The sequence below is a fragment of the Mesoplodon mirus genome (assembly GCF_964341445.2).
Source record: "Mesoplodon mirus genome assembly, chromosome: 2".
Taxonomy (NCBI): Eukaryota; Metazoa; Chordata; class Mammalia; order Artiodactyla; family Ziphiidae; genus Mesoplodon; species Mesoplodon mirus.
Window position 1 is genome coordinate 104,533,488 of NC_138977.1, and position 57,046 is coordinate 104,590,533.

Below are 57,046 nucleotides of genomic sequence, written 5' to 3' on the forward strand. Positions count from 1 at the left end.
CATTTGCTGTGTCTTCTTCACTTAGGGTAGAGAAATACTTCTGTCACATGTACACAAAGTTCACTTCATGATATTAGATTGGTCTGACTCTGAAGAACTTCTTGACATCCAGTACAAGCACTGATTCAAACCACAAGAATATAAATAATACACAATATGCAGGAGTTTTAGCTCTGTGTGCCATGGACAAAATTCATGGTCAATTCACACTAGATACCAGTCTTTGAGGCAATCCAGCCTCGATACTGACTCATTCTTGTGTAGACCCCCGGTTTTTTGGGAAGAGCACATGATTGTCCCCAACCTACTATACCGACAAGGTACCAGATGTCATGATTATCATAAACCAGAGGTCCACCAGAATCTCCCTAGAGAAGAAAATATATTTAAAATTGTTAACATTTAATTCAGTAGGAAGGTCACTGCAATCATCTCTCTTCCACAGGAAAAATGGAAACTGGTACACAGAACATGCAGCCAAACTAGAGATAGATTATATGATGTTTCTCTCAACTGAGTTAAAATTTTGTGCTAATCTTTAAAGTGAATTGTTTTCTAGAAAGACTAACACTCATTCATATGGAATGGTTACATTATTTCTGGTTCAGCATCCCTAGATTTTTTGCTAGTTTTATTAGACCCTTTAAGCATGGGGTTTAGTAAGCATTTATCTAAAATATTTAACATGAGGTTGGTATTTGTGCATAGGCAGAAATTTTCTGTGATCTCTTCTAAATGTCTTAGCTTGACTGTATTTTATGGACCTAATCTTGGTCTCCTTTTCTGTTACTCACCTAGTTCTAATTTATGTTTGCTTTCTGAATTTTATATAGATTAAATCTCTTAAATCTCTTTTGGATCAAGGAAGATTAAGTAAATAAACAGTTGTAAGTGTAGAGGTTAAAATTGTGGTCTCAGTAGTTGAACTGCCCAAGTTTCAGGTCTAGTTCTATTAATTACTGGTTGTGTGACCTGAGGTAAGATACACAGGGTAACCTCTTTGTGCCTCTTCCACCTCCTTCATTTATTTTTTCTTTTATCAGCTATTTATTGAATTTCTATTATGTGTCCCAGACATTATGGTGGACATTGAGGATAAAACGATGACCAAAAATGAACGGTCCCTATGCTCATAGAGCTTGACATTTAGGTTAAAAAACCCACAATATTAAATAAGCCTACAAATATGCAAAATGACAACTGTGATAAGTGCTATGGAAACATACAATGGGGGATTCGACTAGTCAGGGAGGAAAGGGATATTTGCCTTGATGAGATGTAATTGAGCTGATATCTAAAGGAAGAGGAGTAAATCATGAAAAGAAAGGATGAAATGTGTTCTAGACAGAGGGAACAGCATGACAAATGCTCTAGGCATGAAGGAGCCTGGCATATGCAAAGGCCTGTAGAAAGGGGGACTGGAGAGAAGACAGCAAGGGGGCAATTGGTACAAAATGAGGCCATAGAGGTAAGGAGAGACTAGTCTATATGGAGCCCTGTGGCTCTTTTACAGACGGTTTTGGTTTTTATCATAAGATAAAAGAAAAGGTAAACCACTGAAGTTTTAAGTGTTTTAAGGAGGGCGTTGACATGATCAGATTACATCTTGTTAGAAACTGTCCGGGCATTCATTTTACTAATGCACTAAAAGAGTATAAGAATGAATATAAGGGAGATAAACTAGATGGTTAAATGTGGTTGGAGGGTGGAGGGAAGGGAAGGGGAGGAGAGAGAGGTTGAGAGAAGAGAGAAAGGCAAGAAATGGTGAAGAGAGATTTAAGGAGGTAGAAACCATGGGATTAGGTAATCAATTGGATATGGGATAAAGAGAGAAATTAGAATGATTTCTAGACTCTGGCTTATTTAGCATAATGAAAGGGGATGCCATTCATAGAGATACAAAACATAGGAAGAAGATCAGGTGGGGAGGGGAATAAGAACAGAATCAGGTACAACATTTGAATCTGAGATGCCTTTGAAACATCCAACTGGAGCTGCCAAGTAGGAATAGAATATAAAAGTCTGGAGATCAAAAGGGAGGTTAAGACTAAAAGTATAAATGTATGAAACATCAACAAAAAGATCATAATTGAAGCTATGAAAGAGAATTAGATTCTCTGGAGAGAAAGTATAGAGTGAAAAAGAAACAGGCATAGGATAGATTAACATGTATTAGATGGAATTAAGAGAATGAGCCTGAAAAGGAGACAGAGAAGGAGCAGACAGATGTAGGATGAAAATCATTACAAGCTAAGGGAAGACGATATTTCAAGAAAGGGGGAGCGGTAAGCATTATTAAATGCTGTTAAGAGGTTAAAAAAAAAAAGAAGACCAAAAAATTTGTATAACTTCATTAGTGGTTCATTGAAAACATTAGGAAGAGAGATTTTGATGAAGTAATAGGGCAGAAACCATATTGAAATGGTTTGAGGAGTTAGTGGGAGGTGAGGAAATTGAGACCATGGGTAGAGACATTTTCGCAAATATTTGGTGGTAAAGAGAAGAGATAAGATGAGACACTAGTTGGAGGCATTATGGGTCTAAAAAGAATTGGCTATTTCTTTTTTTCCCTAACTTAAGAGATCTGAATAGAGAAGGATCTAGTTACAAGAGAAATGTTGAGTCTGAAAAGAGAGAGAGAGGACATAATTGCCAGTGTAAACTTCCCCAGAGGCCAGCAAGAAGAAGAAATGGAGCAAAGGAGAAGGGACCAGCCTTAGTGAAGAGGCAGCTTCTCTGTTGTGATCTAAGCTGAAAGTGGATGACAAGGGTCCGGATGAAGGCATGTCTGTATGCTTGGTGCTGGGAAGATGGGGAAACTCCCCTCTTTTGACTTGTATTTTTCTTTGAAAATTGGGAAACAAAATCATCAGTTGAGAATAAACAGGCAGGCGAAACTGAAAGTTAAGGAAAGTAGAAAATGGTGGAAGAATTCAGAGAAAGGTAGATTTAGAAAAAAACAAACTAACAAAAAGAGTAAGGTTGTCAGTTTTGTTATCTGGAACCTATAGTGGAACCATGGGTTCTCTTGTATTTTTTCCAGGAGCATTTGACTTTCCAGATACAGGCAGAGAGAGAGAGAGACTAAATAATTGAGTCCTTCCAGGTTTGGGACTTTGTCAGACAGAAATACTGGGAAGAGAGAGCATCAGGTGGACTTGGGGTATTAGCAAAAGTGTTTAAAAAATGATCACAGGGGCTTCCCTGGTGGTCCAGTTGTTAAGACTCTATGCTTCCACTGCAGGGGGCAGGGGTTTGATCCCTGGTGGGGGAACTAAGATCCCACATGCTGCAAGGCGTGGCCAAAAAAAAAAAATGATCACAGTGCAATCTAAATTGGACAAGTGGATGGTGGAAGAAAAGAAAGGATTAATGGAATGTGAAATAGCAGAGAAGCTGTTCTCTACAGGTCTCTATGAAATTGAAGAAGGATGATATTCAGCCAACAGATATTTGTGCCAGGCACTGTTTTAGGTGTTGGTAATACAGCAGTAAAATAAAATGGATGCTCTAAAATGTGTGCCTTCATGGAGCTCATATTCTAGGTTAGTGAAAGAGACAGATAATAAGCCAGTTAAATAAAATATATTGTGTGCTGAATGGTGCAAGAGCTAAAGATAAAAATAAAACAGAGAAGGGACACAAAGAATATATGTGTAAGTTGTGTATGTTGGGGGGTGAGGGTTGGAAGGTTGGGGTGTAACAGAGTGTGGCCAAAGAAACAGAAGTAGTTGAAAAGCAGGCAGAAGGATTGAGGATTGTTGTTAAATAGGATGACTTGGGGATTTAGTGTTGCTGGAAATGGAATAGTTTTTGGTGACAAAGCTCAAGGTGTGACCCTAAGAATAGGTGACTGAGGAGGAGTGAAGATCACTGGAGGTTAGGAGATCTAGGAGCTAAGAATCCAGCATTTAAATGAGTTGACGTTAATATTGCAGGCCTTGGGATGGAGATGAAATCTGTTTCAGGTGTCAGTCATGAAAGAATGAAAGGGACAAAGTAGAGAGATTTGGAGGTGGGGGAATAAAAACAAGATGATGAGAGATGATGATAGAGCTGAATAAAGTGGTCTTCAGAGGAGAGGTTTCTCTGTCTTTTGATTCCAAATTTGTTTAAGAAAATAACAATAGAGCATGAGTTATTGTGTGAAACAGAAATTTGGAGCAGTTGACTTTAATTTCCTAATTTGTAAAATAGGGATAATTATAGTAATGCTTCAGTCTCATTATATTAAATGAAATAATGTATAGAACGTGCTTAGCATTGTTTTGGCATAGTAGACACTCAGTACAATCATTTTTGTTACCATGTTTATTTAAGCAAACTGAGTCTTTGGTAAAATTCATGTCATTTTTTTTCTCCCAGGTAAACTATATGCCCAAATTAAAAATAGTTAATGGAAACTTTCCTCTTAAAGTTTTGACCTTGACTTTGGACTTACCTTACATGCATCTACTTTTCCATCCATGAATCCAGCACATAACATTCCTGAAGTTATCAGGCCATCATACACATCCTTTCTGTTACACACATCGGTGCTTATGGTTTCCACCCTGGCTTGCCGAAGTCTCTTTTGTGTTGGTCCTATTACACAAACAAATGTAAAAATGAAAAACATGTTCTTTGAATAGAGCTACATCTAAGACTCAGAAGACACATAAATTGTATATTCCTAGGAGCAAAAGCATTAAGATTATTTTATTATTTAATTATTGCCTAATTTTATTTTCTGAGTCATAAATATCTACATGCAAGGAACAATACACATACATGACCCAATATTATATCATATTTGTGACTCTTCAAGAGTTATTGGAACCCTCAAAACTACATGCAATACTTTGTGTGTATGCCCTTTTTTTTTTTTTTAAATTTTTATTATTTTATTTTATTTTTTTTTTTTTATTTTTGCGGTATGCGGGCCTCTCACTGTTGTGGCCTCTCCCGTTGCGGAGCACAGGCTCCGGATGCGCAGGCCCAGCGGCCGTGGCTCACGGGCCCAGCCGCTCTGCGGCATATGGGATCCTCCCAGACCGGGGCACGAACCCGTATCCCCTGCATCGGCAGGCGGACTCTCAACCACTGCACCACCAGGGAGGCCCTATGCCCTTTTTTTTCATGAGAAGAGGGTTCATCACACTGATCTTGTCCAACTTCACATTTTTCCATGTAAGGGAATTGAGACTCAGAGAAGTTCATTGATTTTCCAAAAGCTACTCAAGAAGAAACCAGGATACAAGCTGCACAGGTCTATTTGTCCTACTCTATGCCGTATAGCAGCTGTCCCCAACATTTTTGGCACCAGGGACCGTTTTCATGGAAGACAATTTTTCCATGGACCAGTGGGTGTGAGCATTGGTTCAGTTGGTAATGCGAGTGATGGGGGGCAGCAGATGAAGCTTCTCTCACTTGCCCACCGCTCACCTCCTGCTGTGTGGCCCAATTCCTAACAGGCTGCAGACCACTACTGGGCCACGGCCTGGGGGTTGGGGACCCCTGCATCTTATTTCAGGTGTTTCAAAACATGAGAAACAAAACAAATGCCCAAGATACACCAACAATATGACACCAGCAGAGAGCAAGGCCAGTGGTTAGGAGGAGAGAATACTGCACAACTGAGTCTCAAAACATTCACAAAACACTTTCATGTTTATGATCATTATATATCCTCATTAAAATTAGGAAGAATTTAAACCAAAAAAAGTATATGAAATATATGCTAGCCGGGAGTTTTTACATCTGGCAAATATACAATTTGTAATCCTTTACTCCCTTGTACTCCCATAGCATTTTGTTCCTTCTTATAGTATCTAAGACAGTCTGTTCTGTTCATCATGTTATTGACCTCTCCCTTTCCTCACCACTGCTCCAGTTAATTGTGAACTCCTCAAGGACAGGTATCTGATTCCTTTTACTTTTTAACACACAGTACCTTGTTCTTCTCAGAGCCATACACATTAGAAACATCTACATTTTAATGAAGAGTCTAAAGAGGTATCCCCTAGATGCCTCATTAGATCCCAAGATAAAATTGTACTAAGTAAATTATGTTGAACAGCTCACCATCATCTACAATGGATCCAAACCCTGTGATGAATACACTTGTTTTAGATGACAACTTTATGGATGAATCTGGGAGGCAAACTCTGAACTACATTTGAAAACTCAACTTGGGTAGCAAGCTGAGCCAAAGCAATGTCATTTTCATTTGTTTCTCTATGGTAATTCTCATGAAAGGTAATTTTCCTCACAGTTCGTTGCACTGCGGGTGGTGTTATAGTTGTGCCAGAAGTAGCAATCCATTGATTTGGGTCTTTATGTCTGCAAAATATAAAGGGTAAGATGTGTGATGCTTAACTGTATCCTTTAAAAAAGATTGAGACCATATTCTCCCCAACTATTGGAATTAAGCTCCTAAAAAATCCCTATGGTGAGAGAATTTGCAGTTGATGACCTTATGGAAAAAAGAGGTTAAAATATTGATACAAATGAGAGTATGAAAGCCCTTAAAATATTTTATATACTCTAAAATTAAAGAGAGTACAGTAACTAAATGGAATTCCATGCTATGTTTGGAATAATAATAGTAATGGGTACTATACAATTAGTTTCTAACATTTTAATTCCTTGTTTATTAGAAACTCTTCAAATTTGCTTTTTTCTTTAATTTCAGTGAAGTATGTACAAATTAATTTTGATTTGTTTTAGATATTATGCACCATAAAAGGTATTTTCCTTCCGTATGAGACACTCTATCCATTCTTATTTTATGACTCACCTGTCAGTTCTTGTTTACTGGGTCTTACCTTGATCTTTGAGATAAAGTGTAATTTGTCTGCTTCACAAACCCTCATATGTACACAGGATTGTTTCTCCACCCAAGGCCCATACCCTGCCCCAATACTCAAGAGCTAAGCAACCCTATTCAGTGTCATGTTGTTAGTGCTTCCACCACCTTTGACCTGGCCTAGTCAGTCCCTCTTACTATTTTTGAGGCTCTTCCTTAACACAGATGCTTTTCTCTACCACAAGATACATAATAAGCAAATTCTGTCTACTCCTATCATCTCTTTACCTCCCTATTCTAATATAAAGCCCAGTTCCCTCTTTGTCTAATTATCCCTTTCAAGAATGACTAGAAATATATAGAAACTTGAAATTCTCTATGTAGAAGAAAATTATTTAAAAGGAAATCACACAGAAGTGAATTCAGAAAGAGGATTTCCTTGTTCATGCAGGATTACTGTGTTGGTGAATCATAAACTTTTAAGTGTAATGAAAAACCTGAAAGATCAGTAGTTTTCAGAGTACGCTGCACTGCCCCAGGGATGAGCAGGCAGAGCCTAGGGGCAGAGGGATTGGGATATGGGGAGGGCTCCTCTCTTATCTGTTGTTGTTTCTTTTTTAATTTCCACTTGGTTATGTATATAATCTTTTTTTTTTTTTTTTGTCTGCGTTGGGTCTTCATTGCTGCACGCGGGTTTTCTCTAGTTGTGGTGAGCGGGGGCTACCCTTCGCTGCAGTGTGCAGGCTTCTCATTGGGGCAGCTTCTCTTGCTGCAGAGCACAGGCTCTAAGCGTGCGGGCTTCGGTAGTTGTGGCATGCGAGCCCTAGAGCGTGGGGGCTTCAGTAGTTGTGGTGCACGGGCTCTAGGGCATGCAGGCTTCAGTAGTTGTGGCACGTGGGCTCAGTGGTTGTGGCTCATGGGCTCTAGAGCGCAGGCTCGGTACTTGTGGCACATGGGCTTAGTTGCTCCACGGCATATGGGATCTTCCTAGACCAGGGATTGAACCTGTGTCCTCTGTATTGGCAGGCGGATTCTTAACCACTGCGCCACCAGGGAAGTGCCTCTCATCGGTTTTACTTATTTACACTTTAAAGGAAGGTTTTATTCAAAGCAGAAATCTTAGGGCTGAAGCATTCATTTGAAAACTAGAATTCTGGAAGCTACGAAGACATATGTTACTTCAGTCCTTAAGGAGCTTGTAAGCTAATGGAGTGGACAAAACAGGAATACCCATCTCTTCATGCATCATCAACCAGAAAGGGAGTCTCCAGTCATAGGCACAGTTCAATATGTTTTGTGGATAAGAACAGTAAGACTCACTAAGAAGTTAAATGGCTTGCCCAGGTAAGTCACGTATCCACCCGGTTACTGTCAGAGAGAGATGGCCTAGGTCTCATGATATCCTGTCAAGAACTTTTTCCCTACACACTCTTGTTTCACAAAGACTGGGATCATTTTTCATGGACATAAATGTACTAACATTTGTCTTAAACAAAATTTTAAAAAATACACTAATTCTGGGGCTTCCCTTGTGGCGCGGTGGTTGGGAGTCCGCCTGCTGATGCAGGGGCCACGGGTTCGTGCCCCGGTCCGGGAAGATCCCACATGCCACGGAGCGGCTGGGCCCGTGAGCCATGGCCGCTGAGCCTGTGCATCCATAGCCTGTGCTCTGCAACGGGAGAAGCCACAACAGAGAGAGGCCCGTGTACCGCAAAAAAACAAAAACAAACAAACAAAAATCCTTCCTTTGAGTCCACAACCACTCCCAACTGTCAAATTTCTCTGCTCCCATTCATTTAGAAACTCCTTGAAAGTGGCATCTAAACTCACTGCATCCAATCCTTCTCCTTTTCTCTCTTGAATTCATTCCCACCCCCATCATATGATCACAGTTTCTTTTATCAAGGTCACCAGTTATCTCTATTTTATCAAACTCAATGGCCGATCCCCATGTAGGTCTGCCAACACACAGAGATAGCACTGGACCTGCCAAAAATATATCTCAGTCATTATAGCTTATATTCTTCACTAAATGCATTGACATTCTGGGCTTATTTATTTTTAATTTATATAAGCAAAGATCAGTTATAAAGCAAAATAGGTGACACTCCCAAACACAGGTGTGAAGACTGGAGGATTCTGTAAACATTAAAAAAAAATCAGAAAGCCTTGAAAAATTAGTGAGACTCAAGTTTACCTAAGGCATGATGCTAGTTATTTTGGGGGTTGTTAATTTGTGTGAGTCCCTTTTCTCTTCTTTCCTGAGAGAGTGACAGTCACCTTAAATTCATTAGGTTATTCTCATTGCACATCTGCTCCATAAATAAAGGTGTAGGCATCTTGAAACAATTTGGGTGTTACCACAGAAGGATGATCAAGCACCTCCTAGACACACCAAGGATAGTTTCCTCTGAAAGGGTGTGTGAACAGTGCCACTGACCAGGCCTTTACTCAGAGCTTTTGTGTTTTGAGGGTTTAAAAGGAAAAACTTTCTGTACCCTGATGGTGAAACCTCAGGGAGAAAATGTAGTGTGTCCCTGGTCTTGGGGCAATAGCGTGCCTGTGCGTGTCTGTGTATGTGAAGTGATATAGCTGAGTGTTAAGAGCTACAACTGTGAAATCCCACGCAGAGAGCTCCTTTTGGGTTGTGTATGACCGGTCTTACATACTATGAGGGCAGTGATAAAGGCTGGCTGGTCTCTCTCACCAACCACACACCTCTCTGATCCATAAAAGCTCACACAGTTCTTGGATAATGCAATTGGAAGGGAGAGCTTCAAGAGTGATAACTTTGATTTTTTTTCTTTAGTGATGGTGGATGTTGATAGTTGGAGGATAGATGGAATAATATTTTTTAAAGTGGCTGAATTTTCTCTTTAAATAGGTAGAAGAGTTTAAATTTGTTACATGTATAATAGTCTTTAAACTAAAATAATTTATGGCATAGTAGAAAAGATCACACTGGTGTCATGATGCTACAAGAGAATATGTGGTAAGAGCCATAAGAATGTTGCAAACCAAACACGATAGATACGGAGAGAAGGGTGAGGGGATGAGTATGATTGGGGCATAGAGCAACCATAATGTATTTAGGGGACAGGGTCCATCCAGAATGGAGTAGAGGATAAGCTGGTGAGATTGGACTCTTCCCAGCACTAAATTGATGGTAATTAATAACTGAGTAAGGAAGACTAGCAACAGCTCTAATAAACTTGCTTGCGGAAGCAGTAAGCCGCCGTGAGCAGCCAAGTGTTACTAATGAGGCTAGCTCTGCACTGATGGCCTGCCCCTATGAGCTGGAGGCTGGCCTGCCATGGCCACTCCTCTTCCATAGCTGTTTCACTTCCTTGGACAACCGTTTCAGTAGAAGAGGATGCTGGTAATGGCATGTATGAAGATGTCATCCTTATTCCACAGTCTGTCAAAGAAACATGCGTTAGTCTGTTTTCATGAAAAGGAGTGGAAAAAAAGCACATCCTGATTTGCACTGCGTGCAGATGGTTAGACAGTCCATTGAACCTGCTATTCTTTAACCCATTCCTAGCACTCAGTCTCTGGGGTTATTCTGTAGGGGTCCTACTAATCCTATTGAGGTTCAGAAGAAATATTTACCACCATTTCAAGGCATCCAAACCAGGAATTAACTTTGGTCTCCATATAAAGCATATATGGATGAATAAATAGGTAGATAAAATACTGAGCATAAAAATGTATAGATCCTCTGCTAAGGGTTTCAGATACATTTATAGCAAAATACTTTTCAAATGAGAAAACTCAGCTCTGGAGGAGAACATAAACTACTGGAGGTCACCCAGCTGGTGACAGAGTTGTACATAAAATTAGAAGGATCCACATCAAAGCTTGTATTCTTACTACTGAGAGAGAACCCAACACTGAGTGTCGGTCATGATTCTGCCTTGACATGAATCTCTAGACTGTCTTTGACAAGCCCTGATATTTAAGTCTTAAATACAATGACTTTTTTGCTTTTCTAAAATTTAAAAGACTAGTTTTTTAAAAAAATTCTGATCCCCTGATAGCAAACCCTCAATTGATTAGACTTCAAATCAACCTTAAGTAATACTTGAAAGTATATTAGCATACTTTATTAATGTGCTTTTTAATTATTTATATTTTGTTAAGAATACAAGTTTTTTTTTTTTTACAAAAAGGGGTTTTATTCAAAAACAGGTAAAAATAGTTGCCTGAAATCATATTTACAAATTTATCATAACTCCCTTAGTGTTAAATAGCTTTAGCTTAAGGTGACCATAAAATTGAACAAATAGAGTGTCTAGCTTAATATGGTGCCATATCAGTAGTGCCTAATACTTCCTCTCCCAACTTTCCCTTAAAGTAAGCATGAAGATAATAATAATAAAAATAATATCTACTAGTTATGAGCCAGGCCCTGTACATAGTGTTACATATATTTTCCCTAATTTTTATAACAACCCTCTATGTTAGATGTTATTATCCTCATATTGCAGATGAAAAAAATTGAGTCTATGGTATTGTTCAAAGGCAAAAGGAGCAAAATCACCAGAAATTAAGGAAGGATAAGAAAAATTATAAATTCTGGTAGTAATTTTCAGTAACTGCAGTATTCAGTTGATTGGTTTAAAAAGCAACTTCTTAGATGACCCAAGCTATATCCCTGAACCAGAATTGTGTGAAGACCCCAACAATTCCGACAAAGCCACTGCTATTGTGATTCCCCAGCCCAGGGAATAAAGCTAGCCAAATAGAAACTATAGTTTGAACCAACCAATTGTGACCCATAAAGTCTTTTCTCTCTGTGTGTGTTCAAAAGAAGCCACACTGTCCAGCACACCATCCTATCTAGAGACACAGGAAAGATTAAAAGTTCTATGAAAATGTAGTTATTTTATTAAATGGTCTGAACGTGTATCTCAAAATTTATAGTTGAAATCCTAACCCTTAAAGGTGGTGGTATTAGTAGGTGAAGTCATGAGGGTGGAGCTCTCATGAATAGGATTAGGGCCTTACGGAAGAGTGTGCCCAGGGTTCCCTAGCCTCTTCCACCATTTGACTATACAGCAAGATGTCTGAGTCAGAAGAGGGCCCTCACCGGACCATACTGGCACTCTGATCTCAGACTTCTAGCCTTCAGAACTGTGAGAAATATATTTCTGCCATTTATAAACTACCCAAACTACGGTATTTTGTTATCACACGAGGAATGGACTAATGAAAAGAAATTTAAACAGAGAAAGAAAGAGCACTGGCACCAGTGAATGCTGGAGCTGGTGGTACTCTAAAATGGGTGGTTGATATAGTTTTCATATACTCTATTTGTAAGATCAGAAATTAATCTGCATCTAATTGTACAGCATGGTTAAGATCTGCTAAATCATATGATATATAAACTCAGAAGACAGACATATCTCAGAAAGTTTTCATCAAAAAATTTTAGGACATGTGCTTGGTACCAGCAAAGATATGCAAGAAGACATGATCTTATTGAAAAAAGTAGCCAAACATAAGGGGAAAATATGCTGTGATAAGAGTACACATAATGAAAGAGTTGTCTATCACTAAAGAAAATTCAAAATATCACAGAAATGTCATAACAGATATAAAATCCACATAGAAGTAGTAAAAAAGAAAAAGTGACACCAAATAACAGAGATAAGTGGTTTTGGGGAGTATAGATCTGATGAGATCTTTCAGAATGCAGAGGAAAGTAACCTGAGCTGGAACTAGAAATAATGATTGACATGGAGAGCAGAAAATGGACATTCAGGTAATAAAGCATTTGTGTTCCTGAGGAAGAAAAAAAAAGAACAATTGGAACAGAGTCAATCATCAGATTTATAGAGGAAGAACATTTTTCCAGAATGAGAAAAAAATAGTGTACACATTGAAAATGCTCATAATTTCCCAAAGTTTAGTGCCAAGTACAACCACATCTAGATCTCTTAGCAAAAAAAAAAAAAAAAGTTATAGGATAAAGATTTCCTACCTTCATCCACAAACCAAAAGGTAACCTATATAAGAATAAAAATCACACCAGCCTTAGACTTCTACTCTATAACAAAAACACTAGAATAAAAGGCAATAATGTATATACAATTATTTGGGAAAGTTTATGGTCCAATAATCCTATAAAATGAGAAAAAGGAAGTAGAAAAAGATTCTGACATATGGAGTTCTCAGAAAATATACCATCTGTATAATTTTCTTGTTTAAAAATAACTTGAATATAGCTGATTCACTTTGTTATAAAGCAGAAACTAACACACAATTGTAAAGCAATTATACTCCAATAAAGATGTTAAAAAAAGAAACAGAAAAAAATAACTTGAAGATAGAGTTTAGCAAGCAAAAAGGTGAATTTAAATCAAGACTCAAGAATGAGAAACAGTAAAAATATAACGAGTCTTTAGTGATGGGTAAATAATTGTAATATTGGGATAAAATGGAACATGATATTTTGAAAAAGAATATTAATAGATTAATAGGTTTCCTGGACATTTCACTTCCCTTCATTTAATGAGAGATATGTATGTGGCAGAAGAAAATATATGTGGTAGAATTTTGGTTATTGAGGATGGTCATAGAATATCGTTATTTTGATATTAAAACAACCTTTATAGTAAAAAGTCAGTATACATGACCAAGAAGGCTGAAAAATGATTTTTAAAAATTGTAAAATAAGAAACTCTACAATTTTAACATTTTTATGGTGGATATTTTACTTTAGCTTATATAATCATGTATTAGGGAAATTATATTATTAGGAATTGAGATTTAGTTTGAGATTGCCATTTATAGAGTGCTGGAAAATGTCATATTTTTGTTTGGAATATAATTGATTAAAAATAAATGTGGATACCATACTCTTCATCATTTCTAATTACTTCAGGAAGAAGTTGTCACTATTATGTGTGGAGACTCTATCTCAGAATGTATTTAAAGGATTTTCCTGATGTCTAACAATAGAGAAATTCACTTTAGATGATCTGTTTCTTCAATTCATGGCTGCTGGGAGGGGAAAAGACTGTAGGTCCAAAGGACAAGCCTTATTTTTTGGTATTAAATCAGAAGTAACTACACTTGGAAATACTTAATTGGAAGCAATGAACAGAGCTGGAACACCTAATGCCTGTAAGACGTATACTAGAGTTCAGGGGGGAGGAGTAAGAAAATAAAAAGACACAGTCCCTTACCTTGGCACTTACAATCTTACTTGAAACACATTATTTTACTTTCTCTAATTATATGTTGGCATAGAAAAATAGAAATGTCTCTCAGTTTGGTTTCCAACCAGTTGTGAGGTAGTTTTAGTTTCATAACCTTTTGAACTTCATTTTCTTCCACTTTTGGGGGAAAATAAAACGAGAACTTTTCTGAGTTTGTGTTGTGAGGAATCAATAAGGAGATGAATAAGAAACTGTTTTAAATTGGAAATAAACTAGAGAACCTCTTTATAGTTCATGTCAATGGTTCTTCCAACAGGGTTTAACCTTCATAAAGATGTCTCTTTCTTTGATACTATAGAAACTAACCCCCATAACTGACCAGTAAACACCTCTGGGAGTCAGGATACCTGTACTTTAATTCTTCCCCCAAGGCTTGCTAGTCCCATGTCTGGCATCTTACTTGAGTCTAGTTTCCTTAAAATGGTGGCAATAATACCTACCCTTTCATGTTTTTGAAAAGACCCAACATGATAATACATATATGGGGGGAAATTAAAAACCCATAACAATGCCCATGAGTCTTCAGCTGAAAAGAAACCAGTGAAAATGATAAGCAAAGAAACAAGCAGCAAAGGAATGAAGAACTCAGCTCAGGGCTCATTTAGCTCTCAAAAAAAAAAAGTTCTTTATCAGTATAACAACTGACACTATAGCATTTACTTAATGACTATCTGTGATTCAACAAAGCATAGGAAAGACCATGACTCACAAAGTAGTTGAGAAAACACCTCACAGACACAACGGACAAGAAAAACAGGATATGTTACTCTGATTTAAACTATTTTACTTTACTTCCTTAGTGTGAAGTTTTAGTTCTGTTTCCTTCACTCCCTTAAAAAAATATTATAGACCACAAGAATGGAAATGGTGGGTCATTATGATGAGGAAGAGATGAGGAGATGATGAGGTGGTGGAGAAGGAGGGAAATGTTCCTGAGTTTGTGGTTTTATGTGTGTTTGTGTATATGATAGAACAAGAACTCAGGGATGGAGGGGAAGCAAAAATTATATGTTTGAATCTTGAAGCATTTTGTTTTATTTTTGTTGAGTAATATTGAGCTGCCAACTCTAATCAAAAGATTTGAAAAAAAATCATTCCATTGGTTATATTTAGATCTGGTTAGAAAAATGGAGGAAAATCAGAATTAGTCTATCAATGGGGCCTAAGAAGTTAAGTTGACAGATAAAATGTTGGATACCTGGTTAAATTTGAAATTCGTATAAACAATTTTTTTTTTAGTGTAAGTATATTTTATGCCATATTTGACAGCCTCCCACATTCCACAGCTGCACAGCCCCAGTTTGAAACCCAGCTGAGCCATTTATTTGCAAGGACAAGCAATAGTTAAAACATACTTATCCTAAAAAACTATTTTTTGTTTACTGAAATTCAAATTAAACAGACTGTGATTGATCTGTGAATATATTTCTCTGGATGTGTATTGTCATGAGTGTGTGTGTGTGTGTGTATGTGTGTGTGTGCTTGTGTGGAGAGAGACAGGGATGAAATGTAGATGACTCCAGGTGGAATAAGTGTAAGAAATATTATTTTATGTTTCTAAAATAGAATTTATTTTTCTTTGTATTATAATAATATTGGTATATATGTTACACAAAATTTTGAAAATACATAAGAGTATAAAGAAAAATTTTAAATCCACAATCTCATCACCTGGCGGTAATCACTGTTAAAATTTTGAGTTATGCCCGAATTTTTCTTTCTCTTCACTCCTCATACCTACAAATATAAAATTATTATAAAAATTTAAAGATATACAAATGCTAACATTTATTAAGTACCTAAATATATATGCCAGGAAGCTTACTAAGTGCTTCATGGGAATTAACTCACTAAATTCTCAGTGAAAACCCTGTGAGGTAGGTATTATTGTTCCTACCATTTTACAGGTGAGAGAAAAAGGCAAAGAGAAAGTAAGCAACTTGTCCAAGGTCACCTAGTAAGTTAGTGGTCCCACTGGGATTCAAATCTGATTAGTGCACCCCTGGAGTGTGGTTCATATGGTTCCTCCACCACTGTAATTGAAGGAATAAGCCACATCCACAACCATTCATTCATTTTATAACATTTAATCTACTAAAGGTGTCAGTACCACAGACCTATTTTTTTAATTTTTATTTTTATTTGAAATTAGGAATAAGACATTACCCTATAGAAAGACAGTGCTACTGCTTCAACAGAATAAGCCATCAGCAGTTTCTGTGACCAACCAGAAGTTTAAGATGGAGTGAGTTTTTCTATATGGTTCAGCACATAACTAAGAATTTAATTTTTGGATTAGATATATTTGTGTTTAGTCCCTAGCTCTGCTGTTTACTAGCTATATAACCTTGAACAGGTGACTTTTCAAACCTTAGTTTTCTAATTTTTTTTAACAAGACTACTAAGAGTCTCTATCCTACTGACAGGTTCATGAGAGTACAACTTATATAGTCTTACAGGACACTTCCTACCAGGAGGGCTCCCACTTGGTTTAATGTTCTACTGTGCCATCTTGAAATTCTTAGTTATTTTAACTGTGAACATGTGCATGAGCAGAGGCAATACACTGGGTAACAGTGAGCACATATGATTGTGATCAAGCAGTAGTGTCCATATCTGTAGGCTCAAGTCCCAAGGCACCACGGGCAGTATAGGTGACAAGCTGTGGGCCTCACTGTCTGGAGCACATGTGCATGTCTGAGCGGGCTGCCAGAATGGGACCTTGGTTCAGGTTGGTTGTGACAGTTGTGGCAGCAGCAACAGAGGTAGCAGTAGCAGTAGCAGTGGTAGTGGTCATTGCCCAAGAAAGGTCCTCACATGGACGCAGGGATGAGACAGTGGTAGAAGACCAGCTCATCCTTCTGTTCCAGAGCTCTCCCTGCAAAGTCTGCACAAATATTAACTCTCTAGCCTGAGCTTCATCAGAAGGACTGCAAGCATTCAATCAATAAACTTTCCCAGTAAATTATTACAAAATAAAGTCATACACATGGACCTTGCAATAAAGTATATCAGGGAGTTATTAGAATTCTTAAAAAGGTATAGAGTCTCCAATTTTGAAAACTGCTCCACCATTGCAAAACAAATACCTATAGTCTTAGAAATAGAAATTGTCTTTAAAGATCATTGCATTCAATGGAAAAGAAAACTATTTTCACATGGTACTTTGAATGAAGTGATTATTAATGAAAATAAATTTTTTAAATTAAGTTTTCTTTGTATAGGCACTTTGAATTATATACAAATCATGATGCCACTTTCAATTTTTTGTATGGCCTCCACAAGTTACAAGAAATGTCTGAAGAAACATTAAAATTTCATTGTATAAATTTGAATTTAAAATTAATTTCAGACTTACTCAGAACTGATTTCTATGAAAAGTTAACTCTTTTTAGAAAAATCTTTTTAGATATGTGAGAATCATCAGCTCTAGAGATACTAAAACTTATATTTTTAAATAATTTATTAGAAATTTATCTAAATGATGTCAGATTGTATAAAATACTCTTAAGAGGTCCAGTAGCAGTCGCATCAGTGAAAAGAGCTTTCTCAAAATTAAAAATTCTCAAAAATTTTAAGACTAGAAAGATCCATGTAATGGATTAGATTTAGAGACATAAGTATGAATCCATGTTTAGTTTAATATGGATACAAATTGCTACACAGAGAGATATTTGTAGACACAATACACTGGATATATATATACATATACACCCATATATTTACTATGTATACTCTATGCTTGTAAATATGTATACATAGTGTATAACACATGTATACAAACATATATTTACTATGTATATACTATGTATGTTTATATGTAGGCATATTTCCTCCTTCTTTCAGCTGAGAGGATTTAGAAGCAAGGAAACACAGTAGCCACAAACACACTTAGCTCCCAGATCTTGATTTCTAATGCCATTCTCCAATAAAAGGCACCAGGGCTCCATGGAGAAATGGCTGAGTTTAGGACTGGGACAGGAAATACATGAGATGAGCCCACAGTACCTTGTCGTTCCAGAAGGAAAGTGCTAACAAACAAACAAGCCCCCCCAAAAAAACAAAACAAAAAAACGTGATGGTAGTATGTCACCTAGTTTGGACACAAGAGGCAACTAAAAGAGCTTCTAGGACTTCCCTGGTGGCACAGTGATTAAGAATCCACCTGCCAATGCAGGGGACACGGGTTCAAGCCCTGGTCCAGGAAGATCCCACGTGCCACAGAGCAACTAAGCCTGTGCACCACAACTACTGAGCCTGCGCTCTAGAGCCCGCGAGCCACAACTACTGAGCCCACATGCCACAACTACTAAAGCCCGTGTGCCACAACTACCAAGCTTGTGCTCTAGAGCCCATGAGCCATAACTACTGAGCCCACATGCCACAACTACTGAAGCCCGTGCGCCTAGAGTCCGTGCTCTGCAACAAGAGAAGCCACTGCAATGAAACGCCCGCGCACGGCAACGAAGAGTAGCCCCCGCTCGCCACAACTAAAGAAAGCCCGTGTTCAGCAACGAAGACCCAACACAGCCATAAATAAATAAATAAATAAATAAATAAACTAAAAAAGAAAAAAAAAAGAGCGTCGAAGGTTAAGTTTGGAAGAATTTGAGCAACAAAGTATTGGATTATAACTCAGTGTACAAAATAAATATCCATGAGTGTATACTGATATAAGTAAATACTTGGGGGAAAAAAGTGAGGGAGAAGAGACAAATCTCTCATGTAGAAGAATTCCTAATAATTTATGTAGATACTCCATTCTCAAGGAAGTGGAATATAACTCTCCACTCCTTAAGGGAGGCTGCAAAGAGTGACTTCCTTCCCTTTGGGAAGGAGAGGAGGAAGCGTATCTTTACAGTGGAGAAACCACACAGTCACTACCTCAGCCAGTTGAACAAGGTCAACATCAACGGTAATAAATGATGTTAATGACACATAATGATGTAATGAAAATGACATTGTACCTCTGTGGTATTCTTCCCCCAAACCTGTGACCCCAATCTAATTATGAGAAAAACATTAGACAAACCCTAGTAAAGGGACATTCTACAAAATACCTGACCAGTACTCTTCAAAATTATCAAGGTCATCAAAATAAGGTAAGTTTGAGAAACTGTCACAGACAAAATGATCCTAAGGAGACATGACAATTAAATATACCATGGTAGCTGGGATGGGGTCCAAGAAAAGAAAAGGGACATTAGGAAAAAAAACTGAAGTAATATGAGTAAAGTGTGGACTTTATTTAATAATAATGTATTAATATTGGTTCAATAGTTATAACAAATAAACCATATTAATGTAAGATGGTAACAATAGAGAGAACTGTGTGGGGACATGGACACTGCACTTTTCTGTAAACGTACAACTGTCAAAAATTATGTTTATTTAAAATAAACTTTTAACTAAATTCTTTACGTTTTAAAAAAGAAAAAACAATGTGACCTTGCCAAGAGCTACTGACATAAAATTTAATTATACCAATTGAAAACAAGGTTGATAAAAGTATAAATTTTAATAAGCTAACAAATGAGTTTTTATAAAAGTAAACCCCAAATTTTTATAACAAATATATTACAAAGTATTGATATTTATTGTGATAGCAATAATTATATATTTTTCCATTTATTATTTTATAATGTTATGCAACACCAATATCCCTATTATGTTTTATCAGTAATAAAATGTTTTTAGAGGAAAAAGCTTAAGGGACCTCAAACTTTCACATTTCATTAGGCCCTACAAATTATGTAGCTGACCTGTTTCTACATCATAGGGCTACTAGGAAGTTAAATGAGATTACCTATATTAAGCACTTAGGTTACCACCTGTTACACAAGAAGTGCCCAATAAATAGTTAAGTATTGTTATCGAGGAGTTATTGTCAGTGCCCAGATATTGATGCCCGAGAACAATCATTCTTCAGAGAATGTTTGTAACACCTCAGTTGAATTTTTCACTAATTCATTAATTCAAAGCAAAATAACTAATTCATAGCAAGATCCAACCAATTAATGTCACATAGATGGTGAGAGGTACTAGTATACATATTTGCATGTAAAGTTAAATATTGGAGAAGAAAAAAATTTGTGACAAAATATAGTTCAGGAGCAGTTTCTGATTTAAACAAGATTTGCTGATTTCCTTTTGCTGTAATGAACATTTTCAGTACTTCGTTTCCTTTAATCCTCACATCACTGTGAAGTGTACAGCACAAAGCTGGAAAGCAAACTGAGATCAGGGAAGTTGAGTAAACTTCTCAAGCCACAATATGAGTAACAGAATTGGGACTGGAATCCAGTTTTTCTTACTTCCAAGTAGATTCCTTTTCATCACCTCACAGTGCCTTACGTTTCCCATGGTGCAGGTACTGTTTTCTTTTTTATTGAGGTATAGTTGACTTACAGTATTCTATAAGTTTCAGGTGTACAACATAGTGAGTCACAATTTTTAAAGGTTATACTCCATTTATTGTTATTATAAAATATTAGCTATATTCCCTGTGCTTTACAATATATCTCTGTAGCTCTTTTATTTTATACATAGTAGTATGTACCTCTCAATCCTCTCAAACTCCTGTCTTGCCCCTCCCCTTTTCCCTCTCCTCACTCGTAACCACTAGTTTTTTTCTCTATATCTGAGTCTGTTTTTTGGGGTTTTTTTGCTATATGCCCTAGTTTGTTTTATTTTTTAGATTTCACATATAAGTGATATCCTACAGTACTTGTCTTCCTCTGACTTACTTTATTAAGCATAATACCCTTCAAGTCCATCCATGATGTTGCAAGTGGAAAATTTTCATTCATTTTTATGGCTGAGTAGTATTCCATTGTGTGTGTGTGTGTGTGTGTGCATGCACGCACGTGTGTGAGTATACTATATATATATATATATATATATATATATATATAATATATAATATATAATATATACCACATCTTCTTTACCCATCCATCGGTTGATGGACACCTAGGCTTCTTCCATATCTTGGCTATCATAAATAATATTGTTATAAACATTGGGGTACATATATCCTTCCAAATTAATGTTTTTATTTTTTTTTTCAGATATATATACCCAGGAGTGGAATTGCTGGATCATATGGTGGTTCTATTTTTAGTTTTATGAGGAACCTCCATACTGCTTTCCACAGTAGTTGCATCAATTTGCATTCCCACCAGCAGTGTACAAGGGTTCCCCTTTCTTCACATCCCCACCAGCATTTATTATTTGTGGTCTTTTTGATGATAGCCATTCTGACAGGTGTGAGGTAATATCTCATTGTGGTTTTGATTTGCCTTTCTCTTCTGATTAGTGATGCTGAGCATTTTTTCATGTGCCTGTTGGCCATCTGTATGTATTCTTTGGGGTACTACTTGCTTTGGTTTACATTGCCTCATTTTAGTGAATACTGCAAAATCGTTGGATATCTTTAATGAACTTAGTTTGAACAAGTAAGAATTAAGAGTAGCTTATTCCCCTACTTCTTTTATAAACTTAATTTCCATAAATAGTGGGGTTTTTTTCTTATAATGTCCACAATACTCTTTCATGAGCTCACTCCCCTCCAGCTCTGTTGGGTTATGACTAGACCCAGTTTTTGTTCAACCTTTGGATTCTAGATCATAGTTTTCTCTGGTCGGTCCTAATAATCCTCCAGATTTCCTGGCACCTACACATTAGCATAGACCATAGAAGAGGAATTTCAGACTTTGTTGGAGGAAAGCTTGCTGATGTCTTTATGGGGGGAGCTATGTTTTCATGGTATTCTGCTTGCTTGGCCAGGCAATCACATTGGGGTGACTGCTCCCAGTCCCTCGTTCATGGGGTTCTCAAGCAAGACTGACAACATGTTGTCTCATTCTTTACACTACACCTCATGCTTCCCATTTGGACTCTTCCTTTGCCTGAGACACACAGGAGGTGCACTGGCTTGCCCAGCTGGGTCTGTGAGATTGAAGCCTATACATGGGCAGGCAGGCAGTATCACTGACTTGCTTCTGCTCACTAGTTCACCTCATGCAGTGTGACTGGTGTTATGAATGCTGTCACTGCTGTCTTGGGATTTAGATTTCCCATGGCTACTGGAAGGACCAGGTGGTACAACCTAAAAGTGTGTCACTGTTGATTCACTATATGGTGAACTTTGTTCAAAGGCAGATAGGAGAAGGTGGATAAACTCTTCTTCCTCTCTCTCCCTGGTCAGTCTATGCAGAAACACAGTAGCCCATATAGATATTCTGAAGATATTGTATTAGCTTGATATAAAGCTCTAGCCAGACTAGTAATCTTCCTCATTGCATTTGTTTTCCATACCTCCCTGCTCATTGGCCCCTTTCCCTCACTCTTTCTTCCCTAGAATTGCAACCCCCCCAAAGTAAGGTTTTCTGCTTCAGGCTCTGTTTTCTAAGAAATCCAGACTAAGATAGTTGGTGATCCTAAGTTCCCCTGTGATTAGGGTTTCTGCCTAGAGTCAAGTCCTATTCACCTTATTAAAAAAGATCAGCAATAGTTTTAAATTGCAGAAACAGAATCTTTGTGGACTTACCTAAAGTTAATTTATTGAGAGATAAAAGAGGAACAGAAGAATCATATTTACTGGGCTCCAAGAAAGTAGATGACATTGTCCTACTAGGAGAACCATGACAAATTTCATAGGTTAACAGGTTGTTTAGTAGGTGGAAGGGAGTTATATGTGCAACTATTCAAGTCATTAGCACTGTAAAAACTCTTACTTGATTTGCAAGAGGTAGAGTTTAGGATGTTATAGGGACAGACATATCAGAAACTCTGATGTAGTAATAGGTGAGTATATAGATAAACAGGTTATCCCATGTGTAATTGTTTATTTGATTACTATTTGATTTATATTAATGCATACCATTCATTTGTGGCCAAATAACCAGAGCAAATTTGCTAATGTAATGTGTTTAAATAATAACAGCCAGACTAGAGAGAAGAAGAGAGCACAGCATGACCACTATTTTCACATTCTTCTCATAGGAAGACAGTGAAGTGAAAACAATCCTGTCAAATTCTTGGGAGAGGAAGCTCAGTAACATAAAATAGTTTAACGGAACCATCAACTTTTGCCCTACAATTAACGGTAATCTAATTATGTCAGAATAAAGGTCAGGGAAATGAATAAACATGACCAGGGAACAATAATATGACATTGATATTAAAAATTCAGATGCCTCCTGACATATTACTATATATTGAGTACTTTGGATCACACCAAATTTCTCATCAAATGTTCAGTATATCCTTTGATGACCTGCTTATTTAATATATAATAACAGATCTTTTTTTCTATCACGCCTTTAAACAATATCATGACATACAATCATTTTCTTAAGGTGTCTGGGGTTGCAGGAGTTCGAAATGTATTGGTAAGAGACGACTAGGCATCCAAGTGACAATACATATTACCTAATTTTAAATAATATGGTAGAGGTTTAACCTGTGTGAGATTAGGGGAAACTCTGATTAATGTCTTTATTGTTTGAACACTGAAATGAATAGTTAGGTCATATACTTATATATCAAAAGCAATATTCTTTCACATGATTAAGCTGCAGCCTCTTAGAACAGACTCATTTCCCTCTTATGTGTGTCATAATTGGGCCAATTATTCTGTGGCATCTCTTATATTAATAAGAAATTGTCATTTCATGCAAAGAGCTGATGATGACTATAAAGAGGAAGTGAAGAGTCTTCTTCTGCTATTTTAATTTAAATTATTCATTGAGAAGACAAAGATGATGCATATAACATAATTTATTTGCCTTGTAGTATGCATTTGAATCTAGTATTTTGTAGACTTGTTCATTTATTCAGCAAATATTTACTGGAGGCCCACCATGTAGAGGCATTGTTCTGGGTGTTGGTGTTTTAGTAGTGAATACAACAAAGTCCTTGCCTTCATGGTAGCTTACAAAGAGAGGAGACAGGGAGTAAACAAATAAACACATAATTCCAGGTTGGTTTTGATGCTAAAAAACAAATTAAAGCAAATGAGGGCAGAAAGTGATGAGGACCTGGCACTATTTCAAGTAGTGGAATGAGGAGAAAAATCTCTGAGGATGTGAGATTTAAGTTGAGACCTAAAGAATGGTATTCTTTGATAAATGTTAAAATAGCTTTAATTCAACAGTTCTTTTAAATATGAATTTCAATAGCATCTATACATATTTGGAAGTGGGAAGTAATACATATTATTCACGTTAAGGCATTGTTTGGAGCACTAATACATTTGAGGATTCCTTATAACAGCTACACATCCCACTCCCTCCTTTAGGATCCAAAGCTGAGAAGCCCTTCTCTAGATTAACCCCATATGCCAGATCCCATCCCTATGCTCCCTAATGTGCATTTCTTTCCTAGTGTGCTCAAATGTGCCACCATCGTTGCTTTGTTCAAGTTCATTATTCCCCTCACCCAAAATGCCAGCCTTTTCCCACAGTTTCTACCTGTCCAGATTCTCCCTTTCCATCAAGGCCTAAGCTTCCCTAAAGCTTCTCTAACAATAGATCACCATTTGGGGCGTGTGTGTGTGTGTGTGTGTGTGTGCGTACACATATGGTGGGGCACTAGGCACTGTGTTAAATACTTTACATTCGTTATGTTATTTATGAGCCTTGGTACTATTATCATTCCTACTTTGTAGACAAGGACATGGGGACTTGTGGAGCTTAAGAAAATTGCCACATTCATACAGCTGGGCAGCAGAGACAGAATTCCAGTTCAGGTCTGATGATTCTGACATCCATGCTTTAAATCATTCTGGGACAACTATTCCATCTTGATATGATTTTACCATCTTAGAATGCTGACAGAAAGTACACTTCTCAACTTTGTTCTGCCTTGCTTTGTCCACTAGTATTTCATATAGTATTTAGTTTATACTCCCCAAGTTTGTAGGCAACAAACATATTTTGTACTTCTTCAACAGATTCAATAACAATGTTTATGGTTCTGAACAAATATAAATTCAGAAAATACTTGGTGGTCCACCTGCAATGTGGGCAGCAGGCCCTTCCTGCACACAGGTGGGTTGGATTCTACCAGCACCTGCAGCTGCTCCCTGGCTAGCCAGGCCAGCCAGTGCAGCCTGGCCATCGTCTGGTAGGCCAGGCAGAAGCAGCAGAAGAAGGAGGAGTATTGCACTTACTACCTCCACTTGAGCAGGTGCAACTGAGGAGAGCACTGCCCCTGCCTCAGGGGATTTGCAGTAACAGCTACTGTCCCTATAGGCATGTCTACGTGTCCCTCAGGCAGAGGTCTGCACCGACTTCCTCAAAGATTGCTGTCCCCTGGGCATGAAGTGCAAGAAGAAAAACACACCGCTGTGCCCTGTCTTCTCCTGCAGGGACGTCTGCCTCAGGGATGTCCAGAGATATGAAATGGTATTTAGAGGTCTAAAACTGGCAGTTATTACAGCTATCTTGCATCTGAGTTTGCTGGGTACTTATATTTTATCTTCACTAGATCATGTGTTTTTTAGAACAGAATCCATTACTTAATAGATATATCCTTATAATCATGGAACTTTATATTGTCCTTTGCAAGAGTGGATTTTTAAAAATGAACTTAACCTCTGCTTCTTCCCAGAACCATTTTTAACCTTCCCTACATGTGATGACACCCTCATTAAAAACTGTTTGCCCTCTGGGCTGTTAGCTATCTCCACACACTTGACGTCTGGCACAAATTGATAAGAATATGCACAAATCACCTCAGCTTATATTCCTCGTTTACCCAAAATAAAGATTGAATTTGTGAAGCATGATGCTTGGGTTGTAGTGCCCTCAGCTGGGAGAAATGATAGAACATAGGTGTTCTGTCCTGTTTGCAAAAGAAAAAGAAAAAAAAAAAAAAGCCCAGATTTCAGAGGTAAAAGTTAGATGCTTATTATCCTTTAAGCAAATATGTGTGTGTGTATGTGTATATATATATATATATATATATATATATATATATATATATACACATATATATACATATATATATATATATATCTTTTACAGAAAAATAATTCAAAATGCATTATTTAAATACCAAGCTATTTTGGTAATTTAAAACATAATTCAGTTTACAGAAATTGGATTAACACAAATTTCAGTAACACCTCTGTGGAGAGAAAGGATGTATGTTAAAATATATATATGTACATTATGTACATATATACATATGTATGTGTATATATACATTATATGTATATTATGTATATATACATATATGTAAATATGTCCCATTTGCGCTTAAAGAAGAATAATTATAGCTTTTCAGTTCTTTGTGGCTATGCAGCCATATGATTTTCCAAGACTGTTTAATGCAAAATTTTCAATCTTGTTAAATTTATATCAAGCCACACATCCCAATTTAATGTGGGGGAAAGCATGTTCACTGTATTAATGAATATCTCATCTCAATATCAGACTTATTTGTAGAAAATGTATCATTTAGATTGGCATTTTTTAAATGAAACTTAAGTTTTTCCCTTGGTTACAATGTGAACATGCTCATTATGGAAAATAGAAATATCACCAGAATTAATTGTTAAAATCATCCTGTATTTCCTTTTAGTCTTTTTATGCATATTTTACACAGTAGGGACAAACTACATAGTAGTTTAGTATAACTTTGTTTCTATTAGCATTATGATATAACTTTGTGCAATTCTAGACTTCTCTCTACATAGTACCTGTTTCTCTTTCCCTCTTTTACCCATTTAAAGAAAAAAGTTAGCTCTCCAATATCAGAGGGAGATTTTGATCTTTATACCATAAAGAGTCTCTCGCTTTTTATCTGATCTCCTCTCCTCTACTTATACTCCTTTTTGGTCTGAAACTGCAGTGTGGATCTTCCTACTAGTCATCATTCTGGTTGATTAACAGAGCCCTTAACTCTTTACTCTTAGAAATTATGTGTGCCAGGGATCTGTTTTAAGGAAATAGGTTAAGCCATAGAAATGTAAGGCTCTCCAAATATCCAAGCCCTCTCTCACATTTCTCAACCTCCTTAAAGTTAGAAGGGGCTATTTGAGGGGTTATGGCTAGTGGTCTAGGAGCATTAGTGGATATTTGTTCAGTTCTATTAGTGGAGCTATTATTAGCAGCTTTCTCCTCCTCTGCCATGAATTCTGGAGCCATATGTTCATATGGCATAGCCACAACACAAAGGAAGACTGGGTTGCTGATCCAGTTGCCTTAGAGAGTTGTCCTACTGGTAATAGTCAATGAGGGAGAAATAAATTTTAATGTGCTAAACTATGGAGATTTAGGTTTGTATTAGCACAATATAATCTAACCTATCTTGACTAATACACAATGCTATGTCCAGTCACGGTGTTTGACAATGTGTTTTCTCTGTTTTGGGTGCCATTCCCAAGCACCTCTACCCCTTTACCAGGAAGTCTTTTCCTGGATTTTTCTTGTTCATCTTCTTGTTCATCTCAGGGGCACTTCCTCTGATAAAGCTTTGGTTGCCCTCATCCTCCTTTCTGGGTTAATTGCCTCTTCCACATGCTTCTGTCATACATGAGTATATAGATTAGTGATTTTTGGTTTTGTATGGATTGATAAGATTATTTTGGATGTTGGTTATGTACACTTCCCTTGAGACCAATTAGCATAGATCAGTGGTTTTAAAAGTCTGGTCTGTTAACCCCTGAGGGTCTCTAAGATCCTTTCAAGAGGTCTGTGAAATCAAACCAATGGTGTGAAAGCAGTAACTGCTAAAACTGCTAGTACTTTAGCAAATCAAGTTAGTGGAACCAAACTATAATAGGAGTCATTGTATCATAGTATTTTTCACTGTCACATATTCACAGGGGAAAATATCAAGTTTCATCAAGAATGCCCTGAATGAAACATTAAAAATTATAAATTGTATAAAATCTTGACACTGAGTATCTGTCTTTGTAATATTCTAAATGACAAAATGAGAAGTACACATAAGCACTTTTGCTGCATACTAAATTAAAACGGCTATCTTGAGTGACAGCACTTGAGCAATTGTACAGTTTATAAGCTGAAGTCACCACTTTTGTCATGCAACAACATTTTATTTGAAAAGAATGACTGAAAACTGTGGTTATTTAGAATCAGTATTTGGTAGACATTATCTTGAAAATGTATAAAGTAAACAAAGAAAACAACTAACAGTATTTGTTGTTAGTGATAATATTTGAGATTTATTGTGAAAAATTAGAATTGTGGTAAATGTATATGTGCCCCGGTGAACTTGACAGCCCCCAGATAATGAACGACTTTATGATGAGGTTGGTTCTGATATTGATGAATATGATCTTTTTGGTATTATATAATGAAAGCTGTCAATACTTGGAACAGCACCAAAAGTTCATTGATAAGGTTAAATTCCACATTGGAAGAAACTACCACTTGCTGAGTAGTATTTTCAATGTAGAATATCTAGAAATATTATTGCCATACTCTTCCCTTTTTCAACTGCATACCTGTGTAAATGTCAGATTTTCTTCATATACTTTAACCAAAACAACAATTTAATAGAAAAGCAGATATGAGAATCCAGCTGTCTTCTATTAAGCTATATATTAAAGACATTGGCAAAACTATAAAGCAATGCCATTTTCTCATATTTTTGTCTTGGAAAATTGAGCTATTTTTTAAATTAAAATTCTGTTATATTAACATGTAATGAGTTTATTATTGTTATTATAAGTGGATTAACTATTTTAAATATTTTTCTCTTTTAACTTTTAATATAATAAATATCAGTAGTTATAGCCTATATAAGCAAAAGCTCTTTGGGATTCTTAATAATTTTGAAGAATATAAATCGATCCTAAGAGCTCACAGTTTGAGAACCACTGCTATAGATAATTTAAGATCAAGGATATGCATCTGGCAAAGCTAACATAGTAGGCTGGCTACAAGAGTGCAGACAAAAGAGTTTATAGTAGAGATAAACACCCTCAAGCTCACAGGCCTCATGCAACTCATTTATACATTCCTTTTTTTTTTAAACATCTTTATTGGAGTATAATTGCTTTACAATTGTATGTTACTTTCTGCTTTATAACAAAGTGAATCAGCTATACATAAACATATATCCCCATATCTCTTCCCTCTGTGTCTCCCTCCCACCCTCCCTATCCCACCCCTCTAGGTGGACACAAAGCACCGAGCTGATCTCCCTGTGCTAGGCAGCTGCTTCCCACTAATTATCTGTTTTATATTTGGTAGTGTATATATGTCCATGCCACTCTCTCCCTTTGTCCCAGCTTACTCTTCCCCTTCCCTGTATCCTCGAGTCCATTCTCTAGTAGGTCTGTGTCTTTATTCCCATCTTGCCCTTAGGTTCTTCATGACCATTTTTTGTTTTACTTTTTAGATTCCATATATATGTGTTAGCATACGGTATTTGTTTTTCTCTTTCTGACTTACTTCACTCTGTATAACAGACTCTAGGTCCATCCACCTCACTACAAATAACTCAGTTTCGTTTCCTTTTATGGCTCAGTAATATTCCATTGTTTATATGTGCCACATTTTCTTTATCCATTCATCTGTTAATGGACACTTAGGTTGCTTCCATGTCCTGGCTATTGTAAATAGAGTTGCAATGAACATTGTGGTATATGACTCTTTTTGAACTACGGTTCCCTCGGTATATGCCCAGTAATGGGATTGCTGGGTCTTATGATAGTTCTATTTTTAGTTTTTTAAAGAACCTCCATACTGTTCTCATAGTGGCTATATCAATTTACATTCCCACCAACAGTGCAAGAGTGTTCCCTTTTCTCCACACCCTCTCCAGCATTTACTGTGAGTAGACTTTTTGATGATGGCCATTCTGACCAGTTTGAGAAGATATCTCATTGTAGTTTTGATTTGCATTTCTCTAATGATTAATGATGTTGAGCATTCTTTCATGTGTTTCTTGGCAATCTGTATATCTTCTTTGGAGAAATGTCTATTTAGGTCTTCGGCCCTTTTTTGGATTGCGTTGTTTTCTTGATATTGAGCTGCATGGGCTGCTTGTAAATTTTGGACATTAATCCTTTGTCAGTTGCTTCATTTGCAAATATTTTCTCCCATTCTGAGGGTTCTCTTTTGGTCTTGTTTATGGTTTCCTTTGCTGTGCAAAAGCTTTTAAGTTTCATTAGGTCCCATTTGTTTATTTTTGTTTTTATTTCCATTTCTCTAGAAGGTGGGTCAAAAAGGATCTTGCTGAGATTTATGTCATAGAGGGTTCTTCCTATGCTTTCCTCTAAGAGTTTGATAGTGTTTGGCCTTACATTTAGGTCTTTAATCCATTTTGAGCTTATTTTTGTGTATAGTGTTAGGGAGTGTTCTAATTTCAGTCTTTAACATGTAGCTGTCCAGTTTTCCCAGCACCACTTATTGAAGAGGCTGTCTTTTCTCCCCTGTATATTCCTGCATCCTTTATCAAAGATAAGGTGACCATATGTGTGTGGGTTTATCTCTGGGCTTTCCATCCTGTTCCATTGATCTATATTTCTGTTTTTGTGCCAGTACCATACTGTCTTGATTACAGTAGCTTTGTAGTATAGTCTAAAGTCTGGGAGCCTGATTCCTTCAGTTCCTTCTTTCTTTCTCAAGATTGCTTTGGCTATTCGGGGTCTTTTCTGTTTCCATACAAATTGTGAATTTTTTTGTTCTAGTTTTGTGAAAAATGCCAGTGGTAGTTTGATAAGGATTGCATTGAATCTGTATATTGCTTTGGATAGTATAGTCATTTTCACAGTGTTAATTCTTCCAATCCAAGAACATGGTATATCTCTCCATCTATTTGTATCATCTTTAGTTTCTTTCATCAATGTCTTATAATTTTCTTCATAAAGGTCTTTTGTCTCCTTAGGTAGGTTTATTCCTAGGTATTTTATTCTTTTGTTGCAATGGTAAATGGGAGTGTTTTCTTAGTTTCACTTTCAGATTTTTCATCATTAGTTTGTAGTAATGCAAGAGATTTCTGTTCATTAATTTTGTATCCTGCTACTTTACCAAATTCATTGATTAGCTCTAGTACTTTTCTAGTAGCATCTTTAGGATTCTCTATGTATAGTATCATGTCATCTGCATACAGTGACAGCTTTCCTTCTTCTTTTCCAATTTGTATTTCTTTTATTTCTTTTCCTTCTCTGATTGCTGTGGCTAAAACTTCCAAAACTATGTTGAATAATAGTGGTGAGAGTGGGCAACCTTGTCTTGTTCCTAATCTTAGTGGAAATGGTTTCAGTTTTTCACCTTTGAGGATGATGTTGGTTGTGGGTTTGTCATATACGACCTTTATTATGTTGAGGTAAGTTGCCTCTATGCCTGCTTTCTGGAGGATTTTTATCATAAATGGATGTTGAATGTTGTTGAAAGCCTTCTATGCATCTACTGAGATGATCATATGGTTTTTCTCCTTCTATTTGTTAATATGGTGTGTCACATTGATTGATTTGCATATATTGAAGAATCCTTGCATTCCTGGGATAAACCCCACTTGATCGTAGTGTATGATCCTTTTAAATGTGCTGTTCGATTATTTTTGCTAGTATTTTGTTGAGGATTTTTGCATCTCTGTTCATCAGTGATATTGGCCAGTAGTTTTCTTTCTTTCTGACATCTTTGTCTGGTTTTGGTATCAGGGTGATGGTGACCTCATAGAATAAGTTTGGGAGTGTTCCTCCCTCTGCTATGTTTTGGAAGAGTTTAAGAAGGAAAGGTGTTAACTCTTCTCTAAATGTTTGATAGAATTTTCCTGTGAAGCCACCTGCTCCTGGGCTTTTGTTTGTTGGATAATTTTTAATCACAGTTTCAATTTCAGTGCTTGTGATTGGTCTATTCATATTTTCTATTTCTTCCTGGTTCAGTCTCGGAAGTTGTGCATTTCTGAGAATTTGTCCATTTCTTCCAGGTTGTCCATTTTATTGGCATATTGTTGCTTGTAGTAATCTCTCATGATCCTTTGTATTTTTGCAGTGTCAGTTGTTACTTCTTTTCGTTTCTAATTCTATTGACTTGAGTCTTCTTCCTTTTTTTTTTTTTTTTTTTGTGAGTCTGGCTAATGGTTTATCAATTTTGTTTAGCTTCTCAGAGAACCAGCTTTTAGTTTTATTCATCTTTGCTATAGTTTCCTTCTTTTGTTTTTCATTTATTTCTGCTCTGATCTTTATGATTTCTTTCCTTCTGCTAACTTTGGGGTTTTTTGTTCCTCTTTGTCTAATTGCCTTAGGTGTAAGGTTAGGTTGTTTATTTGAGATGTTTCTTTTTTCTTAAGGTAGGATTATTTTGCTATAAACTTCCCTGTTAGAACCGCTTTTGCTGCATCCCATAGGTTTTGGATCGTTGTGTTTTCACTGTCATTTGTTTCTAAGTATTTTTTGATTTCCTCTTTGACTTATTCAGTGGTCTCTTGGTTATTAAGTAGTGTATTGTTTAGCCTCCATGTGTTTGTATTTTTTACAGATTTTTTCCTGTAATTAATATCTAGTGTCATAGCGTTGTGGTCAGAAAAGATACTTGATATGATTTCAATTTTCTTAATTTTCCAAGGCTTGATTTGTGACCCAAGATATGATCTATCCTAGAGAATGTTCCATGAGCACTTGAGAAGAATTTTTTTCTGTTGTTTTTGGATGGAATGTCCTATAAATATCAATTAAGTCCATCTTGTTTAATGTATCATTAAAAGCTTGTGTTTCCTTATTTATTTTCATTTTGGATGATCTGTCTATTGGTGAAAGTGGGGTGTTATATTGCCCTACTATGACTGTGTTACTCTCATTTTCCCTTTTTATGGCTGTTAGTATTTGCCTTATGTATTGCCGTGCTTCTATGTTGGCTGCCTAAGTATTTCCAATTGTTATATCGTCTTCTTAGGTTGATCCCTTGATCATTATGTAGTGTCCTTCTTCGTCTCTTGTAATAGTCTTTGTTTTAAAGTCTATTTTGTCTGATATGAGAATTGCTACTCCAGCTTTCTTTTGATTTTCATTTGCATGGAATATTTTTTCCATCCCCTCACTTTCAGTCTGTATGTGTCTCTAGGTCTGAAGTGGGTCTCTTGTAGACAGCAAATATACAGGTCTTTTTTTTTTTTTATCCATTCAGCCAGTCTATGTCTTTTGGTTGGAGCATTTAATCCATTTACACTTAAGGTAATTATCGAAATGTATGTTCTTATTACCATTTATTAATTGTTTTGGGTTTGTTATTGTAGGTCTTTTCCTTCTCTTGTGTTTCCTGCCTAGAGAAATTCCTTTAACATTTGTTGTAAAGCTGGTTTGGTGGTGCTGACTTCTCTTAGCTTTTGCTTGTCTGTAAATGTTTTAATTTCTCCATCAAATCTGAATAAGATCCTTGCTGGGTAGAGTAATCTTGGTTGTAGGCTTTTCCCTTTCATCACTTTAAATATGTCCTGCCACTCCCTTCTGGCTTGCAGAGTTTCTGCTGAAAGATCAGCTGTTCACCTTATGGGGATTCCCTTGTATGTTATTTGTTGTTTTTCCCTTGCTGCTTTTAATATTTTTTCTTTGTATTTAATTTTTGATAGTTTGATTAATATGTGTCTTGGTGTGGTTCTCCTTGGATTTCTCCTGTATGGGACTCTCTGTGCTTCCTGGACTTGATTAACTATTTCCTTTCACATATGAGGGAAGTTTTCGACTATCTCTTCACATATTTTCTTGGGTGCTTTCTCTCTCTCTTCTCCTTCTGGGACCCCTGTAATGTGAATGTTGTTGCATTTAATGTTGTCCCAGAGGTTTCTTAGGCTGTCCTTATTTCTTTTCATTCTTTTTTTCTTTATTCTGTTCTGCAGGAGTGAATTCCATCATTCTGTCTTCCAGGTCACTTATCCATTCTTCTGCCTCAGTTATTCTGCTATTGATTCCTTCTAGTGTAGTTTTCATTTCAGTTATTATATTGTTCATCTCTGTTAGTTTGTTCTTTAATTCTTCTACGTCTTTGTTAAACATTTCTTGGATCTGCTCGATCTTGCCTCCATTCTTTTTCTGAGGTCCTGGATCATCTTCACTATCATTATTCTGAATTCTTTTTCTGGAAGTTTGCCTATCTCCACTTCATTTAGTTGTTTTTCTGGGGTTTTATTTTGTTCATTCATCTGGTACATAGCCCTCTGCATTTTCATCTTGTCTATCTTTCTGTGAATGTGGTTTTTGATCCACAGGCTGCAGGTTTGTAGTTCTTCTTGCTTCTACTCTGAGTCAATAATTTATAATAGGCGAGATTGGGCTTCTTCTGGGAAGAGGGGTCGCAGCCAGCAAAGACTCCGGCCTGGCTGCAGTGGTCTGTTCGCTGCCCCAGGCTCGGTTGTGTCCCGGCTCATCCTCCCCCCGCCCCTCCATCTGAACCTGCACTTCCCGCCACGTACCTGAAGCCACAGAGCGCACCCTGTGGGCTCCAGCTGTGCGCTATTATCTTCCTGGGAAAGCCTGAACTCAATCCAGCAGACTAGTCCGTGGGTTGCAGCATCCTCCTTAATAAAAAGATGTTTTATCACAGTCTATAGAGATTCAACTGGAACAAGACACAGATGATCCTTGACTTCTCAGAGCAGAGGACACCTTGTCTATAAGAAAATGCTTTATACGTCTCTCTTCCCCACTGGATGGTGAGTTCCTGCAAGACAGATTATTCCTCATCCTGGGACCTCTGGCTAACAAAGGAAAATGTGGCTACGGTTCAAACTGCAGAGAATACCAGAAGAGACTTCCGGGTAAGATGGCGGAAGAGTAAGACGCGGAGATCACCTTCCTCCCCACGGATACACCAGAAATACAGCTACACGTGGAGCAACTCCTACAGAACACCTACTGAACGCTGGCAGAAGACCCCAGACCTCCCAAAAGGCAAGAAACCCCCCACATACCTGGGTAGGGCAAAGCGGAGAGATCCCCACACAGAGGATCAGTGCCGGGCGGCACTCACCAGCCCGAGAGGCTTGTCTGCTCTCCCGCCGGGGCGCGCAGCGCTGGAAGCTGAGGCTCGGTCTTCGGTCAGAGCGCAGGGAGAGGACTGGGGCTGGCGGCGAGAACTCAGCCTGAAGGGGGCTAATGTGCCACAGCTAGCCGGGAGGGAGTCCGGGAAAACTCTGGAGCTGCCGAAGAGGCAAGAGACTTTTTCTTCCCTCTTGGTTTCCTGGTGCGCGAGGAGAGGGGATTAAGAGCGCTGCTTAAAGGGGCTCCACAGACGGGCGCGTGTCGCGACTGAAAGCGCGGAGCCCAGAGACGGGCGTGGGACACTGGGGCTGCTGCTGCCACCGCCAAGAAGCCTGTGTGCGAGCGCAGGTCACTGTCCACAACGGCCTTCCGGGAGCCTGTGCAGCCCGCCACTGCTGGGGTCCCGGGATCCAGGGGCGGCTTCCCTGGGAGAACGCACGGCGCGCCTCGGGCTGGTGCAACGTCACGCCGGCCTCTGCCGCTGCAGGCTCGCCCTGCACTCCGTGCCCCTCCCTCCTGCCTGGCCTGAGTGAGCCAGAGTCCCCGAAGAGGCTGCTCCTTTAACCCTGTCCTGCCTGAGCGAAGAACAGATGCCCTCCGGCGACCTACACGCAGAGGCGGGGCCAAATCCAAAGCTGAGACCCAGGAGCTGTGAGAACAAAGAAGAGAAAGGGAAACCTCTCCCAGCAGCCTCAGAAGCAGCGGATTAAAGCTCCACAATCAACTTGATGTACCCTGCATCTGTGGAATACATGAATAGACAACACATCATCCCAAATTGAGGAGCCCGGAGTCAGTGCTGTGCCTCTGAGGTGGGAGAGCCAACTTCAGGACACTGGTCCACAAGAGACCTCCCAGCTCCACATAATATCAAACGGCGAAAATCTTCCAGAGATCTCCATCTCAACACCAGCACCCAGCTTCACTCAACGACCAGCAAGCTACAGTGCAGGACACCCTAAGCCAAACAACTAGCAAGACAGGAACACAACGCCACCCATTAGCAGAGAGGTGGCCTAAACTCATAAAAAGTCTGCAGACACCCCAAAACACACCACCAGACTTGGACCTGTCCAACAGAAAGACAAGATCCAGCCTCATCCACCAGAACACAGGCACTAGTCCCCTCCACCAGGAAGCCTACACAACCCACTAAACCAACCTTAGCCACTGGGGACAGACACCAAAAACAACGGGAACTACAAACCTGCAGCCTGCAAAAAGGAGACCCCAAACACAGTAACAGAAGCAAAATGAGAACACAGATAAACACACAGCAGGAGAAGGAGCAAGATAAAAACCCACCAGACCTAACAAATGAAGAGGTAATAGGCAGTCTACCTGAAAAAGAATTCAGAATAATGATGGTAAAGGTGATCCAAGATTCTATTTCCCAGATCCAAAATCTTGGAAATAGAATAGACAAAATGCAAGAAACAGTTAACAAGGACCTAGAAGAACTAAAGATGAATCAAGCATCGATTAAAAACACAATACATGAAATAAAAAATACTCTAGATGGGATCAATAGCAGAATAACTGAGGCAGAAGAACGGATAAGTGAGGTGGAAGATAAAATAGTGGAAATAACTGCTGCAGGGCAAAATAAAGAAAAAAGAATGAAAAGAACAGAGGACAGTCTCAGAGACCTCTGGGACAACATTAAACGCACCAACATTCGAATTATAGGGGTTCCAGAAGAAGAAGAGAAAAAGAAAGGGACTGAGAAAATATTTGAAGAGATTATAGTTGAAAACTTCCCTAATATGGGAAAGGAAATAGTTAATCAAGTCCAGGAGGCACAGAGAGTCCCATACAGAATAAATCCAAGGAGAAATACGCCAAGACACATATTAATCAAACTGTCAAAAATTAAACACAAAGAAATCATATTAAAAGCAGCAAGGCAAAAACAACAAATAACACACAAGGGAATCCCCATCAGGTTAACAGCTGATCTCTCAGCAGAAACTCTACAAGCCAGAAGGGAGTGACAGGACATAATTAAAGTGATGAAGGAGAAAAACCTGCAACCAAGATTACTCTACACAGCAAGGATCTCATTCAGATTTGATGGAGAAATTAAAACCTTTACAGACAAGCAAAAGCTGAGAGAGTTCAGCACCACCAAACCAGCTTTACAACAAATGCTAAAGGAACTTCTCTAGGCAAGAAACACAACAGAAGGAAAATACCTACAATAACGAACCCAAAACAATTAAGGAAATGGGAATAGGAACATACATATCAATAATTACCTTAAATGTAAATGGACTAAATGCTCCCACCAAAAGACACAGATTGGCTGAATGGATACAAAAACAAGACCCATATATATGCTGTCTACAAGAGACCCACTTCAGACCTAGAGACACATACAGACTGAAAGTAAGGGGATGGAAAAACATATTCCATGCAAATGGAAACCAAAAGAAAGCTGGAGTAGCAATTCTCATATCAGACAAAATAGACTTTAAAATAAAGACTACTAGAAGAGACAAAGAAGGACACTACATAATGATCAAGGGATCGATCCAAGAAGAAGATATAACAATTGTAAATATTTATGCACCCAACATAGGAGCACCTCAATACATAAGGCAAATACTAACAGCCATAAAAGGAGAAATCGACAGTAACACACTCATAGTAGGGGACTTTAACACCCCACTTTCACCAATGGACAGATCATCCAAAATGAAAATAAATAAGGAAACACAAGCTTTAAATGATACATTAAACAAGATGGACTTAATTGATATTTATAGGACATTCCATCCAAAAACAACAGAATACACATTTTTCTCAAGTGCTCATGGAACATTCTCCAGGATAGATCATATCTTGGGTCACAAATCAAGCCTTGGTAAATTTAAGAAAATTGAAATTGTATCAAGTATCTTTTCCGACCACAGTGCTATGAGACTAGATATCAATTACAGGAAAAGATCTGTAAAAAATACAAACACATGGAGGCTAAACAATACACTACTTAATAACGAAGTGATCACTGAAGAAATCAAAGAGGAAATTAAAAAATACCTAGAAACAAATGACAATGGAGACACGACGACCCAAAACCTATGGGATGCAGCAAAAGCAGTTCTAAGAGGGAAGTTTATAGCAATACAATCCCACCTTAAGAAACAGGAAACATCTCGAATAAACAACCTAACCTTGCACCTAAAGCAATTAGAGAAAGAAGAACAAAAACACCCCAAAGTTAGCAGAAGGAAAGAAATCATAAAAATCAGATCAGAAATAAATGAAAAAGAAATGAAGGAAACGATAGCAAAGATCAATAAAACTAAAAGCTGGTTCTTTGAGAAGATAAACAAAATTGATAAACCATTAGCCAGACTCATCAAGAAAAAAAGGGAGAAGACTCAAATCAATAGAATTAGAAATGAAAAAGGAGAAGTAACAACTGACACTGCAGAAATACAAAAGATCATGAGAGATTACTATAAGCAACTCTATGCCAATAAAATGGACAACCTGGAAGAAATGGACAAATTCTTAGAAATTCACAACCTGCCAAGACTGAATCAGGAAGAAATAGAAAATATGAACAGACCAATCACAAGCACTGAAATTGAAACTGTGATAAAAAATCTTCCAACAAACAAAAGCCCAGGACCAGATGGCTTCACAGGCGAATTCTATCAAGCATTTAGAGAAAACCTAACACTTATCCTTCTGAAACTCTTCCAAAATATAGCAGAGGGAGGAACACTCCCAAACTCATTCTACGAGGCCACCATCACCTTGATACCAAAACCAGACAAGGATGTCACAAAGAAAGAAAACTACAGGCCAATATCACTGATGAACATAGATGCAAAAATCCTCAACAAAATACTAGCAAACAGAATCCAACAGCACATTAAAAGGATCATACACCATGATCAAGTGGGGTTTATTCCAGGAATGCAAGGATTCTTCAATATACGCAAATCAATCAACGTGATATACCATATTAACAAATTGAAGGAGAAAAACCATATGATCATCTCAATAGATGCAGAGAAAGCTTTCGACAAAATTCAACACCCATTTATGCTAAAAACCCTGCAGAAAGTAGGCATAGAGGGAACTTTCCTCAACATAATAAAGGCCATATATGACAAACCCACAGCCAGCATCGTCCTCAATGGTGAAAAACTGAAACCATTTCCACTAAGATCAGGAACAAGACAAGGTTGCCCACTCTTACCACTCTTATTCAACCTAGTTTTGGAAGTTTTAGCCACAGCAATCAGAGAAGAAAAGGAAATAAAAGGAATCCAAATGGGAAAAGAAGAAGTAAAGCTGTCACTGTTTGCAGATGACATGATACTATACATAGAGAATCCTAAAGATGCTACCAGAAAACTACTAGACTTAATCAATGAATTTGGTCAAGTTGCAGGATACAAAATTAATGCACAGAAATCTCTGGCATTCCTATATACTAATGATGAAAAATCTGAAAGTGAAATCAAGGAAACACTCCCATTTACCATTGCAACAAAAAGAATAAAATATCTAGGAATAAACCTACCTAAGGAGACAAAAGACCTGTATGCAGAAAATTATAAGACACTGATGAAAGAAATTAAAGATGATACAAATAGATGGAGAGATGTACCATGTTCTTGGATTGGAAGAATCAACATTGTGAAAATGACTCTACTACCCAAAGCAATCTACAGATTCAATGCAATCCCTATCAAACTACCACTGGCATTTTTCACAGAACTAGAACAAAAAATTTCACAATTTGTATGGAAACACAAAAGACCCCGAATAGCCAAAGCAATCTTGAGAACGAAAAATGGACCTGGAGGAATCAGGCTCCCTGACTTCAGACTATACTACAAAGCGACTGTAATCAAGACAGTATGGTACTGGCACAAAAACAGAAAGATAGATCAATGGAACAGGATAGAAAGCCCAGAGATAAACCCACAGACATATGGTCACCTTATCTTTGATAAAGGAGGCAGGAATGTACAGTGAAGAAAGGACAGTCTCTTCAATAAGTGGTGCTGTGAAAACTGGATAGGGACATGTAAAAGTATGAGATTAGATCACTCCCTAACACCATACACAAAAATAAGCTCAAAATGGATTAAAGACCTAAATGTAAGGCCAGACACTATCAAACTCTTAGAGGAAAACATCGGCAGAACACTCTATGACATAAATCACAGCAAGATTCTTTTGGACCCACCTCCTAGAGAAATGGAAATAAAAACAAAGATAAACAAATGGGACCCAATGAAACTTCAAAGCTTTTGCACAGCAAAGGAAACCATAAACAAGACGAAAAGAGAACCCTCAGAATGGGAGAAAATATTTGCAAATGAAGCAACTGACAAAGGATTAATCTCCAAAATTTATAAGCAGCTCATGCAGCTCAATAACAAAAAAACAAACAACCCAATCCAAAAAAGGGCCGAAGACCTAAATAGACATTTCTCCACAGAAGACATACACACTGCCAACAAACACATGAAAGGATGCTCAACATCTTTACTCATTAGAGAAATGCAAATCAAAACTACAATGAGATATCATCTCACACCAGTCAGAATGGCCATCATCAAAAAATCTAGAAACAATAAGTGCTGGAGAGGGTGTGGAAAAAAGGGAACACTCTTGCACTGCTGGTGGGAATGTGAATTGGTACAGCCACTATGGAGAATGGTATGGAGGTTCCTTAAAAACTACAAATAGAACTACCATATGACCCAGCAATCCCACTACTGGGCATATATCCTGAGAAAACCATAATTCAAAAAGAGACATGTATCCAAATATTCATAGCAGCCCTATTTACAATAGCCTGGAGATGGAAACAACCTAAGTGTCCATCATAGGATGAATGGGTAAAGAAGATGTGGCACATATATACAATGGAATATTACTCAGCCATAAAAAGAAACGAAATTGAGCTATTTGTAATGAGGTGGATGGACCTAGAGTCTGTCATACAGAGTGAAGTAAGTCAGAAAGAGAAAGACAAATACTGTATGCTGACACACATATATGGAATTTAAGAAAAAAAATGTCATGAAGAACATAGGGGTAAGACAGGAATAAAGACACAGATGTACTAGAGAATGGACTTGAGGATATGGGGAGGGGGAAGGGTAAGCTGTGACAAAGTGAAAGAGCGGCATGGACATATATACACTACCAAACGTAAGGTAGATAGCTAGTGGGAAGCAGCCGCATAGCACAGGGAGATCAGCTCGGTGCTTTGTGACCACCTGGAGGGGTGGGATAGGGAGGGTGGGAGGGAGATGCAAAAGGGAGGGGATATGGGAACATATGTATATGTATAACTGATTAAATTTGTTATAAAGCAAAAAATAAATAAAGAAAGAAATTTTTTTTTTTAAAAAAAAGACCTTTATGCATTTGTATATAAGAAAATGGTTGGTATACCAACAATCAAAAGAAAAAGATTTTGAAGCAATGAATAAGAATACCCTATACTGTCTTTTTGTTACATTTCTAAGTTACTTCTCTTTCAGAGTGCTGTCTTGGAGGTAATCCATCCACAATAAGCAGTCATTCAAGTATGGACACCTGGTTTATTTTTTTACCACATCCTTCACCCCAGTATGATTACTATTCCAACAAGGTGCCAATATTCCTAAAGTTGGGGTAAGCTAGTGGTCCACCAGAATCATTGTAGAATAAAAGGAGAAAAAAATGTTTCTTGTCCTGAAACATTTCTTTCTATCTCCCCTCTGGAGTTGTCAACAGCCCCTAGGCAGTGAGACAATCCACCCTCTTTGGGCTTAGAACTGTGGGACTCCTGAATTTCTTCAAAACCCAGGGCAACTACAAACCAGAGTTTATTACCTACAGCTGGACTGGAGTGGATTGGGAAGACTAGAAGCTGACTTTGTAATGAGTCCAAACTTAACTATGGAGAAAGTGACTCAGAGGCTCCATGATGAAGCCTCTGAGGAATGCATGACATGTGCACATGTAAAACCTCCTGCTGCATCTCCTGATAAGAGAGAGGCAAGCATTCTAGTTCTGCAGGTTGCTCAGAAAATAGGGCCAAATTTATTTTATTACCTTGTAACTATGGATTCCTAGACTGAAAACTCCATGAGAAAAGGGATTGTGTTCACCACTGCATCTCCAGCTTATGAGCTGGGTTCTGGTACATTAATGAGATTAATAAATATTTGTTATGTGGATTGAAATAAGAAGCTACTCTGTGAAAATCATTAAGACAAAAATATTATGGTGATAAAAACTTCCATTGAATTAGTACTTGGGAAAAATGATTTGATAATGTATCTAGAAGTATTTGACAGGCATCAGCTTCTCCTTACATAAATCCAGGACACAGCATTGTATCAGTCACCAAGCCAGACAATGCATGTGGAGCATTGCAAACTTTGTTATCAATAATCTTCCTGCTGAAGTATCACTGGAAGAGTACCTTAGGGCAATAAATTCTGCGTATTATGGATATCTTAACCTTGTTTGTTGAGACAAAGAACATCTATGGAATAAAGCAGATTCTCTCGGTCACCAAGAGCCAGAACAGTCCCAGGCTACATTGGTTTCTTTCTAATGTGTATTAGATCTGACTCCCTCGCACATAAATTCCAAATTTTCCAATTCTTATTCCCAGAGATATTTCAGAAATTGAAGACAACACTATGCCTTTGGTCCCATCACTTGGTTTTCTTTTCAGTATATTTATGGACTGGTTAATTGTGTGAAAGAATGATTGCTTGATTGATTGATTGATCAAATAATTATTCCTATGAAGCTATTACTTATTTACGGAAAAACTTACCATTTATATAAAGTGTTCCCCATTCTGTAACTACAACACTGTCATTTTCTGAGAGCTTCATTTTGGCTTCAGGAAAACAAATCCTATGAATGTACTTCATAAAAGAGACTTCTTCAGCAAGCTGCACAAGGGCAATATCATCATGAACCCCAGCTCTGCTATAATTTTCATGAAAAAGAGTTTTGGACTTTCTGCGTCATATATGGTTTATTTACTACAGTTCCAAAGTTGACAGTCCAATCTTCTGAATTATTTTTCCTGGAGGACACAACTTAATTAAAATACACTCAGTATGGGGGCCAAAACGGTATTCACAGTGGTTATCTTATCACTTTAAGGTGTGAGTTTCCCAAACAACACTATAAAGCACTTAAATTCTTATTTTTAAAATGTCTTTGATGTGGGTATGTCATAAATGCTGCAGACACATAAAAATAGTGCTAAGGACTAGTAGAGCTGTCAGCCTTCTTCAAATCCCCTAACTAGAGTCACTGATGTCTCCTGCTAGTTCAGCCCCATCTGATTTCTATGCATTTGAGTTGAGTAGGAATCATATAAGCAGTCTCAGTGGATGGAGTCCAGAATCACTCATACTACCATATACCCTGGGCTCCAGGAGCCTGTGGCAGGCTCTGGGCATCTGTCTGCATACATAAAAAATTGCATTTGTTCTCACCCAATCACCCTATTATACTTACCAAAGTCAATGCATCTTGGCTTCTAATTTAGATTTTCTGACCAGTTTCTCCAGTTCCCCTGAGATTCTTTCTCAGTTTAGGCCCTAAGATCCTATTTAACTATTGTCACTTCCTCAAAATGTCAGGTGCGTTTTTTTTTTTAAGGTTTCAAGTCCTTCATGTAACTGTGACCCTCTTCAGTCTTTCTCTCCTTCTGAAATATTCAGTGACTCCACACATTCAATAGCTGTGTTTCTCCAGTAAGTAAGCATCTTGTCATTTAGAGGTGTCCCCAATAAATAAAACTACGTTATCTAAGCATATTTTCTAATGTTTCCTTTTACAAATCTTCTCTACTTCAAATAGTTCTTTGTGTTTGCTGTCCATAGAATACAACTTGTGTTGCTCCATCTCAACACGTTTGAAGAAGGCTATTTTTCCAACTCTAAATGAATATTATTTTTTCTGATCTACCTACCCCAATCAATCAAAGCTTATATCTTTAGAGGCTAGATCAAATCTTACAACTGAGTACCTCAGCTAGATTGTGTTCTCTTTCTTCACCAAGTTTCCATAGCACGTGCTACCTGTGTTGTACCTGTGACACTTACTACACTATGCTGCCTTATACCTTTAATAAATCACGTTTAAATTTCTTCAACTAGATTGTAAACCCCCAGAGGGCAAGACAAATAAGCACCCTGTAACTGGAGTCAGACATACCCAAGTTCACACTCAGTTTCTTTAATTTAAGAGCTGTATGATCTTGGTCAAGTTACATCACCATTTCTAAACCCTAGTTTCCTCATCTTTAAATAGGTTAAAGTATACCTTTCATATGGAATTATTGTTATGATTAAATAAAATGATGTAAGTAAAGTACTTAAATCAGGCAAAGCCCCTATTTGGAAAATGTTAATTGCTTCCACTCAGTTTTCCCTTAGTTGCCCAATTTAAATGTCTTTGCTGCCCTTCAATTATGTAAGTGGTTGTAAATTTCATATGGTCTTGATGAACCTCACACATTTAGGTTAACCCCACAGACCTCCCAAATAGGCCTGCAACCAGAATCCTGCATTTAGTCAGACTTTCAAACTTACTTAGCAAAGCAGTGAGCTGCCGATAGGAGCCATCTACTGCTGATCAGAGAAGCACCACAGTGGTGTTGGCCTTTCCACTGCATGCTTGCCTGCCATGGCCAGGCCCCCATCAGGGCATTTTCCCCATTCACAGTTCGGTTGCCTGCTGTGATACTATTGGTCAGTCGTTCCCCATAACCTGAAGAAAGGATTTATTTATATAAGAGCACGTATCTTTCATTATATTTTATAAGAAATATATTTTAAAACATTATTTGAAACCCTTCAATGATTGTCCAGCATCTCCTAATCAATGTTGTTTTTTTTCCTGGGATGTACCCTTATCACAATAGCCCACTCCATCCTTGTTTGGGTGACTTTTACTTTTCCTCTTTTCCAGTTTCAAGCATTTTTCAACTACTGATTTTTGTTGTATCTATCTGTTATAATTCTAGTCTCCCCAAGTAGATTGCATAATTCTTGAAGGTGGAGACTTTGCTTCATTAAGGTCTGTATCTCGCATAGCATATGCAGTGCTGTCTGTAAAGCCCCATATAGACAACAGAAAATTCCATAAATATCCACTGAATGAATGAATACATGGATGTATCACGCTGTAGGCCTCATGATACTCTAAAGAGAATTTGCTTAAAAGGTACAGAACTATTATTCACCTTATAATAAATATATTTGATATAGACTAGTTTTGCATTTTCTTATTATCCTAAGTTGTTCTTTCTTCCTTCACTTATTTTTTTAAACTAATTCAGACATGATATTCTTCATGATTCCATTCTTTAGAAGCAGTTCTCATTTCACCCTTTTGGACAACCCATTATAAATAGTCAGTGTTTTTCAAAAAGAAATGCCAGATAGATATGTGGTATATCCAATAATTTTGAAAAACTACTATAGATTTCCAACATGAAGTACTTCTAGATCCTTTTTAGCAAAATGATGGGGAACTATTTGTGAATGTGTTAAATTTGTAATAAAGTTTCTAAACTTACAGTTATTGGTAAGCATTTCAGCATTAGCCTTGCTGATTTCTGAAATTAAAAAAAACAAAACAAAACATAAGGTTGATAAAATATCACCAAGCAATTCTCTTCAGCCCAAGGACTAAATTTTCTAACCCAGTTACTCCCAACATTTAACTATTCAGACTAGTTCATGTATTGTCTATCAACCCCTCTCACTTCTACTTGTTATATTTTGGCCATCTCTCCACATCTCTACCAGGTAGTATAGGAAAAGGGAAAAGGAAATAAAAAAGCAAAGCTCTCAGTTTTATGATGGTTGAAGTAAAATATTTAGTGAAGTAAGAAGCTGACACTCTTACTAAAAATGGCACTGGGCATAATCTTTGGATTTTTTTTCCCCTATGATAATTCTCATTACTCTGAAATGTATTTATCTATATTTTAAAGAAAAAAAATACAATTACATTTCATTGGACCTATCCTGCTCTTTAGAAGTCATTTCATTACTAAGACTGAATTATGAAATTTTGAGAATTTAACTTAAATTCAAGTCTCTTTTCTATTGGGAAGAGGCTTTAGAGAGAAAGAGAAGAGAGAACTAAAAAAAGACACATCGGAAAGTGCTGACTCTGAATCCCTGGGATGCAGAGGGACAGTAACTGGTACAGCCTTCTTTCCCAATGACTACCCATAAGGGAATCGTATCACTCCTTTCAGAACCTCTACCTCAAGCTCACTTCTCATGAGTGGCCCATTGGAGACAGGGACTGTATTCTGAGGCAAAAGAGCTGTAACTGGCAGCTGGCAGCCATCAGAGCTTTCAAGGACACTAGGATCAACTGTCAGTCTGGAGGAAGCACAAAACTGGGCTCTGGAAACACAAGCTTATCACCTAATAGACCTTTTAACAATCCAAGTTAACGTTTGAAGAACTTCATAGGACCTTTGAATGTTTACAGACTTTACTTTCTGTACTGGGGCAAAATCCTATCATTTTCTTCCCTTGTTTTCTAGGGAATTATTTCAGACAAATTTTATCTTTAATAGTATTACTTCCATTCTTCCACAAGAAACAATGAGAACTCCCTGTCCTCAACTTCACACTGACTTCTGCAATCTTCACGCTTAATGATCAAGGAAACCCTGTCTGTTTCCTATAATGAGTTCCTGACAAAAGTAGAAGTAGGGAGGAATAATGCTTCGATTATTATTTTTCACCCCCCTTCCATCCATTACAGCCAACCCATCCAAACTCACAAGCATACCTGTAGCTTAACACTTATTTCTATCACTGTGCAGACAAAGATCCTATAGCACTGCCCTCTCCACTACCACCTCAATGGTAGGAGTGCCACAGTTGGGAAGACTAGTTGTTCCTAAGCAAATTCCTGAAACTCTTGGTTCATTTTTTTCCAGTACTTTTTTAAATAGTCTAGATAATTAAGTAGTAGAAAATAAGTGAAATACCTATAAGTTTGATGGAAGTGGGAACTGCATTCCAGGATACCATGTTGTCCTTCAACATCAGATGTAAGATAGCCTTGATTTTAGTCCTCATGCTATTCTTTTTTGCTGGAGGAAACTTGAATGTCAACTGTAACTGTACACTCGAACCACTGGGATAAGAACTAGAAGCAAGAGAAATGTTCTAGTGTGTTTCTTGATTTTTTAGATGTTTCATGAACACATTGGATTTGCTACATTTTAATTATTATATTGCCTTCACATACATATTTTAAAAAAATACACAGATATTGTCCCAGTATAAATAAAGTGAAATGGTCCCTAAAAATTTAACTGGTTAAGAGGTATTGTTCATGAAAGAAGATATGAACCACAAACTAGAAATCAGAATATTTCAAACACATTTGAGAAACTGAGTACTGACCAACAAATAATTGACTTGAGATTTTATAATAATGCAGTAAAAAAAAGTGTTCTTGTACAAATATTTTCTAATAACTTTATTTTAGAGAAAGAGATAAATGAAAATTTAAATGCAGGGCCAGGAAGCATTCAAAAGATATTGTCTGTAGGTAAGTAGATTGGTTGGTGGGTTGGTTGGCTAGCTGGATTTTTTGTTTTGTTTTGTTTGGAGAGTTCAGACTTCCCCAGAATACATATTGGCAGTTGCCAAATTACAAGTGCTCTCTCCTTTTATCACTCATCCCCTATGCCCTGTGATACCTGTCTACCTGCAGCCCTTACCACTACCACCATCAAGAACACTTACAATACATATTTAGACAAATGTTATCTCAAAAGATTCACTTTTGTCCAGAGGCATTACAGTGATGGTAATTATTAAAGAGACCAAAAGAGGATTATTTTAGAAAAGATATGGCCAGATGGGTATGCATGGGAGAAGAGATGGCTAGTATATAGGTAGCAAAACAATCAGATCAGACTCCTTGTTTTGCATAGTTACAGTTATCTTTTATCATAGAAATCAGTTAGGGCAGACTGCCACCAAAAACCTTACAATTCTCCTTCAAGTACAGAGATTAAAGATATGTACAGAACACTTCCTACACTGAATAGAAATTTGTTAAATACAGTGATACTTTAATTTATGGGGAGCTCTTTATCCCTTCCCTCCTTCCCTCCCTTCCTCCCTTCTTTCCTTCCTCCCTTCCTTCTTCCCTTCTTTCTTCCCTTCCTTCCTTCTCTCTTTCTCCATCTATCTCTCTTTCTGTTTCTTGCTGTTGTTGTTATTTAAAACTGGAGCTGATATGACATATTACCTACTTCTTGTTCCATAAGATCTTTTTTTAAAAAATTATTTTTGTTCCATAAGCTCTTGAATGAATTTGTACTTATAGAAGTCTGATGACTTGAGAGTTGATATACTCTTTGTATACACCAGAATTTTGAAATGCATCAGACATCTGTCAAGAGAAAAAAACAAAGCCACCACATGTTTCAATCAAATTTATAGTAAAATTAGTAAGGTAAATCTCTGACTTACCTTAGTCTCAATATATTTGCTGAGATCTGTGCTGACTTGTGAAACTGCTTTTTCACAATTATCATTGTATATGACTCCAGAAATATGAAAATCACCTTGGTAATATTAAGTCTTTCCTGTGAAATAAAGAAATACTTAGAAAATTTTAAAATAGGAAGTGACCTCAAGTCTCTCCATATCTTTATCTCAAAATTAATATTCAATGGATATACTCAGACAGGGAAATTAATTTACTACCACTTGAATAAGAGATTCCCCTAGCTCTCATCCAACTCTAGTTACTCTCAACATTAACAAAGATTGTGTTAGCTCCTAAGCCAGAATCCTAGAGTAAACCCATCTTCCAAAATGACTTCAAACAACCTTCACAACAGAGTTTCAGTGTCTATTTTTACTTCAAGAAGCCCAGATCAACTAATTTAACTTCAGGTAATATAAGCTTGTCCAGCCTTGTATCTGAAATTGTAGATAGTTGATCATATAGAGAAATTCAAGAGTAAATTCTCATCCACACACTTCCTGCTCAAGCCAGGATGCCTGTAGTTCTCCCTTTTGCATCACTCCTTTCCACTAAGTCATTGTTTCCCCAGAAGAAGAAACAATGTTAAATGCAAACTATATTTTGGGAGGATAGTTAATTAAGCTACTGGTCCTCATTAACATGCTGACAGGGCTTCTTTATGAGGGTTTGATTTGGAAAACTCAGAGCACTATACATAAGGAAGTTATGTGAATAAAGTTATTTTTTAATGAGTAGAGCCAAGAAGAGGATAGAAAGATTCAGTCTACAGAGAGTTCATGGATAGACATGGCAGGCAAGAGAATGAGCAACCACTATGCTTCTGAAGGATAAGTTTTTAAATTTGAAACTAAGATGGTTGGGGAGAAGCAAAGGAGAAGAGGTTAGGTTGGAAGAGAACTGGAATTTTCATTGAATCAAGCAAAATGTAGCCACACTGCATTATTGTATAGGGTAATATATTTCAGAGGAATAAAACAGAAAAATCATGATAAAGTCAATAGAATAATACACTTAAAGTATTAAGATGTGGGTTTGTGATCAGCTATGCCACTTAAAAGCCTGTGATATCTAGGAAGTCACTTGACTTTACTGAGCCTCAGTTTCTTGCATATGAGAATAAGGATAATAGTAAAACCTGCCCTCCCAGGCTCAAAGGATTAGTATGAGGATCAAGCAGAATGATGGATATCAAATTTCTTTAAAAACATTAAATGATTACACAGATTTAAGGGTTTACTTTTCTGAAAGGTAAAAATAAGCTGGAAAAACATGTTTTTTCTGGATGTAGGGTTAATAAGAGTTATTAAAAATAAGATCAAGTTAGTATGAGCATTCAGCCATTTAACCACTCCTGACTATCCACTATTAGAAGAGCCATTAGTGGATTATCCATTGCTGCTTATCAATTGTATCTTAACAACCAATATCAGAAATGAGCCAAGAAGAGTAGAGATCTCCAAAATTTGAGATATATTTACTAAAAGATGTACAGCTTAACTACAAACCTACTATATAAGCACTTTTATTGACAATGAATATTGGCATCAAAGTATTGAGCATTTCAGTCTTGCCCATACTCCCATAACTGTTGATATAACTTATAGACTGGATCAAAGAGGCATCTGATTCCAAAATATTATAAACTTTGGTGTCAAATAATAAAAAGTTATTATGTTGAAATAAAGTAGTAAGTAGATGAGAAAGTTTCCATAAAGAAATTTAATATTCTTGTTGTTTCTTGTCAATTTCTAAGAGTTAAAAGAGATTTAGTAGTAAGGGTGAAAATTGACGTGTCAATACTGACCAACTGCCAGAAAATGGACAAGGAGACCAAAGTTACTGCCAAGATTGTCATCACTCCAAGAGAAATAAGGATTGTCATCCACAGTGGCCAAGATCTTCTCTGGGAAGATATGTTGTACCTACGAAAGGAGGAAAGTGGCTCAAATCAGATGATAAATATTCTAAATCTACCTGTCTCTCTGCCAACTCATACAACACAATCTATAACTTATGCATCAGGTCTTTATATTAGTTTAAAACATAGAAGCCTCAAATATGTCAAAGAGGATAGACCCTAATGCTCATTCACTTAACAAATCATCCTGGAGTACTATGTTAACTGCTAGGGATACAACAGTGAGCAAAATAGCATGGTTTGTGTACTCATGTTGATGGGGATAAATTGATTTGCTTTTTTTATTTATCCAAAGAAAGTTACAAAACATTACATGTGATCTGATTTTATCTTTGCAAACTATAGCCACATCATCTACATGGACATATATAGATTTATAAACACAAATATATAACATAATTTATATGTTTAATTAAATGTGTAAGAAAACATGATGTCCATTGCAACTTTCCCATGTTATAAGATTATGGGTAGACTTTTTCCTTTTTGTTTACTTTTTCTTTAACTATACTTTCTAATGTTTCGACAATAAACAAGGATTATTTGTATAACATAATTTAACAGATACATTTCATCATCAAAACCAATTAATTAGATTAAAAATAATCAGAAAATATTGTGACTTGGCATCATACAGATAGAGTGGTCTAGGGTTAGAGTTAGGTCATATGACCACCCTTAGTCTAATTTTTATAAGGTTTGGACATTAGTTATTCTTCATATCTTGAAAGACATGATGTCATGAAATAGTCCATTTGGACAAAGAGATGTAACACACACACACAAATCTGATTTCAAGTTTCAAAATAGCCTCAACTTGTTCGTCAGTCTCTTCAATCTCTTCATTATCCTAAATAAAACTTACAAAACAGAAGAGTTTGTAAGCAGTGTATATATTTGGCAAATTAGATATTTCCTATGAGCAGGAGAACATTTTTGTTCTTATCCCTCCAGGACTAATTAACTTTTAGGTAGAGTAGATCCTTTAAAAATGAGTAATAAGTACCTATGCCACACCTGTGCAACTCCACCCAGTCTTATTCCTCTCTGTTCTGTTCTCAGTTCTTAATCCTACTCTTCCTTCTATCTCTTTTGATGACTTGTTAATTAATGTTTCCCTGAGCCAACATTGTCAAAACTCTTCAAAGAAACTCCCCACATGCCATGTATGCTTTTATACTGGAATTCATTTGTTTCATCTCATCATCTTATACTAGATAAATCACACTTTAAAAGGAGTATACAATTAAAGTAAATAATAACAATATTTATAACCTTATTAATATCTGATCATATGTGTCTTCTAATGAGTAGAAAAATTTACTGTGATAGTGAAGTCTCAAATTTGTTTTGGATTAGCTGGTTGTAACTTAGCCTGGTAGCTTAGTCTTTCTGAGACATGAATATTAGTTTGAGGGACTCAAACACTATGTAGCCTAAATTATGTACATAGTACAGAAAGTAGCTGAGATGGTTTCTATACAAATAATCACTATATTACAGCTTATAAAATGCTTTTCTTGGAAGACCCCTTTTAGATGTTCTTGAAAGTTCTAAAGAATACATATTGTTGACTATAGCACTGATATTGCTTTTTCCCCTTCATTGTGAATTTCTTCCTGTCAAAAACAATTAAGGAGATTTTTTATATCTAAAAGATCACAAGAGTTTATGATTTATTCAATTTCTCCTCTAGTAAATAGGATGTATGGACTCTAAAAATTGATTATTATTTTTAAATAATAGCTGAAATTGTTAAAATCATGTTCCAAATATCCAAAAAAGTCCATTCACGAAACAATTTACTTTCTCATCTATCAAAAAAAATTTTGGCCATAATTTTTTTTAAAGGTAGGAATTTGAGTTCTTGGATGAACCCCTCATTTAACAAAGAGAATAGGTTAAAAATTAATCTTCAATGAATTTAACCAACTCCATATGCTTAACTAAACTATACCTGACTCACTTTTGGATTGAATTTACTTCAAAGAGCAGCTCATTGTTATTCTGGTATAATCAACCATTCACCTTAATCAAATTACAATAATGTTAAAAAATGATGGTGACTACATTATTCACAATTTTTTTTTCTTTTTTTGTGTGTGTGGTACACGGACCTCTCACTGTTGTGGCCTCTCCCATTGCAGAGCACAGGCTCTGTACACGCAGGCTCAGTGGCCATGGCTCACGGGCCCAGCTGCTCCGCAGCATGTGGGATCTTCCCGGACCGGGGCACGAACCCCTGTCCCCTGCATCGGCAGGCGGACTCTCAACCACTGCACCACCAGGGAAGCCCATATCCTTTTGAACCATAGGTTTCTCTGGATATGTGCCCAGGAGTGGGATTATTAGATCATATGGTAGCTCTATTTTTAGTTTTTTAAGTAACCTCCCTACTGTTCTCCATAGTAGTTGTACTAACTTACGTTCCCACAACAGTGTAAGAGGGTTCCCTTTTCTCCACACCCTCTCCAGCATTTATTGTTTGTAGACTTTTTGATGATGGCCATTCTGACTGGTGTGAAGTGGTATCTCATTGTCATTTTCATTTGCATTTTTCTAATAATTAGTGATGTTGAGCATCTTTTCATGTGCCTCTTGGCCATCTGTATGTCTTCTTTGGAGAAATGTCTGTTTAGGTCAAAAAAATCCATTTTTAATGGCACCCTGAGTGCAATTTATTTAATACTGTCCTCATATTTATTTTTAAATATGAAATTACTTTTTATTGTTAACTATATTAATAATATTGTACATTAAATCTCTAGTACTTATTTATCTTATAACTGGCACCTTGATCTTGGGCTTCCCAACCTCCAGAACTGCAAGAAACACATTTATGTTGTTTATTAAAGTCACCCAATCCACAGTATGGCTGCTTCATTTTGCAGGAAGAAACCTGAACATCAGTAATGTTTGTTAATTTACACCACCAGAAGTGCTAGAACTAACAAGAGAAATATTCTAGAGTTAAAAAAAACATCATTGTTGCACTGGCTTTCTGCTAAAAGTTGTTTCTTTGAAAATGTTTTGTGAATTTCTTGAACGTCACAGAATTTAATAATTAAATTCCCTATGTTTACGTGAAAAGGTATTAAGATAATAACACTATTATTAAGATATAGTCTTATTGTATTTGAACATATAATTGGTCTTGCAAAGTTTCTAAGTGTGTAAGTACATAGGATGATGCACCAGGAACAGTGGTAAATGTAAAATTTGTACACCAAAGGAGGTTAGGGTTGACAATTGATGTGTGTTTGCATAGTACTTTATATAAGATTGAGAAAAAAAAGGGAAGATACAATGAAAACTTAGGTTCACACAAAAACCTACACACACACATACAAATGTTATAGTAGCTTTATTCATAGTAGCCAAAAACTATAAACAACTTGAATACCCTTCAATGTATGAATAGTTAAACAAACTGCAGTGCTTCCATACTGTAGAATACTACACAGCAATAAAATAAGAATGAATAATTGTGTGTGTGTGACATGCACAACCTGGATTGATCTCAAGGGAATTATGCTGAGTGAAGAAGCCAACCTCCAAAGTTTACATATCATATGATTCCATTTATATACCATTCTTGAAATGACAAAATTATACAGATGGAGAACAGATTAATGTTTACCAGGGGTTAAAGACTGGGAACAGGGGTAGGGATGGAGCCAGATGGCTGTGGGTAGCATGAGGGGTCCTTGTGATCAAACTATTCTGCATTTTGACTGTGGTGATGGCCCACAAATCCATACATGAGATAAAAAACTACATGGAACTAAATACACACACACATGCAAATAACTGCGTGTTTTAAAAACATAAAATGTCAAAAGGTTAATAGATTGTCTCAATGTCAACTTCCTGGTTGTGATATTGTACTATAGCTAAGCAAGGTGTTACCTTTGCCAGAAACTGGATACACGGGATCTCTCTGTATTACATTTTACAACTCTGTGTGAGTCTATGATTATCTGAAAATAAAAATGTTGTTTTTAAGTGGTAAGAAATTTCAGAAAAAAGAATGTTATCTCCACTTGAGGGAGTCAAGCAAGGCTTCATGGAGGAGGCATCGTTTGAACTAGACTGTAGATCTTCATGTAATGCAGTAACTCTATGGTTAATAAGGTTTATCATTTTTAAAAGTTGAAATGAAAAATTAGAATAACAGAGAACAACTTGACAATCTCTTTTGGAATGATCCCAATAAAACTTCTTTTGTAGAATTAGAATTAAACAAGAAGTCAGCTCATTCTGTTGACCTACTCATCACTTCATTTTGAAAATACTTATTCAAGCTATTGTGATCAAGTAGCAATCATATAAAATAAGACTGTAGTTACAGCAACAGTTATAATAGCACTGTTTCTTGAGTATCTACTATGTTCCAAGAACTTTGCTAAGCACTTTGAAATATCTCATTTTAATCTCTACAATGGTGTTTGAGGTAAATATTATTATCCCTGTTTTATAAGTGAGTATATTGAGGCTTAGTGTGTTTAAATAACTGGCTTAAGTTACACAATATAAAATCTGGGATTACTTCTTAACACATTATTAACCGGGGGATTTTTGCAGAAACTAACGCCTGGGTCCGTAATATGTCTCCAGTCAAAAATGTGTTAAATCAATGTGTAAATAATAACAAAGCTATATTTTCTGCATAATATAAAAATAAAAGGTCAGTCCAACAACACTTATTGAAAGACTATTATACACAGAGCACTTTATTAGGTACTGTGGAAAGAGAGACAAAAGATGTAGCTGAGAAATGGCCTACCCTCTTGCACAGTTAATAAATATTATTTCAGTCATGACTTCTTAACTTTTTCCAATGAGATGGTTAAAACAAACATGTCCAGGAATGCTGAAGCCCTTTATAAGTTATCTTTCAGAGAAAGTTATTTTAAAAATATGATACTGTATTATCTATTTCTCTGTGCACATAAAATTTGAACTATTGCTCATATTTTCACTATGGCCTAACCTCTATTTCTCAAATCTTTTGTAAAAGAAAATATCAAAAATATTTCTCTGAGAAATATGATACCATTGTGAAATTAAACTTCTAAAATTTCTCCTTAATTTAAATCTCTTCAAGTTTGTTTGCCAAAGAAATTCCTCATTATCACATTATAAAATTTATTTTAATTTGGAAAGTCATGTCCAGAAATCTGGAAAATACTACTCATGGTGTCAATTTATATGGATTCATTTTTAAATGCCTTTGCAAAGATGAATTGTATTCTTTTGGTTTTACTACAGTTTTCATTATTACTTGAACATCCCAAGGGCTTGCTTCCCTGTATCTACCTGGACCTAGAGGCCCAACTGCAAAACATACTCAAACAAGGGGAACCAATTTTTAACAGAACACTGAGAGAAATTAAGTTTTAAATGTACTTAAGTCTTTGTTTAAAATTCAACATTTTCCTCAATTTTTTTCAAAAGACTTCATTAAGTGAAATATGTTTTTGCAAAATATTTAATGCTGTCAATTCATATCAGATTTCCTACCTTATTTTAGCCAAGTCCCTAAATTTTATCAGTTCATATACAAGTGTTATTTAGGTTGATAAAAGTCAATTTTTTTCTTCTAACATTTCTTTCAAAGTGGTTACGGTACAATACAGAACTCACATGAGTAGCTAAACACAGTGAGGAAAGGGTAATGGAAAGATTCTGTGAAATATCACCACCAACAGGCCTGTGTATGCCATGGCACCGATCCTAACTTCATAGTGCCTAGATCACTTGAATGTTGTGTATCTAACAACTCAGTAATAATTTACCAAAGCTGAAATTATGAAGGTGGTCGATATTAGGCTTTTTCTCGTCAACTTTATATCTAGGCAGTGAGCAATTCAGTGTCATGCTAGAGGTAGCAGGAAGCAGCTTTCGCAATGATGTCTTCCCTCTGAGCCCAGAAGGGTCTAAGAGGCTCATGGTCCAAGCACGGACTGGAAATGTGGAGGAGGGTGAGGGAGTGGTAAGAAAGGGGATCTGCAGTCATTTCAAAATAGAGGTCTGACCTCTAGCTTCATTTGCACAACTACAGCTACACACGAACACCTGGACCTTATTCCCCTTCAAGGCCTTGCAGTTTGGAAAAGCTTTAAATACAAATGTACAAGCACTTGGTGATAATTCCATTTCATTCAGTAGTTTGTACTGATTCTGTTTTTATTTCCTCCTGTCTAACCATACAAAAATCTTACCACATAAGGTATGCTGGTGGTTCTTAAGTGAATTTTCATTCTAGCCTCAGACTTTAAAAGAATTTGCAATAAATTGATTGGTGACATCTTCCCCATCTTCCCCTTCCTCCTGGATTATTATATTATAATATCAAGCAAATTGATGATATTTATTTTTTATTATTATATATTGACATTCTCATTAGTGCAATGTTAAATAAATATTATTTGCTCTAACTTAGAATAAGTACATTATATAGAGTTTGTATAATTATTATAGGCCACAAGAAAACAGAATCTTCCCTACACTTATTTCAGTTGTTTGCTGGAAATGAAAATAAAGTTGTATTTTGGTTTCTCTTTGTTTCCTTAACGTTAATTCCCATTCTTTTGCCGTCATGAAGT

General features: G+C 36.9%; 1 protein-coding gene across 1 annotated transcript; it reads right to left on the reverse strand.

Annotated features, from left to right (window-relative positions):
- Positions 1 to 209: 209 nt before the first annotated feature.
- On the reverse strand, positions 210 to 56,390 carry LOC309815979 (transmembrane protease serine 11F-like; the record flags this gene model as incomplete). Its single annotated transcript, XM_082643101.1, is given in 8 exon segments — positions 210 to 368; positions 4,442 to 4,584; positions 6,064 to 6,149; positions 6,151 to 6,321; positions 10,004 to 10,205; positions 42,792 to 42,949; positions 44,569 to 44,746; positions 56,237 to 56,390. Coding segments are annotated over 8 exon segments (1,251 nt in total).
- Positions 56,391 to 57,046: the final 656 nt, after the last annotated feature.